The sequence below is a fragment of the Xyrauchen texanus genome, chromosome 46 (assembly GCF_025860055.1).
Source record: "Xyrauchen texanus isolate HMW12.3.18 chromosome 46, RBS_HiC_50CHRs, whole genome shotgun sequence".
Lineage (NCBI taxonomy): Eukaryota > Metazoa > Chordata > Actinopteri > Cypriniformes > Catostomidae > Xyrauchen > Xyrauchen texanus.
Genome location: NC_068321.1, coordinates 12,920,003 through 12,980,429, shown reverse-complemented (window position 1 = coordinate 12,980,429; position 60,427 = coordinate 12,920,003). Strand labels below are relative to the sequence as shown.

The following is a 60,427-nucleotide window of genomic DNA, read 5'->3' as shown; positions in this document are numbered from 1 at the left end:
TTTTAATACATTTTAATTGATGGTTACTCTACATTGTAAAGTCATTAAATCAAATTATTTTGTAAAATGCTTTTAGAAAATGTGTAAAACCAACATGGAGGTAAAGATTACATTGTGGAGAGAATTAAATTCTTTAAGAACACTTTTTAGGCCCTCTTATTAATTAAAATCCCCACTTTTGCTGTCATATCTGTAAATTAAAAAGTGGCTTCTAAAAAAAGTTGTGTATGTTAGAGGCTTATTAAATAGCCGACCTACTGCATAATTTGCACTAATAGCACAACGTACGCCTTCTGACAATGACTTTACAACATTGTATACACTTACAATTGACAGATAATACAGTCATATATGGTCATATATTACTGTGATCATGCTATTTTATTATGTACCGTGTAGTGATCTATCATCTAGCTCTAGGAATTTCATCTTTGTCCTTCATGTTTAAAAGAACAACATGTAACATTGACATAAAGCATTTAAAATGGGTACTGCAGTCCAAATTCAAAATATTGGAGAGAGTTGTCTGCCCCGCCCTCTCCTCCCTAGACTAAGCTCACATGTGTTGCCAGGTTAAGAACACGCAACAGGAACGAGCAAACTGACAAAGGAAAGTGACAAGCCTTACACTGTTAGTTGATCAGCTAATGTTTGCAATGTTTTTATTGTTTGCAAATTATAAACCATGCTCATGTGGATTTTTTATAACTCTGTCAATGTTAGCCAGATGTATTGTTGGTGTGACGCTTCTGCCCTACCCGCTCCGTACGGGACTCGAACCGGCATCTCCTGCGGGGTAGGAGGGTGCGCTAACAAGGAGGCTAAAGGCTACAGCCTCTAGCGTCAGACGCTAGTGCACCTCTTGAGGTCTATACACATTGCACAGCTATCTATCAGCTGGCCACCATTATACGAACCCCCCTAAACCTCACTTCCATCCGGGTCACGGCACCATTGTTATGTTCTTGTTCTACCCGCTCCATACGGGACTCGAACCGGTGTCTCTGGCATGGGAGGCAGGTGCGATAACAAGGAGGCTAAAGGTTACAGCTTCTAGTGTCAGTCGCTAGTGGACCTCTTGAGGTCAGGAGAGTGAGGTTTATACACATTGCACAGCAATCTATCAGCTGGTCACCATTACACTCACCCCACAAACCTCACTCCCATCTGGGTCACGGCACCATTTTGAAGCTCCTGTCCTACCCGCTCTGTATGGGACTCAAACCGGCGTCTCCTGTGTGGGAGGAGGGTGTGCTAACAAGGAGGCTAAAGACTACAGCCGCTAGTGTCAGTTGCTAGTCCACCTCTTGAGGTCAGGAGAGTGAGGTTTATACACATTGCACAGCTATCTATCAGCTGGCCACCGTTACACTGGCTTCCAAACTGCAGCATGCTGTGTTTGCCCACTAACTTGTTTAAAATCTGACAACCACAGGTGTTGAAATACTATTGGGAAATGGGCAGTGGGCGGGATCGCACAGGCCAAAACACAAACAGAAATTTCGCCCCTGAATGGACATTTTAGGGTAGAATATACTGGCTGTAGCATTGTGTTCGGAGAAGACAGTATGTCAGCTTAAAATGTTTCCTAAATATCTGATAACATCTTATGATCCTTTTATGCTTTATTACAGTAAATATATTGCATATTGCGCCTTTAAACCCCCGTCAAAATACGGTCGTGTCTAGAAGGTAACCTCTGTTTTACCTAAAGTCTCGCGAGAATCTCATGCAAATTTAACCCTATACCTATCGTTAGTAACAGCGAATGAGAATCTCGCGAGACTTAGGCTGCGGTGGCGTTACCTTCGTTTCCTAATCAGCATCTGCAATGCACACGCGCAGTAACACGGCGGTCGAGTATTAGCACATCTGCTAGTTTTAACTAGCCTAAGCAGCGGGAGCCCGTGTATCGTTCCTCAGTCCGTCCTAGCTGCGCTTTTGCCCGGTGAGCCACACCATGTTCAGAGCCGCCCTTCGACTCTCAGTCCCCGGTGCTCGGAGTTTAACAAGGTCACGGCCACAGTTTACAGGTAAATACACTTTTCACAACATTATGGAAGTGGTTTGCCTGAAAACCCGTCAATAAAGGCAGTTATTGAGAACACCTTGATTTTGAACTTGGCTTAGCATACGCGCTAACCCAAACCCCACCGGTGCCTGATGTGTGCTTGATTGACAAGTTCAGCAGGCAGCATGCGCACTATTAATCACGCGCTAAATAAGCTGTTATAAAAGCTTTTGTATTTTAAAAGCTTTCATTGAGTCCCGCAGCTGTTTTCCGACAGTGTCCTTGTAATGACCCACGAGAGTGAGGCTTCGGCCTTTGCTGGTGGAAACGCTGCACTCAAGACTGACAGCATCAGACTGACGAATTATTCTGATCTTGCATTTGTTCTGTCATGGGACAGGTTGAATTGTTCGTATGTGATTGGGCTTTGAAATATATTTAGCGTAACTGTATGGTTATTATTTTATGGTTATTATTTTTGCAGTCTAGACTTGAGGCGAATGACTACGTGCGCCGCTGGCTAACAACTATGAAGAGTGCGCATAAATTCACATTGCATTAATGCAATGCTGTCAGTGCCACTATAGATTGTTGCCTATTAGAATTGTTTCCATAAACACACGTCAATACATCACCATATCATAAGTGTTATTAGGTAGATTCAAAAATAGCTAACAATAAATGTCAAGAGCATAAACATGCAGTTTAGTGTATGCATCCGTGTCTCATTTTTAAGATGTGTTGGGGTGTCAGTTAAACTGCCTGACCTTCTTTAGTAGATGATCAGGCGTTAGCTCAAGTCAGACTCTGACCCACTGCACCATTCATACATAGGTCAAACAAGAGCACTGGCCAAGTTCCAGCTGAAACAAAACCTGTGTGCAGAATCTAATTCCACCATTAAGAGTTGTTCCCCTTTACTGATACATTGATCAAACCTTGCCATAAAACAATGGCCCCTTTACACAGCTACAGTGTCTTGTGACAGGAAAGTTATGACTTCCTGCTCATTCGCGTTTACCTGACAGAACAGACCTGTACTTTGTTAACATGCATGGCCGTATGCAGGGTTTAAAAAATACGAATTTCCAAAAATTGATTTCCTCGATCGACATATGTGCATTTTAAAACGTTGGATATAATCGCTTTAAAACCATGTCAGTGTGCAGTAGCATAAATTATCTTTTTGGGTTTGAATATAAAAACGTGTCTCAAGCAGTACATAAATGTAGGAAAAATGTGTTTTATACAAAATTATATCTATACAATAGTACTATACTGTATTTTGACATTATACTTATGAAATTGAATTGAACCTATAGTGTTCACTCTATTTACCATAGAACATATATCTCTGTGGTAATTAGGCCTACATTGTTTGAATGAGATCAGGTCAGTTTTTGTTTGTGTTATACAGCACAGTAACATAATGCTAATCATATTCTGGGCACAGTGGGTAGTACCTGCTCTTCCTCTCTCATCTCCATCATCTTCTCTTTTTCTTTTTCTCATCTTGTCCCCTGTTGCTTCCCTTCCCAAAGCTGAGCTTTAATTGATGCAGTCTTTTCATTTTCTTCTGTCTCAGTAAAGAAAGTAAACACAGGGTATATTGATATTTATTTGCAAATGTTACCGGCCTCTGCTAGGATAATCTTGCAATGAAAATAAGAATATATAGTGGTACCTCATCATTTTAACATGAATTTCAACCTCACACAATCTGATATGAAAGAAAAGAATATCATTATCAGTCCGTTTCTCTAGTTACCTCATAACGCTTTGGCGGATTAAGGTGCCTTCTCTGCCTATTTGTTAACATAGTCCAGCACAGTGGAGCGCAAAGCCTGCCCCCCAGCTGATTTCATTGGTCAACTCAAGCAAACAGTCACCTGAGAATGTTGGTTATCTTTGCGGCACCATAGAGTTATTATTAGGCAATTATTTTATGACTAGGGAAAAATATAGAGGTCTGGACCTCAATGGTGTATACGGCCATGTTGACATGTTGTGATTCCTCCAAAGTTATGTTGTTTATTTAGTTTTATGAGGTGAATCATTCTTAAAGTTTGCAGTCTTTCTGATTATTTCTGTTCTTCTACTTTCACAGCTTCACTAGCAGCTCGTTCTTATTCCCATGGCAAACAGGAGACAGACGAAGAGTTTGATGCTCGCTGGGTTACTTACTTCAACAAACCAGACATTGATGCTTGGGAGCTGAGGAAAGGTGTGTGTGGAGTTTGACCTAGCGGTTGAACCAAGAGCATTGCGTTTGACTGCTGAGCTTGTAAAGCAAGAATATTTAAACATGTGAATATATATTGATGGGACATGCGTCCGTTTTAAAATCCTTTTGGATGTCATTTGAATGCCGTTCCTTAAAGGGATAGTTTACACAAAATTACACTCTGTGTCATGCCATCTTAGATGTGTAGTGTATGTGTAGATTTTTTTTTAAGAATATTTCAGCTCTGTAGGTCCATGCAATGCAAGTGAATGGTGGCCAGAACTTTGAAGCTCTAAAAAGTATATAAAGGCAGCATATATAGCAGATATGCGGGACTGTATAAATGAGATTGTGTTACCACTGTTATCGTCTGATGGCACTTAACAATCCATCTGACTCTAGTGGTTAGATCCATGACTTCAGAAGTAATATGATAGGTGTGGGTGAGAAACAGATCAATATATAAGTCCTTTTTTACTATAAATTTTCCTCCCTGCCCAGTAGGTGGTGATATGCACAAAGAATGCAAATCACCAAAAACAAAAGAAGAATTTGAAAGAAAAAGTGGCAGTAAAAAGTGACGTCTTCTGGATTACATTTATGCTGCCTTTATATGGCTTCAAAATGGCCAACATTCACTAGAATTGTATGCACCTTCAGAGTTTATATATATATATATATATATATATATATATATATATATAAATAAATAAAATGTGTTTTTTAATCTTTGTGTTTTGCTTAAGAAAGCGATGAGTAAATAATGAGAATTTTCATTTTTGGCTGAACTATCCCTTTAAGACCACCACATTTAAGAAAGCAAGCTATTATGAAATTTTTCTGGACTTTGTGAATGTGAAGCATTCACTGCGTTATCTTGGTGGGGATCAGAACAAACTGGTTTCCATCAGTAACAACAGACTAGTGTTTTCATGTTTTTAATGTAGTGTTGGCATAATTTTATGAGTGTGAGGAAGTAACCAGTCAAGCGAGTTTGGTTTGATCCGGTAGTATCTTTTGAAAACTGAACAAGTTTATGAGCTGTTAATCTTTTGAATTAGGAAGTATGCTTGCTATAATGGTAGGGAAGAAACTCAATAAGATTGAAACCATTTGGTGCCTATTAATTCAAGCTGTGTCCTTCTCTTTTTATTTATCTCAGGAATGAACACTTTGATCGGTTATGATTTGGTACCTGAGCCTAAGATCCTGGATGCAGCCCTAAATGCCTGTCGGAGGTTAAACGATTTGGCCAGTGCCATCCGCATCCTTGAAGCTGTCAAGGTCAATGGAACACTCCTGACAACTGCAGAATACACCAATGACATTGTATTCACTACACATCTTAAAGATGAAATCACTTAATCTGATAATTCAGTTTTTGTTTAAATGCTACACTATTAAGAATCTCGAGAACATTAGTAGGAGAAATATTGCATGGACACAATCAAATTGCTTAAATTTAGAGCAAATTGTAATCTAACAATTACGATATTGCCTTAGCTATTACTTGGCTTTTGTTGCACTAGTAGGCAAAAGACTTGAAGGCAAAGTGATTGACATGGTAAACTTGTAAATGGATCTCTTGATTTCAACTAGAGGTCGACCGATAGGGGTTTTTTAATGGCTGATGCTACAATGATATAATGCCAATATATCACACAATTCAATATAATATTAAATTACATTATATATTACATCTAAATCTATAAATAATATTTACTCAAACTTTCACACAAAACTTTAACTTTGTAAAAAGTTATTATAAAAAATCTTCAAAAATAAGATTTTGTGTGTTGTAGATGGTAGATAGCAGTTTCTGTTTAGCCTTGTTTGCACAAAGGAATGGTAATACATTAGGAAAATGAAATGATAACAGTGCACACAGTAGTGATGCAACCATAGATGGTGTGTGCGTATTAGCAAATGCATTTTCTAACAAAAAGACCAAATCAAACTAATTTACATTCAGTACACATTCAGCACAGTTCTAGGCTATTATAAAATGCACTTGAGAGCAATATATATGAGTGCTCAACAGGAAGAAAAAGAATTTGCACATTTGTTTCATTAGGTTTGTGAATTAAATCTGTTTAAACTAGATATCTGCTATTTAAAAATACCAAATATTATCGCCTCTGCGATGGTTGGCCACTAATTTGAAAACAAAATTACACTTCTTACTATAGCTACAGTTTTTCCATGGCAACCATGCTACCCAACAAAGAAAAACAAATTAATGAAAATCCTTGCACCTAACATGTTCAAACATTGCACTCAATCAAAAACCTGCAAAACATGGTCATAAAAATTCTTGTAAAACACTTGCTGCATTTGAATATGGAAAAAATATCAGTTGAACATCCTTATCTTGTGGTTTTTGCCTCTCATTCGCTTTCTCTTTCTATTCACTATGCAGGACAAAGCTGGCCCACACAAAGAAATCTACCCCTACGTTATCCAACAGCTTCAACCTACCCTTGATGAGCTTGGAATCGCAACACCTGAGGAACTTGGCATTGACAAAGCATAGATGTCTACTTTTGTGGTGAATGCTAGCACACAATCTGAGATTCTGAACAACTTTTTATTCAAGCAAGCATATGTACCTTCTCTATTTGGTTTAACTTGTCCATTGCTTCTGTTTTTATCTTACAGAGTCTTCCAATGGACTGCCGCTCCTGTCCGGACTGAGTAGACCACTTTACTTGAAGTCTTTGCCCTGTGTCATGATGTTTGTGTTATATTTAATTAGCCTTTATTATGTTCTTTTGCTTGTAAAATATTGATGGACCTAATAAAAGGAGGTATATCTTTACTGACTGTTGTTGTGTCTTTATTGGATGTCATAGACTTTGTTTTAACCTTTTGTTGTATTAGTTACTGTTTTAATGATGGTTATAAAGTATCCTTAGACATGATGAATGTGTCAAATCAACAGAAGTGAGAAGTCTGCTCTTACCTGCCAGCTAAATGATACGGTATATGTTATAGCACTGTTGTACCTGTAGATGGCGTAGCAACAATGCTCTCAATATAGACGCTTATAAATTAGTCAAATTACACAAACACTTTATAGTATTACTTGCTTGCCAAACTACGTGGTAAAAAAAAATTATATATATATTTATATATATCAATTTTAATATTGGGTTATTTTTATTCAATGTAGTTTTTTATAAGGAAATATATATTTGTCTATATTTGGTTAAGAGTATTGGAATTATGACTCAAAATATGAAATGTCATTAATGCTAATAATATTAGATTCATGGATGATCGCATATGTGAATGTGGACTCATCAGTTTTGTATTTTACTTAGCTGGTGGCAAAGGGGAAACGTAAGAACGTAGAAACTTGTTGCATGAACCGGTGGGGCGGGATTTAGATGTGCGTTAATGTGCGGGGGTTTGGCTCCGGCTGGAGGAGGAAAAGTCGAGGGGACTGTGGGAGTCCCTGTGCGCGGTAGTTCGGGAGGTGAGGTCAGGCGTTTCCCCTTTGACTGGCCCCTATTTAAAAATCCCTGCATCGGGTGTTTTTTCTGCAAAGACCGAGAGACGTATTACTCTTTTATTAGAGGGGATATTAAACGTTCGGGTGGCTGCACACATACTCGGCGCGTTGATCAAGGTTTGTGGTGGAAAAAGAAAACACTCACAGTGGTTTGTCTAGGAAAAGAGTGATGGTGGACAATTCCAGTAGCAGCAAAGCGCAAGTGGTGAGTTCCGTCCTGTTGGCACAGAGCCCTGTTGAATGTATTGATAAGCTACTGTAATATTTGATCAAACCTCAAGCATGAACAATCCCTTGATTTGTTATCTATCTTTAACATTTCTAATGTGATTTTAATGTGAACCAGTATTTATTTCGATTACCTTCGCGTGACTTTGATCAAGCTATTATATGTAGCGAAAATCCACTTTGTACACGTCACGATTTCAAGATTTTTTGATTCTACAACTCGTGTTCTTTATTTGTTGTTACTAATTTTCATTTTGCGCACGGGTAATCTTTGGAATTCTGAAAGTTTTAATGTATCCTCGTTTGTTTCCAGTAGAACGCGATACTTTGTAGCGTCGTGTGTTCGTTCTCTTTTAATAGCTTAATTGTTTTTGGAAGAGCGCCATACTTTTTGGCAGCCATGATTCGGTGTGATATGCCTATCTTGTATAACTGGGAGACCTTATCAAACTATAAGCTATTTAGTTATAAAGTAACTGCATACATCGATTGGGGCTTGCCAAATATTAATTATTTAGCTAAATGTAAAGCGACACGCTGTTTTGGCCGGACATCCGGTCGTTCTACTATCCAGACTAGGGCCAACTGCTGGGGGGGTCAAAGGTAGGTTGGCCTACTAGGCAGTATGCGAGCCATGGGTTGAACGACTTAAATATTTTTGTAGAATATAAATACTATAACCTCTAAATAAATGCATTCAGATAGCTCCGCTATGTCGTTTGTAGCATTTGTTTACATGTATTTGTGTGGCAGTGTTCCTAGATAGTTTAAAAGCATGTAACTTGAAGTTTGGGTTGCTAATTAAATTAATTCTTTATAAATAAATATATAAGTCTGACTAACTTACAATTTATGATAAGTCAGTTGAGCTGTTATTTCAATAGAGTGTTCCCACTTGATGGCGTTTCATTAGGAACTCAAATTGTGTGGGCCTGTGTAGTTCAGAGAGTATTGATGCTGACTACCACCCCTGGAGTTGCGAGTTCGAATCCAGGGCATGCTGAGTGGCTCCAGCCAGGACTCCTAAGCAACCAAATTGGCCCGGTTGCTAGTGAGGGTAGAGTTACATGAGGTAACCTCCTTGCAGCCGCGATTAGTGGTTCTCGCTCTCAATGGGGCGCGTGCAGAGTCTCCGTGGCGTCATGCACAGCAAGCCACGTGATAAGATGCGCAAATTGACAGTCTCAGAAGCAGAGGCAACTGAGACTTGTCCTCTGCCATCCGGATTGAGGTGAGTAACTGCGCCACCATGAGGACCTACTAAGTAGTGGGAATTGGGCATGCCAAATTGGGGAGAAATGGGGATAAAAAAAAGAGAAAAGAAGTCTGTGTTTCTCTGACTCAATGTAATTGGCTTGTAAAGGAAATTGTTTTAAGTAATTTTTCCTTTGTTGACCCTGTAGCCAAGCTTGTCTGAGGACAGCAGTCTGGCTGGAGTGTTCTCCCAGGCAGCTTTCGGAAGTGCAGCCGGTGTCAAATTGGAGGCGGTTATGGAGCAACTCCAGAGACAACAGCAGGCGAAACTAGAGATGGAGCGCAAAGAGAGACACTTTAGGGAAGCCCATATTCTGTACGCCCAACAGCTGGCTGCACAACAAGCCATCATGGCCAACGCCAGGGCCCAGGGTGCCCCGTTACCCCCTGATTATTACAACAAAAACTCCAGAGACAGAGTGCTAAAAGGCGGACAGGGGCCGCAAGCTGCCAGGGGCCCCATGAAAAGCAGCGCTGACCTACACGAGGAGGATACTGCTGATGAGATGGACAGGGGAAGAGGGTCTGAGGGGGATGAAGATGATGATGATGAGATGATGGATGGGGAAGAGGGTAGTGAGGATGATGAAAGCGAAGGTTTGGAGTTCCTCAGGCAGCAGAGCCTTGCTCTTCAGCAAGCGGCAGTCGGGGTACCTCCGTATTCATTCCCTGTGTATGCCGCCTCACCTGCTGCTGCTAAAAAACATCCCCGATCACCAACCACTAAGGTGAAGGATGAACCCAATGAGTCCCTCACTGATCAACAATCAATCAACACACCAAATGGACTGGCCGATTGGAGTCTCGATGACTCCTTCAAACAGGTTTGTGTCTAAAATCATTTGACTATATAATGTGTACCTATCATTAATCTCAGTGGGTTTTCAGAATGTTAAATATTCTTAGCGCAGTGATTCCCACGCAGCAGTGTACCTGCACTTTTTTGTTTCCTCGCTTTAATGACCTTTGACCTACAAAAGCTGCAATACAGCATATTTTCATTCTGCTTTGAATGATTTGGGGAGTGCCTGATCATAAGATGAATTCTAAAGAGTCTTTACATGTTCATACACTGTAAACGTGTGCAAAAAAGGTGTATTTTGTGGGTGAAACTGCTCAAAAGAATTCTGACTCATCTTGACTTTCTGAAACGGTATGGTTTTGAAAGGGGACAGCTTATCCAGTTTTCTCAAGCGCAATAGAAATACACGTTCTGTGAAGTGTACAAAAGAAATTGTGCCTCTGATTTATCTCTGGTCATTGCATTCTACTCTATTTTTTTTTTCTCTCTTCTTCTCTCTATTGAAGCTATTGTCCTCCCCTTCCCTTATTATCAATGGTGTCCTGCTGGGAGCCAAGCTGTACCCTCGGACATGGTTCTACAACTCTGTCAGTAAATTTCTCAGTTTATTCATCCCAAGTCTTTAGGGAATTCTCTACTGACATAAGGCTTTTGTCCCTGAATATCCCCGAAGTGTGGCGTTCTGGCAGACTGCCCAACAGGAGTGCACTTTCATTTTCTTTCTTCCTGCCTTCTCACTTTCCTCTGTGGTTCCCCTGCTGCTGGTGTTTCTTGAACAAGCTCTTGGCAGGGTGCTGTAATACTGTCTTGGCCTGTGACCAGGAAGGCATGCTGTCAAGTTGCCATACAAGAGGCAGAAGCGTTACAGGCGCGTGCTGTTGGAGGGCCGCCCTGTCAGTTTACATCCAGAGATGTTACGTAATTTATAGGGATGCCACGGTCATGGAAAATACCTGGTCATTTTAAAATGGCTTTTTCAGGCCTGGAAAGATTTTTTTATTTCATAAATCACTATGAATTCATTAATGAATCACCCTAAACTTTGAGTTAGATATTTTTTCTAAATGTGTTAGTACTCTAGTGATGTCTGATTTGTGAGTCGGTTGCATGAGTCGGTTCTTGTTGATGAATTGGTCCAACCCATTCACAAATAGCTATGAATCATTAGCAAATCTGTTTGAATTTTAGTTTTCGTCCTGTTATGTTCTGCTTGAAAATGTTTAATCTGCCAAATATTGCCCCTGGGTAGGATAAAACTTACTCGAAATCCACATGATGCCTGATTTTTGAGCAAAGAGTTATTCGTTTGTTCTTTTTGATTAATTGGTTGAACCTGCTCGCACATTGTTATAAATCTCTTTTAATTCTTTTGTTCTAGTTATGCTCTAGTCTAAAATATTTAATCCGTGAAATATTGCTCTTGTGTAGAGAAAAATTGCTTTTGTCCCAAATTACGCCCTGTACACTTTGCACTTGCATTATACACTATGCGCTTATGATGGGATGAACCCATATTTCAAAAGATTCTCGAATTCTGTATCAATGGATTTAATGTAGACATTTCCCTATAGTGCTGTCATCCATTTTAATGGTCCCAGGTCTGAGCTCTTTGTTTGCTCAGCTGTGCTTGAATGATCGATCAATCAGGGAAAAATTGATTGCTCTAATTTCATACACACAATTATGGCTACCATCAGCCTTTGAAATTAGCATGCTTTCAATATTCAATCAGCCCATTTACCCCACTTTATTTTACTACAATGTAGCCTATATATTGCGCTAACCCGTAAGCGCCATTTAGCAGTTTATTCACAAAGGGTTGTTTTAATATCTGCAAATTTAGCTTTCTTTGATGTTCTGATGTTTTAATTTTTTGTTGAAGTTGTAGTTTTTACTCAAAACATCCAATGTTTTTTATTGACACTAACGCACAGAAAACCCCTTCAAAGCAGTTTTATTTTTGGTAGATGAGTAACAACAAGCATAAAACCGTGAAACTGTGGTGATGCTAGGCACGGCTGTATGTTGACAGGCAGGGCTGTGATGTTTTCATCACACCCATGTCATTTATATTGTATATTTATAGAGGATGGTGGTCTATAGAGGTTATAGAGGGTTGTATACTGCTTTTCAAATATAGGCTTGTCCACGTGTACAGAAAACAAAAGGTAAGTATGCTCTGAAAAGGCTGCTAGTTTAGTCAGTTTAGTTTGTTTGGTGAATAAGCTTTATAGATTACATTTTTAAAGCTAATGAAAATAAATCATTGAGATTGCCTGGTTTGAATTAAGTTACTGAATCACAGTTTTGAAAACTAAGATTGTTTTCATAATGGTAAACTATGCAAATGCCATTTAGTTACTAATTCACTTTTTACTTTATTCACATTCTTTTTTTGTTTTAATTTAAATGCAAGCAACATATGACCTGAAAAAAGAGGCTTTATTTCGTATGGTTTTATCGCTTAAGGAGCAACCGCTTATTTTTTTTCTCCCCCACTGTTTTGTCCCACCTATCTTTATTTCTGTTCTTTAGTATTTAATGATGCTGTCTTTGGTAACAGTATCAGATTGCAGGTTGGGGGGGTAGTAGTGAAGAGACTGGTTTGATGGCACTGACTACACAAAAGAGAACAGATGCCACAAATGGCATTTTAAAATGAGGTTGGGGGATGGCTTTTTCACACTTAAATGGATAAGCCTCATTCAATCTGTAAACACCTTTGGTAAAAGTGCAGTGGAGAAACGCAAAGATGGTTGTCACGTTTGCTTATAATCTTAGCAAACAGCAGAATTAATTGTCTGTTATAGTTAAAGGAAGTTCACGCTAGCTTTGTTTATAATCTCCACCAAGCCAAAGGGCTTTTGGTGGAGGCCTGTGGTGTCCTACAAAGGCAAAACGCAGTAACTAACCTAACACTGAAACTGAGAATAGTTTTAGTGTTGATTTTATAGTTAATGACATTTTCACACTGTGTTTTCTCTAAATTGGAGAATAGTTGAGCCAAACCCATCTGTCACAGGACATCATAGTCTAACAGACCCTCATTTTTAACCAAATGTGTCATCTTGCCTTTGCACACCAATATAAATGGGAATAAAGCTTTTTTGTTTGGTTATAATATGTCCGATTCATCTTTAATTGAGTGATCCCGAAATTGATTATTACAGTCTTCTCTTGTTCTTTTACTTCAAAGTGAATTATTGGATCTGTTTAATAAATGGCAGTTGAACTGCATTGTTTGGGATCTGTTAATGATTTCTCATTTACAGAATTGGCTAATGATGTCTTTTTCATATGTAAGCAAAAGAATTCAGAATTTAATCAAATCGAGAGCTTGTGAATCGAATAAAATCGCCCAGCTCTAGATGTAAACTTTCTTTGAGTTACATTATTTCTATATATTCTATCTGAAAGGTTGTAAAGTTGTTACAGATTTGAGTTTACTATTCTTGAATTCAATAAATCCTCTCTAAATATATCAAAGGGGAGGTGTCAATGGCTGCAATTTAAACATTTCCTTGAACAAATGGCTGAGGATAGTTCCAATAGTTCACCAACTTTAAAATTTGAATCATTAGCGTTGACTCGGTAGCTGACACAATTCCCTTTTTTAGGGAGCTCAGCATGGTAGTCTAGGGTGATTCATTGCATTTTAATCTGGCACAGTTGACGCTGAACAGGCATGTGTCATGAGTTATGGCTGACCGCAGTTCGCCTCCCATATGGTGAGTATGATATAGCCATATCAAAAGCATTGGGCCATGAAGAACACGCCCCCTAATAGCCAAGTACATGTTAGTTTATTTTTAAGGGACTGACTATTTATTCATTTGGATATTACTCCAAGTTCTTCTTTGAAGTGTCCTATTACATTGTAGCTACCCAACAGATGATAAAAAGTAAATTGTGGGCTCTGTTATGTTTCTTTGCGGATGCAGTGACAAGAGTGTTGAACGAATAATGGAAAAAGACGCCAGAGCTTTTGGAAGTCGTTATTTTGCTGATTAGAATACTTTGATTGCATGCCTATGAATGGAAAGTATTTACTGCCCCCAAGTATGGCTGAAACGATTAATCAACGTTATAAACAAGGTAAAAACTCTGCTGAAGCAAAATCTGCGTGTTGAGCATCTTTAAAGTAATCACATCTTTAATGTAGTAATATGTAATGCATTATAGCTTTATTTATCAAATAATATGGAAGCAGATCATGTAAATAACTATAAACTCTGAAACTGGCATTTCTCTGTGCGGTCAGCGCCTCTTCTATGAGTTGCATGAATGTACCGATCTAAGGAGGAGAGATTGAAACTGCACCCGGCTAATGCACACTCTATCGCGGGAACACTCATCCATCGAGCACACGTGCTTGCTGCAGCTAGATTATAACGTGATGGCTTCCGACTTATTGTATCATAATATGTCACTGTACATTTCATATCATGAAGAAAATTGGCAATACGCAGCTTTATTAATAAGATAATATTGTTTTTTTTTGTGAGTTAAAGATGGATTGAAATGAACGGAAAGGTGAGAGAGGGTAGTCTTCGCCCCATTATACACTGAAACAAAATAAATTTTAGATTTTTGTTTTGGCTTGTTTTCCAATAAAAATATCTAAAACTCCTCTTAAAACAATGTACATTTACTTTAGCAGCTATACTGAGAATGTTGAATATAATATTAAAAATACAAATATTTTAAAATATTTAAAAATAGAAGATATTTATACTTTTTTTTTTGTTTAGAGAATAGATCATGAATATAAGTATATTTTGTCTAGGGCTGCACTAACCAAAGTTTTCCCTAGTTGACTAGTAGTTGTTAATTTAAGCCATTATCGACTAGTCGCACATTTATGATATTAATTTAATTTATATAATTAATATACTTGAATATATTTTTTTTTGGGGGGCATCAGAAAATGGTTTGAGTTCCAGTTCTGAGAAAGAATGCAATAAGTAACATTGCTAACACTGTTCTACATTACATAGAAATACTGAACCGTAATAATGAGCCTTTAAAATTTTACAAGCGCACGCAGAGCGAGTCACAGCGACAATGGCAAACGTGGTAATGATCCGGAATGTATCAGAAAAACCAGCAAGGAGACCGTCTTAACATTTTGTTTATTATCATTAGGCTATTATTATAAAATTAATATTACAAATATTTTGCCCCGTGGCACACAGACACACGCTTTAAGAAACACTTTATTATATTATCAAGAACAGATGATAGAAAAGCTGTCTATGCGCATGTTTGACGTGCTGATATGGAGGCATTTTGGTTGGACTGCAATTTAAATTTAGAAATGTTTTTGATTTGAAGTTTTTCAAATAAATTAATACAATTAATAAATTAATAAAAATGTCAATACATAATTACTAAATCAAGAATATTTACCGATCCCTCAGCACAGAGGTTGCCAATGTAATTGGATATTGCAATATATATATATATATTTGTGAAGGAGGGAACAAAACGAATTAATTCACACACATGATGTATTTTCCCGGATAACGAAATACCTGACCGATAAAGAATGCACAGATGAAGTAGGATTTGTTGTAAAACAGCACACATTTTAATTGCACTTATTTATTTTTTTCTAGTTTCATTGGAAATTTAAGTTAAAATAAATACAAAATAAAGTTCATAGTTTGAAATCAAGGTGCCTTGCTTTATTGTGTAGGCTTAATCCTAAACCCGTTTAACGAAAATTTCCCCATATTACCATCTAGTTTTTTTTTTTCTGCGACCAACCGACCAATCAAAACTTGTCGACAAATACTTTTCTCATCAACTAACCTTTGGTCAATTTTGTCTTTACTACAATCGCAGAAGTATAACCAAGTGGAAAAATACACTTGTATACAAAATGCACTTCTATATAAGATACATTCTCTTAAAGCAGGTCTAAATATCTTATGTTGCTTCTCAAATAAATGTATCTTGTTTTAAGGATTTTTAGATCATTTTAAATGGAAAACAAGACAAAAACACTTAATAACAATATGATTTTTTGCAGTGAAATTCTTTGCTGAATTAAACTTAATAAAAAGTCATTTTTCCCCCTTTAATTTTGTGTTATTCTCATTTAGAGGCATTATTAGAAGATGATTTTGTCCTCTTTATTGTTAGTAAGCATGTTTAATACAACCTTTTAAGTCGGGCAGAAGCTGAATAATCAGTTAAGAGTTAATGATTAATCATTGCAATAATTTCAGAATAGTTGAATAATCGTTCCAATAATCACTTAATAACACTCAAATAATTGTTAGCTACAGCCCTATCCCCAAGTATGTTTCATGTTATTCAGAACTGGATGAACAACAGAAATTTGTCCTTGAGTTTGGTGAACAATCTCGTTTTTCAAACACTGTTGCATTATTAAACCGTCCCTATCACCTTGACAACATTTTACCCCCATGCCGGCAATTCAACACAGCTGGTAGCAATCAATTCTTATTATATCAGGGCTTGCTGTTGTAGTGGAATCATTTTCCATATATATTATTAATGACTTGACCACCTCACACTTCTGCATTTGCGACACATTTTAAGATTGAAGCCACCTGGCCAAAAGACACCTGGTGTATGTTATTAATACATCCTAGGCTATTTCCCATATGTGTTACAATCCTAATGCTTGTGTAGGAGTTAATGCCCTTAAAGTCTACTGATCTTGCACTGGTAACTTTGTCCTGGCTTTGTGGTTCATCTTGATGGAAGTTTCTTTACTTCATGGCATTACTGTTGGACCGCTCTCCTGGGTCCTATGATGATGTGATTGCTGGCATCAGCTCTTGAGTCCAACCATCTGTGAGATAATCCAATGGCTATTTAATTAGCATGGTCTTAATGCTTTGTACTCTTAAGAATATAATTTGTTCTGCTTTTAAAGGGTTAGCTCATGCATTGATAATCTGAAGATTTTCCAGATGATTATCGATTATATATCGGTTTTGCAGATATAAATTGGGCTGCTCTTTGCACAATAGTCTTTATCTCAACACAACTTTAATAAAGTGTGAGCCGCAGGATAAATTAAAGGGACACCAGACATGTAAAATTCAAAACAATAATTTTCTACGAAGGTACATGCACACCGCTATGATTTTCCATTAAATTCAACCCAAATCATTATTTATGGACAGATTATTTACTCTACCATCACTGGATTATATTGTGTATATGTATCTTTCATAGAACCTGCACAATGCATTTTCAGTTACAAGTATGTAATTCTGTGGTTTGACAGCTTAAATGAAAGACCTGTTCAAGGCTACTTTAAGAGAGATTGCAAAATAAATGTCAACATTTCTGACCATTCAGTTTGCACTGTTACTAGTTTCATACACTAACCTGCAAACTCATCAACGTCACTGTTCATTCTTGAAGTATAAAAACCTTTGTAACTTTTGACTGCCATCTGCTTTTGTGCCTCACCTTGTCGTGTGTGTGTGTGTGTGTGTGTGTGTGTGTGTGTATGATGCCTGTCTTGAATAGCGATGGGTTGTTCATTTTGAAATCTTTTATGTGACTCTATATATCGATATTTTATGATATCCCTAGTTACATGCATTTTTTCTGAAAAGAAAATCATGAAAAGACCAAGTATAAATGCCCTCCAAGATGAATTCAAGATGGCTATAAATCTAATCACCCGAAGCACCTATGCAACATACTGTATGTACATTATGCTCCACACAAACAGTGTTGCGTCAGCATAGGGAAAATGCGAAACAACAGCTGCTATGAGCATTTGCATGGGCTTGTGTTTTGCCATAAATAGCAAAAAATTAGTAATCATATGCATGTTGTAGGAGAGACAGAATTTGTTTCTTAATTAATTTGATGCAGATTGCTAACGAAACTGAAACTAAACACTGGCAATAAGCTCAGCTGACGCACATGGACATATCTTACCTACGACAAGCCCTGAGGGTAAAAAATAACGTGTAAACGTGATTTTAGTGTGAATAATATCTTACTTGGTGTAGTGTTGTCGTCATGGTACAAATTTGTTTTATTAGATATAAGTTTAGTACATGATTCCCCACACAAAAATTATGTTGACACTTTTAATGTTTATCATGTATTTTTACATTTATGGACTGGCCCCATTCACCTCCATTGGAAATTTTTTATTTTTTTTTTCTCTCCTCAAAAGAGCACCATAAAAGTAGTCCATATGACTTGTGAACTATATTCTAAGTACTCTAATCCATAGCTTTACACAAGGACTAAAAGCAAGATGGGCTTTTAACATCAACTCATTTTGTGTTCCACGGAAGGAAGAAAAGAACTTTGAAAAGACACAAAGGTGAAATAAATTATTACATAATTTTCATTTTTGGGGCTTTCCCTTTAAGAATATTATATCAACAGGCCAATTTAGTAATACAACGATATTTGAATATTTGAACCGCATTCCAAACTGTAAAATGGTAGATGTTTCATAGCTGTGTTTTGTTGCCATTTCACCCATCCCTTTTTCAGTAGTGTAGTGAACTGGTTAGTTGGGTGGGAAATCTAATCCTTCAATAGGAGGCATTTGATAGTAAACAATCTTTAAAGGCCAGAGGCAAGAATGTGTGTTTGGTGAGGGGCTGGCATCTGCATCTAGTTTGTCCAGCCCCACCCAGAGGAAACATTCCAAGTGGAATTAGTTTCTTCAAATGGTGAGAATTCCCATTAGGGACCTGTCCATAAAGGGAGAATAGAGGGAGTGTCTTGGTAGCAGTCATCCTATGATTTGTGACCTTTTCTTGTCCATTTCACCAAATGTAACAGAAGCGAGTAATGGAGGGGGAATGGTAATCAAGCAGAAAGTTGTATGAGGGAGGAGAGGGTAGGTTGTCTTATTTGTCTGTCCATTTCCTTTCCCTCTTAACAAGTATAGAATGTTTTGCCCCAACCCTCTACCCCATCAAAACCTGTCCTGACTTGCTTGAGATTTTCACCTTTTTTAGTTATACAGAAAGCAGCTTAGGGCTTTATCACAAGGTATCTTTTTATCAGTGTCACTAGAATGTGGAATTTCAAGCACACAGAAGAAATATCATGTGCTTAAGAAAAACATTCCATACATTTGCTGAGGTTTTTGGGAAATGGCAAGTGTTTTTTCAATTTCTATTTGTTTTTGCTACAAGTCCGTTTTAGTTTGAAAATGCAACCAAGATGGTTTAAGAATTTGAGGCCACGTTCGCACTTTTTGAAAACGTATTGGTTTTGCGACATTTATGCTTCTCATCTAAATTGGAATGGCTTTTTCCTCCACTGTAGACTGAGAATTTTGAAAAAGATCTGCATAACCGGAAACTTTGGAGAACGATGGAGCTTTCAAACGTAAACTGATTAGTGTGGACGTGGCCAGAGAATGTCTTACGATTCTAATTCTCCTTTTAAAACCTTTTTTGAGTTCAAGTAAATACAACCTGTTTGATTTTTTTGTGATTTTGATTGCGTTTATTTTAAATAAATTGCATTTTTAGTTTACGGATTAAATTTTTTGTCTCTTTTGACCAGTATTGATTTAAATTGCATTTGATTTAAATACATGGAATTGCATTAAGTTTGGGGACTGTATGGTTAGTCCCATTTGACCAAGTAATTAATGTTTTATGATGATATAGACATGATGCCACAATTGCTTTGTTATTCTACAAGGCATGATTTCAACTGCTGGTAGGACATACCTCATGGGTTTTTCAATGGCTGATAATGATGCATAAACTTTGAAAAAACCTTGAAAACCAGGTGTTTACTATTCATTGACAAATCTAATGGTAGATTTTGGAAAGTTGACACTTTTACTATTTGGGCAAGCTGGCAGGGTTCTCAGTCAATGCAGATTATAGCAAAATGGCCAAATATCAGCCGATTAATCTGCCTGCCTGATATATCCTTCTATCACTTGTCCAGACTCTGAAATAGCCCTAGTTCTCACTCTCGAGGGATTAATATTGTTTTTAATTCTCAAATTCAGTAGAAGAGATGCCCAGTTCAGGTTAGCATCCGAGATATGTCCTCCACCTTCCATCAAATCCTTACCTACAAACCTTTGCTAGTTGTGGGGCCCCTATTGTGATACAGGACCATGGTAGACCTGTATGGACGGAGATGTTCACACCTGTGTCCATTTGTTTGAAAGACAATCTGTTTTCTCAAATAGCACCCAGTCAAGACTAAGATAATGGATGTGAACCCTGCCTCAGGCCTCTGCAGGATGTTCAAGGAGCTGGACAAGCAGTTACAGGTCCGGGCTTGGGCCTTTTGGCTCCTCTCAACAATGTGCCATTTGTGTTGTTCAAAGGGCAATATCACCAATGAGTGCTAATAAAGGTACTTTGTTTTGTTTTTTATACACCACCTCCTCCGTAATAAACGTTTTACATTTTGTTTTCACTGCCCTTGTATACTTTTGGTTTTCATTGGTTTTTCTTCAGGAACCTTATTTTACATTGGACATCAACTCCACAGTACCATAATGGTTTATTGTACAGAAGTTGACAAAAATGTCCTTAAATCAAACAATTAAATGTATTAAACTGCATCAGCCCAACAATATGCAAAATTAACAAGACATAGGCAGAAAAGGACACAGTCCTAACAGTAGGCTCTAAACTGGTAGAAATTAGACAACTAATAGTCATTTTGGATTATCGGCTCTATCGCTGTTACGCAAAATTGCCACAGCGTGGCAAGAAATGTGCACATTGTGCACAAATGTGCACAATTTACGTTGCAGATATTCGATAAATGGAGGAGAAAGTCAGAGCAACTGGTGGTTCCTTAAATCCCTGTGAGGGAGGAGATTGTGAAGGGGGAAAAGTGCATTCTCCGTTGTATTTAAAATTAAAAAAAAGGATACAGAGTAGAAAACAGCAATTTGTAAGCTTTGCAGATTGTGTATTTTGCTAATTATATTGCTACATCTTGTATATTTTTACATTTGTTTATATCGTGATATGTAATTAGAGAATTGAAGAAACATGGACAGGGTTTTGTAGACACTGACAATACTTTCCATGGCTGCCCAAGCGAAATTTCGCAGCGCCGGAGCAAATTCAATGACGTTCATATCTCGTTCTAAATATACTTCTCATCTGACACGCACAGCTTTGTTTCACATGAATGTCACGTGCGCTGCAAGTGGAGCATGCAAGTGCACGCAAGAATGCAGAGCTCGATCACTCGCACTATTCAGTCTGGTTTCTCACGACACAAACCACAAATCTTGCTTTGTTTTTTTTACCTTAAAACACTATGGGGGAATTCAAACATCTCAAACGGCTAGATGTGAACACATTCTAACCACCAAAGATGAGGAAAACGGCTAAAGCAATGTGTCATGCAGCAACAGTTATGTCATGCAGGTTCTTTACACATCATCATCATCAAAGAATTCTGTTCAAATGATGTTATATATAAGGAAACAAACCAGCTATGTTTGCCTTCAGATATTCATATATTCTCTGTTGAGATGAAACCAACGCTTTAATAAACTGTTATATGTTAACTCCGTGCAAGCCAAGGCCTTTATCTCTGGGGGACTGTTCACTCCGAATACGTCTGTTTTTGTAAACATACGCTATGTAATTATGCACTAGACAGACGTCTTCTGACCATTGGCAAGACAAGGCAAGTCATGTTTATTTATATAGCACATAATATAACACCATGCCAATTCAAAGTGCTTTACATAATTATAAAGAAAATAAAAGATACATAAAAACAAATTTAGAAAATTAAATACTATTAAAAAATTAAAAAGTTTAAATAAAGAATTAGAAATTGTTGAAAAAAAAAAAGATTTTGTCCAAGAATGTTACACATCACTACCTGGCACACATTTGAAATTCGAATGTTAATTTTAGCATTCAAATGTGCATATTTTTTTCTTCTTAAATTCGACAATTATACAAATATCAATTTTTATTTGACAGCTGTATCTGACTGAAATTAAACTTTTAAAGTGCATGTAAACATACTGATAGTGGGCAGCACAAACCGTTTATCCTTGCTGTAAGTGACAATGTTATTTTTGTCGTGAGTTTTGTTTTTCATAGATTTGTTCATGGTTTTTGAACATAAGGGAATGTCATGGAACTTGTCCATGTTGGCATCTGCCTAATTTGGCTAGCTTCTACCAAGTATCACTTGAATTTGTGGCAAAATATTGTACAGTTTCACTGCACATATGATTTTTTACTGTCAACAACAAAAGATTTGTGAAGTTTTCTCTTCATTTTTAAGAAGTTGACAAACCTACACTGGAGGCCATAATTCTGTACAGATGTTGCTATTTCAAAAGGTAATTGGTACTTTAATTCAACAAGGTGGCATTCAACTGATCACAAAGTATAGTCGGGACATTACTGATGTAAAAAATAGCAACATCACTATTTGAAAAAAGTCATTTTTTATCAAATCTAGACAGGCCACATTTCCAGCAGACATCACTCCAACACTTTGGAGCAGACATGCTTGAGTTATCATGATAAATTGCTCATTCGGTACTAGAAAATCACTTTTTTATTATATCAAACACGGCTTAAAGCTATTTGATTCGTTAAATGAAGCTTAACATTGTCTTTGTGTTTGTTTTTGGGTTACCACAGTATGCAGTAGACTGGCATGTCTTAAGGTCAAAAATGGCAAAAAAGAAAAGGCTTTCTCTAGTAACTTGTCATTCAATCATTGTTTTGAGTAATGAAGGCTATACAATGCTTGAAATTGCCAAAAACTGAAGATTTCATACAAAGGTGTACACTACAGTCCTCAAAGACAAAGGACAACTGGCTCTAACAAGGACAGAAAGAGATGTGGAAGACCAGATGTACAACTAAACAAGAGGATAAGTACATCAAAGTCTCTAGTTTGAGAAATGGACAACTCTTCATGTCCTCAGCTGACAGCTTCATTGAATTCTTCCCGCTCAACACCAGTTTCATGTACAATATTAAAGGGAAGAATCAGGAGTGCAGGCCTTATGGGAAGAATTGCAAAGAAAAAGACACTTTTGAAACCGAAAAGAAAAAATAAAAGTTTAGAGTGAGCAAAGAAAAACTGACATTGGACAACAAATAAATTGGAAAAGAGTGTTATGGATCTTAACCCCATTGAGCTTTTGTGGAATCAGCTAGACTGTAAGGTGCATGAGAAGTGCCTGACAAGACAGTCACATCTATGGCAAGTGCTACAGGAAGTGTGGGGTGAAATGTCACCTGAGCATCTGGACAAACTGACAACTAGAATGCCAAGGATCTGCAAATCTGTCATTACTGCACGTGGAGGATTTGTTTTTAATGAGAATTCTTTGAAGTAGTTTAAGATGTTCTGAAATTTGTTTTCAAATTGTAATAGTAATTTTTCACGTTATGAATGTCCTGACTGATTGTGATCAGTTGAATGCCACTTTAGTGAATAAAAGTATCAATTTCTTTCCATTAGAGCAAAATCTGTACATTATTCCAAACTTTTGGCTGCCAGTGTTGCTTTCATATCTATGTATCATTATATGGTTTTTATTATTATTTGGATATAGCATTGTTTTTGCAACACTCAGAACTGTAACCAATTTTTTGTCTCATGAGTTGAGAACTGCTTGTATACAGTAATACATTTGTACGGACTGCATATTTTACAGACTTTTCCAACAATCACACAAACTTCAGAACACTTCTACTGTATCAGCTTATTGAGGAAGATTCCAAGAGCGGCTAACCACGCACGTTAAAATATCACTTGGCGTAGCATGGCATTCTGCCATGAATTGCTCTTAATGAATCCATTACAAATTCCCAGGGATAAAAGTACTCAATCTACTCTCCCCTGCACCACAAACCCCCCTCCCCCCTGGGCTGGCACAGCAAGGAGTCGAATAAAAGATACCATGACTTTTGGCAGGGCACGCCCAATTATTTGATTTGGATTAAAGATTTCAGACCCTCCCCTGTGGTGCTTTTAAGGTGGATTTCAGTGGGGTTGCCCATGAGCAGCTGCGACGCTGTTGGAAATTGAATGGCTGTATGGAGCCTGGACATAGGTTTTCTCATCCCTAAAGGGGAAGTTGATCTGCATATCTCTTCCCTTCATTTTATTTGTTTATTGTACATTAATGGTTTTTGAAGCAATCGAGTTAGTCAACCTGGGTGCTCCAACAGATTTAGTGCAATAAAAATAATTTTCTTACCAAAATGTACACTTTCACTTTTTACAATATGCACAATATTAGGTCTTGTAAAGTAGACTATTCATCTGCATTGGTACATGATGAATAATTTGGTTATTAATGGGTTTAAAAGCAGACATTAATGGTTATTATAAATCTGTTTGGCATATTGACTATCAGACACTTAAAGAATCCGTATTGTATCGGTCTTTACATATCAAATATAAGTTGATCTCTAAACCGACTATGTTTATATGTAGAAATGCATTGTGATCGCTTAAAAGGCGAAATTGTCTGTACAGCATGATCTCTAACTTATCAAAATCCAGTTACTACCCATTCCTATCAGTACACTGGTATATTTACATTGACGCCCAGAGAGGTCTGTTTGATAGACTAGGTTACTGTTTCATCACCGTAGAAGAATCCCGTCTAGGTGTTGATAGCACTTTGAAAAAGCCCACCCTATTATAGCATTGGTGCCTGTTGATGTAATGTCTCTCACCACACTTATTTCTCAATGGTGGATTGTATTCACATTAGAGTATCACCTTCAGGGTCTCAATGTCAGGATTGATAGGGTTGCATTTACATTAGAAAGCTCCATTCTGCTTATCTTGCAAGGCTTTACTGGTTGTTGTGAGTGCCAGATACAGTTCTGCACATATTCATGATATTTACTAAAATCTAAAGGCATAGAGATGAAAATAAAACCCTTAACTGAGGTGGAAAATCTAGTTTGTTCCTTCAACCCTAGTCATTATTTGACATTTTCAGCTAGGGTTGTGGTTTCATTTGAATTTATATATCGGGGAGGGGGCCTTTATTTCCTCTGTGACCCAGATGGTCATCTGCTTCCTCTTCTCAGCTAATTTGGCCACAAACCAATCAGTCCTCCCATAATATGATTAGTAAGGCCAAAGCCTGACCTTTTAAGCCTTATAACAGCTTGCACAGTTCGTAAATGTCTTCAGTGTAGGATAATGTTTTGCGTTTGGATCATATGTCATTCCTTTTGGCTTAGAAGTTCCCGAACAAAGTTTGTAGAGATCTGCTTTTGCTGTGATATTATGCTTGTGGTATAGAGATTAATCAGAATTGTTTTATTTAACGGAAATCAGAGACCAATAATCTATTTGACCAATATTTCATACAGATATTCACACCTGGCTACTTAATGTTATCATTTCTTAATCTAGGCGTTATAGGGTCTACCGACAAATGAAATTTGGTGACATTTCTAAATATAGAATATATGTTCATATTTTTCTTAATGGGGCAAATTATTCTAAAGATATATATTTAACCACTTTAGTCAAATGGTGTACTTGTATGTGCTTTTTATATGCTTTTGGTACCATAAAAGTTCTGGCCAACTTTTACTTGAACTTTGTACCTACAGAGCTGAAATATTATTCTAAAAATCTTCGTTTGTGTTCAGCAGAATAAAGAAAGACACCTCTAGGATGGCATGACTTAGTAAATTATGAGTATTTTCATTTTTGGGCTAACTTCCTTTTAAGCATTAGCATGTTATTTTTGTATTCTTCTACCAAGGAGCCTCAAGGTTAAACAGTAGACGCTCTTTGGCGCATTCACTTGCTTTCACTGACCCACACACCAATATCACAATACCACACAGCATGTATGCCCACCACAGTTGATCCCCTGCCGAGTTCCCTCTTCTGGACCCAGCTGGTGTGTTTTTGCTGTAAACGTGAAGAGGACCAGCCTGTAGAATGCTCTCACCCCAGCTGTGCTTCACTTAGCATATTAAAGAGTGGGACGGTGGATGAGCCCTGTAAAACTGCTTTATTGCCACTCTGCCTTTTTCCTTTTAAACTCCGTATAAATGAACACTGCAGCCTTGGTTGAAAACCTGTAATCAAGCACAGTGCATGTGCACAGGGGGACTATTAGATTTTATAACTGTTTTGTGGTCACGGTCCTGGGTAAAAGGGGTGAAACAATGCTAAAACTGATTGCCCCAGAGCAAGTATCTTTCAGTTAGATAAACAGTGCTTCAAACATTCAAGAGAACATTAAGAAATTGGAAAAAAAGAAATAATCAAATGAAAAGTGAAACGACTGAAATTACTGGCATAGTCTGTCAGTCAAGACCGTTCTAGGGTAACGAATTGAATTGGTACTACCGATGCTGCATAAATACTTTGTTTAATAAGTATTAAACTTGATACAGAAGAGCCGGTACTTTTGACATATACTTTAGCATGTCCTTTTATGTTAACGTAAATATAAGCATAACTAGCTGAATTTGTTACATTTAAAACCCCTTTATTTTAGCACAAGGAATCCCCTTGGAGTTCAAAGGTTAGCCCTAAAGAAGGCCCTTCTAACATGGAGAGTCGCTTGTTTGCACGTCTTAACTCCCGACACCCCATAACTTTTCAAACATGTCTTCTCAAACAGTAGCCTGTGCCCAGCCCACACGGTAACCCTCCCCTGTCACTTTTTTGTTTATTTTTTGCTAATTGGCTCTCTTTTCTCATAGAATGGAAATTCAAGTTGGAACGATGACGGCGATGGAGGGAGAAGCCGAGGAGAGGCCTCTAGAGACTTTGCCAAGGTAAACATTGGATCTGAGCCTCAGCTATTTAGTCATTACACATTTTGTCAGTGACACACTAACACAGTTCTGCTGAGCAGCATGTGAAGGAAGACCTGTGTGCATTCAAATAATGTTACAAAATGTGTTGATTTAAAAATGTGTTGATTTAAAAATATATTCTGTATTTCGTGAATTCCAAAATATACATTCCTAAAAATCATTTTCTTTTTCAGTATTTTTGTATTTAAGTCCTTAATAATACATTGACCTTTTGTTTTCTGAGAATACATATTGAATTAAGTTTATTGTACTTGTGGGGGGCCTGGGTAGCTAAGCGAGTATTGACGCTGACTACCACCCCTGGTGTTGCGAGTTAGAATCCATGGGCATGCTGAGTGACTCCAGCCAGGTCTCCTAAGCAACCAAATTGACCCGGTTGCTAGGGAGGGTAGAGTTACATCCTCCTCATGATCACAATTTAGATGTTCTCCCTCTCAGTGGGGCACGTGGTAAGTTGTGAGTGGATTGCGGAGAGTAGCATGAGCCTCCACATGCTGTGGGTCTCCGCGGTGTCATGCACAACGAGCCACGTGATAACTGAGACTTGTCCTCCACCACCCGGTTTGAGGTGAGTAACCTCAAAAGTAGTGAGAATTGGGCATTCCAAATTGGGGAGAAACTGTTTGTACTTAAAGGAATATTCCGGGTTCAATACAAGTTTAGTTTAATCAACAATATTTGTGGCATAATTTTGATTCCTTCCTCCTTTTCTTTAAAAAAATAAATAAATCTGTATTACAGTGAGGCACTTACAATGGAAGTGAATGGGGCTATTCTTTTTTTTTTTTTTTGAGAGTTTAAAGGCAGAAATGTGAAGCTTTTAAATGTATTAAAGTACTTACATTAATTTTCTAATAAAACTTTGTATTATTTGAGCTGTAAAGTTGTTTAAATTGTCATTTTAAGGTTTTAGTATTTGTTGACATTACATGGTCAATGCAACAAACTTGTCAAATTGGATATAATTTTACACAGAAAAGGCTAAGTGATTTTATCACACTAAAATCATGTTAACATGCATATTGTTTATGTCTTGTGTCTATACCTTTTGAAATGGTGAGTATTTAAAAGTTTACTCAATTCAACTCAACTAAATTTTATTTATAGAGCACTTTCAAAAACCACACTGGTTTGGTGCTTTGGTACCCAAAGTTCTGTACATGGAGTTACAAAAAATAAATAAAATCACATACATACAGCTTAAGAATGCAACAAGCATTTAAAACCATTAAAAACATTATGACCAATGGAAGCTCATTCCAAAGTCTAGGGGCTGCCACCGCAAAAGCTCTATCACCTTGAGTTTTTAGGCAAGATCGAGGGACTGACAGACACAGCTGATCACCTGAGTGGAGTTTACAAATTGGCCCCCCATTCACTTCCAATGTAGTGCCTCACTGGAATCCAGATTTTTGCTGTTTTTTTTTTTTTTTTTTAAGAAAAGTCAAAATAAATGGTTGTAGTATATTATGCCACAATTTCTGTCGATTAAGCTTAACCTGTATTGAACATGGAATATTCATTTTTAAAACAAGGCAAAACAGTTGCCAATGGTTAAGAAAAATAAATGAAATTCAAGATGTATTCTGAGAAAACATGTATTACCATCTTATGCGTTTTTGTTTCTCAAGTAGATTTTGTTTAGCTTTAAGAATGTTTAGATGTTTTTTTTATATATATATATATATATATATATATATATATATATATATATATATATAAATTTAAGACAAAAAATTGATTATGAAAATTTGTACTGTGTAATAAGCCAGTCAGACTGAACACATTCTTGCTATTAAAAAGATGCAGTGCATCAAATGGAACAGAACGCAGGTACCTCAAGACGCATTATTGAAAGTTTAAGTTCTTTTAACTTGCTACATCATTTAAAAAAAAAAAAATGCACTTGTGTTCAAAATGCAGGGACAGTACATATGACTTTAACTGTGAGACATGGAGTAATGTTAAAAGACATCCTTCAAGCACATCTTAACAATTAAAAACAGTGCAGATGGGTGCAAAAATGTCCTTTTTGAAATATTAGTTTTCAAATGTGTCTATGAAATGTTGACATCACAAGTTTCTGTTAGGACTTCACAATGAGTAACAATAATTAATTGTTCAGAATTTTCCTTTTCAGCTTTATGAATTGGACAATGACCCAAAACGGAAGGAGTTTCTGGATGACCTGTTTGCGTACATGCAGAAAAGAGGTAGGACGGCCAATTATTAATCCTATTCCAAGCTTCTTCTAAATTGCCCTCAATGTGAATGTTCAGAATATCTCCTCCCCTAAGGGAACTACTACTGGAGCTAATCTTTCTGGGACAAGTGTCCGTACAAATAATTTAAGTCCTTTTTAGCTTCGGGGGCTTTGGTAGCTCATCAAGTATTGACGCTGACTAACACCCCTGGAGTTGCAAGTTTGAGAGTGACTCCTGCCAGGTCTCCCAAGCAACCAAATTGGGTAGTGTCACATGGGGTAACCTCCTTGTGGTCACGATTAGTGGCTCTCATTGTGTGTGGATCATGGAGAGTAGCATGAGCCTCCAATTGCAGAGTCTCTGCGGTGGCATGCACGATGAGCCACATGATAAGATGCGCAGATTGACAGTCTCAGAAGCGGAGGCAACTGAGACTTGTCCTCCACCATTCGGATTGAGGTCCACAAGCGTGTCACCACAAGGACCTACTAAGTAGTGGGAATTGGGCATTCCAAATTGGGAGAAAAGGGGATACAAATTTATAAAAAATAAAAAGTCAATTTTAGCTTCACTATTTGGTGATGAGCGATTTCTTAGGACACCTAAACCATGATGCCCCCCTTTAGTTAAGTGGAATCATATGTTCCTGGTCTCAGATTAGCATACTGTGACAGAAAGATGGTCCTGGCGGCCTACTAAGACTAAGCTCTCAACGACACAGCTTGACGGGGCTATTAACCTCATACCAAGGGGTTTAAACTCAACCAGATGGAGAGCTGTTTGTGTTGGTCTACCGTCAAACCCCCATACCACCTACTAGTGTGTGTAAGTGGGGTTGTCAGTTGAGGCTTCATAATGGGTGGGGGGATGAAAATAGTGTGATCTTGCCAAATGTCCGTCAACTGAGGTCCTCATGGCACATGATTAATGATGTTTTTTTGACTGATGGGGCGCTTGAAAATTACTTCTGTGGGTGAAGTTTGAATGGACAGATTGGGAATTTATAAGGGAGCCAGGCTGGTGTTATTTTAAGGAATAGTTCACCCAAAATAAATTAAATTCTGTGATGTATCATATGGTTTTATTTCTTCAATGAAACACAAAAGGAGTCACCATTCTCTTTCATTGGAACAAAAAATGGAATGAAATAACATCTTTTTTGTGTTCCACATAAGGTTTGGAACAACATGAGTAAATGTTGACTATTTTGCCAAACTAACCCTTTAAAATGTATGTCCTGAAAATGTTTTCAGCGTGATACACTGATAGACTATGACCCATCTGATAAAAAAGTACTCGGTGGGTGGTTATCTTCTTGATTGTTTTGCATCTCAGAATTCAGATAACTATTTTATCATGACTTAACTTCAGTGACCACCAGTAAGAGGGTTTGCACAGATTACAAGGCCTATTTATATTCTTGCACATTAAGCTTTGAAAAGCAACAATGCTATTGCTGTTTTGTTTATTCTGTTGTATGGTGTTGGTCTGAAGAGGCTTTACCCACATGTTATCAGTGACAGCTCTTAGCTTGCTAATATCTCATTTCTTTTCACTTCATTCCAACTCACTGAAGAGCCAGAACACTTAATCTGTGTAATGTCTTTATTTGTGACTGGAGATGGGGAAATCGGTATTTCAAAGAATTGCAATAAACTACTCCATCTCAATCCATTTATCATTCGTTCATTTCATATTCAATTACGAATTCAGAAACAGAAAAACAAAAAACTACTTATTTGATATTAAAAAACAAATAATGGCTCGTCTTTTGTTATTTCGATTTAAAACACAAGTTAAATTAAAAAAATAAAATGGGTGTGGAACACTGTGCATTTTGATTATTCGATTGCACTAATATAAGGCTTGAAAATTTGATTCGCACAACTAGGAGGGCCTGAAACGCCCCTTTCTTCTGATTGATCAACCAGCACCATTGCCTTCCTCAATGCTGTGAGACAGAATAAAAGTTCTCTGCTGTTTAATTGTTCAGATAAATCGGTCTCCGTTAAAGGTGCACTCAGCGATTCCTGAGAAACACTTGATATTCGAACTCGACTGCCAAAACAAACACCCCTCCTTTCAGTGCTTCTTTGGAAGCTCCACCCTCTACTTATCATAATCCTTCTTTTTTTGTTTTTGTTTATATTAGTCTGACCTTTTTCTTTTGGTCTGTTTCTCAGCCATTTGTCCTCCTTGGAGTTTAGAAAGTTCATATCAGTCAGATTTGCCATCGCTCTTTTAATGAATTTCCCTCTTGCTCTGCCCCCACCCCCCATCCTGTTCACATGCAAGAAGCAAGCCCTGTTGCTGATTGGCTGGAGTAGTGTTGTGTGGATCGGTCCGATCCACTTTATTTTTGTCCCATTTACAGAGACAGGGCTTTGTACAAATACTAGATTTTCAGAATTTGACAAAAACTGTATTGGATTAGGATTGCTTAGTGCACCTTTAATATTCAATTCTTTACCATTTACTCTCCAAAACTCGCCACGTTTATTGCTGCTGAGGTATCTCTCTCAAATAGTCAGATTTATCAGACAGCTTGCTTTGTTCATTGCACTGCAATATGTGAAAATGAAAATAAACTGATTATTTCCTTACTCTTTGATTTCTCATTTCAAAAACACTTATTTTAAAGCAATCAAACTATAGCTGCCTTAGACTAATTATTAGGACAAACGGTAACTGTGAATGCCAGCCGATTCTCCAATGCAGTGTGGACCACCTGTGCCAAATCAAAATGCACAGAGCCCTGTGGCTATTTTTCCAATTTCCTATTTTCATTTTCATTATTTTTAACTTGAGCATTACATTGAAATTACAAAAGACAAGTCATTATTTGTTTTTTTAATATTGGTTTGTAAACAAATATTGAAATAATTTGTTTTTCTGATTTTGGATTCCTTATTTAATGTGAAATGAACAAATGATACATGGATTCATCACTTCTCATTCTTTCTTTTGTTCTGTTCACTTTTTGTACATTTATTTTTTGGGGAAAAATATATTGACTACCACTTAGAGCACATATGAATATAAAATATAAAACACTGCAGCATAACAACAACGAATGCTCAATTATTTCAATTTGAACAGAGTGCAAAGCAACAAAGTCCAATGAGTTGAAAGAGAAACAAGTGAGCAATACACTCACTGAGCACTTTATTAGGAACACCTGTACACCTACTTATTCATGCGATTGTCTTATTTAATCATGTGCCAGCAGTGCAATGCATTAACTAATGCTCCTGACCCATATCTGCATGATTTCATGTTCATGTCAACCTTCAGAATGGGGAAAATTTTGATCTCTGTGATTTTGACCATGGCATGATTATTGGTGCCAGACGGGCTTGTTTGAGTATTTCTGTAACTGCTGATCTCCTGGGATTTTCACACACAACATTCTCTAGAGTTTACTCGGAATGGTGTCAAAAACAAAAAACATCCAGTGAGTGGCAGTTCTGCGGATAGAAACACCTTGATGAGAGAGAGGTCAACAGAGAGTGGCCAGACTGGTTAGAACTCCTAGAAAGGCTACGGTAACTCCGATAACCACTCTGTACAATTGTAGTGAGCAGAATAACAATTCAGAATGCACAACACATCAAACCTTGAGGCGGATGGGCTACAATAGCAGAAGACCACGTCAGGAACTTTACTAGGATCATAGTGTTCCTCAGTGAGTGTATATCACAGTTTTAAATCGCAATACCCTAAACAAAGAATCACATAGTAATATTTATTGTCTAAAGACCATTATTTGCCTTTTCCCCAAAGAAATCTGCAGTATATTTTTTTGTTTTTATTCCTCTAACTACACACACACACACACACACACCTATAAAAACAATCGGCCCCTGCCCTATGTATTGTCCATATCAGAGCCCCTGAAACTCGATAATATGGGAGGAAGACATAAGCAGTGGCTGCAGGGAAGTTTTGTGAGGTATGTTCAGTGTGTGTTGTTTTGATGGCAGGTTGGGGGAGCATCTTGCCTGGGGACTGGGGGGATCAGATAGTGTGGTTGAGGTGGATTATGGGGCCCCTGTCCCTCTCCCGAAGATTAATGAGACCCTAAAACTCAGGGTCCCACCTTCGATATAAGAAGAATGACAGATAGTAGAGAAGAAAAGACAACAGAGAGACCGGTGAATAACAGCGGGATGTAAGAAAGCAAGGGGGGAAAAAGAATAGGAGGGGATTGTGTGGATGAGAGGAAATTATGACAAGATGAGTAGAGAAAGAGAGAGGGGGTATAACAAGTTATTGGAATGCATAAAACAGCTAGAGAAGTTGTGCAAAGTAACTGGGTTTTGAAAATAAGAAAATAAAGTTGACTTGAGAAGGTCTTGCTCAGTTTAGTGTTGTGTGTATGGAGCAATGTAAATTTTTTTGACACAACATGGTTCGACCCAAGTGGGATACAATTACAAATTTAATGATTAGTTAATTGTGGCAGCTGTAATTGTAATCTCGATTACTTTTTCAGTAAATTGTGCAGCCCAATGCTCTATCGAAATGTTATTAAAGTGAATCGGTAAAATAGTGGGACAATCACTATGGTCTCAATGTGACTTTTTGTTTTTAAAAAACGGCAGCAATACTTAAATGCATTATTTAAAAAATAAAAAAGCACAATAATTCAAATACCATCCATTTTCATAGTTTGTATCAACTTAGCACATTAGTATAGAACAAATATCATGTGCATGTTCAGATATGAACCTGCCAATTATAATATATAGCTGGAACTATGTTTTAAGTAAGGAAAAAATATACAGTCAGCAGGACATTACTTCAAAATAAACCCCAATTGGTGATCAGGACAGTTTTATATCTCCCTGAAGGGTGATAGACACAGCTTATTACACACCTACTTAATAAATAAATGCATGGAAATGAAATATAGATTTTTGTTTATAATGATGAAAAAGTGTTTTAGTGTTAGAAGAAAGGCACTGCGTAGTGATTCAAGACACGTGAAATTATCAAAGCTCTTTAGGAAATCAGTTTGCCTGGGAAAACGGTCAAATCTTACAATTTAGTGATTATTGTACAAACATTTTCACGATTGGACAATCAGAATCAAGTATTCCACAGAGCCATGTAATAAAGTCCCAAGCTCTAAATATCCACATTGTATACGGGAATTGTGTTCAATTTCTGTTAAATGACATTCTTGGGATCAAACCAGTTTTTGCACACAAAAAAAGAAGAAAAAAGCTAGACACAGCACACCAAATACTTGACACAATGTCTTAAGTGGCACTTGCGTGAGACGTGGCACAATTGTCCAAGATGTCCATCTTTTGGTGTGAATGGAACCTTTTTAGTCATCAAGTGATACTGTATTGAATTATTTAACAATCTTATTTGCTTAGTCCCTTATCAGTGGGCACAAATAACTGCCATGGATTAAGACAAAGAACATTTACCATTTACGTTTATTGTAGACATAACCAACAGCTGCAGCGAAATTGCTCCTCAATTTCCAGTAGTAAACAGGGCGGAGGTTATGTGTGCATGGCCTCTATTGTGCGAGTTCATATTAAGTGTGGCACGTCCTGTTTGCTGCATTTGTTACTCCTGAGGATTGTTACTCTCCTCAAGCATGTTTATAACATCCTGGTGGCTTTTCTTCCTCTGCGTTTTGAAGTGGGCTGCTCCTTTCCCACCTAAGCTCCTCTGTCCCTTATGACTGTCAGGTACAGATTTATCTTGGAAAGCTAGAAAGATCCCCAAGAAACATTTTCCATATCCCTTTTCTCTTTACATCATCATTTACTGTCCCCCTGGGGAATGTAGCCTTGCTCTTAGCCCTATATGTTTGTTTTTATGGCTGCAGAGATATGTCCCTACTAAGCCAGTAAACATGTAGAAATCTTAATCAAATGCACTAAATCAAACAAACAGCAAATTCCTGCTTGGTTGCATTAAATCCAGATGAATTATGACCCAAAATAGCTTCATGGATGGATGGATGAATAGATACATTGGGTTCCAAAGGTCTGAGACCACTTCTGAAATGTTACAGCTGATATGATCACCAATATTCTTGTCACCCAATCATTTGGAAGGAAAGGGAAGAAAATAAAATAAAATAAAACGAGTATAGGCTAACAAAAAAATCTCTATATTCAGATAGATAAAAGCTTGGTGTCAAACTGAAGACAATGGTGCAATTAAACTTAATACGACATTTTTGGTTTCATTATTTCATATAATTATTATTGTTCCACATTTTATTTCTATTTTATTTTTGCATTATATTTAATGTATTTATATTATGGTATCTTAATATTGTATAAAAATCCCTGCCTTTTCATTTAGTTGGATGATTGTATTAATAGTTTTCACTTGTTTGTGCTTAAACTTTAATGAGGGGAACACGCGCTCTCTCATGAGGGCAAGAGGTGAAAGCGGAGAAACCGTGTATGTTTACGGTGCTACTATTGTAATGGCGTTTAATTGGGAGATATTTAATAAAGATGTGTAAATTACACCACATCATGTAACTCATCATGTATTACTGAGATGCCTATGACCGGCAGAGAAGCTGCTGCCATGAACTATAATAAGGACCATTTCACAGCTCATACTATTTTCCCTTTGCCTTGTTTCGTGTGAAACGCCACATTAACAGTACAGTACACAAACTTTTCATATTTGCCATACCTCTCCCACTGCATCGTTCTTAACTGCTGAATCAAGTCTTCCAGTATCTTGCAACACTTTGCCAGTATTCCCCACACTCTGTGATGTCATGTCAGTGCTGCTGATGTCTTAAAGGAGCCATGTCTTTTGCGACATTAGCGATTGGTTTATGCAATCAGCCGAATTACCGATCATCGATAGAGTTATAGGACTTGAATATCAGCCGATACGTTCAGTGGAGATCGAACGGAGTATTCCTACATTTTATTTTGTATTTTTCTATTTTAATATATTTTTCAGCAGTTATGTTATTAGCGTAGCAATTTTAATTGAAAAATTACAATTTCAGAATTTCTTAGATCAGGTTTTGCACAAACTTGTGGGGTTCATGCACTATGTAATCCAGCATGATTTAAGAATGTTCTAAAGAGCAAAGGTCAATGTGAAAAATGTGCTTATTTGATAGTCACCTTGAAAAAGTGCAGACTCTTAAATAATGTCTTGTTCATTTTAACATCATAACATTGTTTAAAGTATTTCAAATCCTAAAACTGAATTCAAGGTTTAATTTAGAATATAAAATCCCAGTTTTAATGTGGACTCGGATTTTGAACTTTACTAAATTCAGGAATGTGTTTTGCGTGTCATGTGTATGTTAATAAAGTTAACACTAATCTTAATTAATGCCTTTAATAATAGTTTTCTCTGCAAGTAATGCAAGTAGCTTAGCATAGGTAATCCTGCCTTAACCCACCTGAAATTAGCTCACATGGAGCCAAGGCGGCTATATGTATATGCACACTGTTTTTAGAGTTGCGGAGTAGAAGATGGATGCCAGAGGAAGCATGAATATTTTATACAGAATGGAAAGTGCTTATTGACAACATAAAATGAAAAACGACTCTGTTTGTTATTATCTTAATAACATGGTAGTCTTAAGTGAACATTTGAGTGAATGTCACAAAACCTGTCGAAAACGGGCATATTTCACTCAATCAAATTTTGGTAAGTGCAAAAAGTCTTTATGGACCTAAAATAGGATTAACTTTCAAAATAGGCTTTCAAATTTTTACATCTGGGCACATTACATGAGTTTGGTAATGTGACATTTAGTGAAAATGTGTTTTAATTGTCATTCCTACAATAGGCTTTATTTTCTTTAAGCAAAATATAATTTCATGTAATTTTATTTTCTCTTGATTCTATGGTGCAAAGTGACCTGGGTGTGTATTTATGAGATTCACTAATTAGGTGTTATATAGTATCTTTAAAGAGTTCAAAATCTTGGATTTTTTTGTGCTGCAGTACTGAAACCTCTTGAGTTATCAAACATAAGTTAGCCACACAAAATCATCCATGGTCTTTTATCGGATGTCAGATCATGTGGTTCCTGTATGCCCCCTCATTTCCTTTCTGCTGCAGCTTTATAGTAGAAATGGCAATCACTGCATAGGCCAGAGCGTGGAATTTCCTTCACCATACTGGTGTTTCAGGGTGCCCAATTGGTTCATTATAGAACAGTGGCCTCTTAATGTGGGCAGCTGTTTCCTCTATATTTAGGGCACTGGTCTGATTCACTGACCTATTTTTTTCCCCACGCAAACGGGGGAGGGGAAATGAAATTAAGTGCTGTGATTAAATATAACTTTATCAGTAATTATTTTAAGCTGTAGTCAGACGATAAGTTGTTTGCAACACCAGAGTCTAAATGAAGAAGTAAAAACGGTTTGCTGTGTGTAGCTTAAAGGGATAGTTCACCCAAAAATGAAAACCATGTTGTTTCAGCCTTGGAGGTTTTCATTTTTGGGTGAACTATCCCTTTATCTGTTATCAGTGTCCAAGCAGTGACCTTTAATGCTAGTAATTTTTCTGTCAATTTCTGGAATTGAGTGTGGAGCTATCCACCTTTTGTTTCATACATTTGTAATGTCCTCACTGAGCTTTGTTCTCATTGGTTTTGTCTTTTTATTGTTTTTGTTGGCATTTGAGTTCAGAATTGTCTTTTTACCATTTTTTTTTTTTTTTTTTAAGACCATGAAATCTAAATACATGCTTGTGGCTTTTAGTCCATGTCTGTTAGTTTTTAAAGTCAATGCTAGTGTACTTGTAAACATTTAACTAGTGTCGTTTTCACATGTATATGCATTGTAAATGTACAGTCTTTGTTTTCCAGCGAAACAGATAAAAAATATTGATGTCTCATCTTACACCACATATTATTATCTTGTCAAATGCTCTGTAGATGAGAATGTCCCTCCCCCTAATACCACCTGCAACCAGCTAGCAAATAGTATCTAAAGCCTGTTGACTATTTAAAAACAAAAGAGATCGGCCAAATTTACTGTTTCAATAGAAAATACATTAACGCAGGAAAGAAAACTGCTTGTCAAGTAATTTCATGGCATCTTTAAATTACTTTATCAGCTTTGTCATTTTCATATAATTCATACAACATCAAACCTGATGCTTTTATTTCATTAACCTCATCAGACTTGCCTTGTTGCCAAAATTAAGAAAAACAACATATCAATTAGGAGTCCACAGTTTTAGCGGTCGTAATAACGCTGAGGTTGATAAATTGGTCGATATTCTGACATTTTTAATTAACGCATTGACGATAATTTTCCTGTTTGGCCAATATATATTTATTTGTTTGTTACTGCTAAAAATCAGTTGCATGTAGGTGAAGCAATTGAGACATTCACGGTTAATTTTGTTGTTACGTGCATCATGTTACTACAGTAATAGACCGGTGTGCAACACAGTGTCATTTAAACGGTTCACATAACAGAGCATTTGAGCTCATAATATTAAACTGCTTGTCTGTGTTTTTCTCTCTCCCTCTCCTCAACAGTTCCCTGTAGCTTTTAACTGTCTTGTATAATGATAAAAATGCAAATACAGTGCTCCAGACCGCAACTAAAATGGTCGCAAATGTGACCAAAAACAATTAATTACGACAATAATTTATCTAGTCGCCATTGGCGACAGTAGTTTTTTATGTGGTTTTATCAAATATCATCAGGTGAGGGGCCAGACTAAGAATGGTTCACAAAGACTCTATGGCAAAAACGGAAGGAGGAGGAGTTACCCTGCCCGGAGGAAGCCCGGGGCCCCCGTCTGGAGCCAGGCCCAGATGGAGGGCTCGTCGGCGAGCGCCTGGTGGCCGGGCTTGTCTCGGAGCCCGGCCGGGCACAGCCCGAAAAGCAACGTGAAACCCTCCTCTACATCCCTTGGGCCCACCACCCATTGGAGAAACCGCAAGAGTCGGGTGCGCTGCCATATGGGTGGCAGTGAAGGCCGTGGGCCTCGACGGACCAGACCCGGGCAGCAAAGGCTAGCTCTGGGGACGTGGAATGTCACCTCACTGGGGAGGAAGGAGCCGGAACTGGTGAGGGAGGTGGAGCGTTACCAGTTGGATCTGGTGGGGCTTACATCAACGCACAGTTTTGGCTCTGGATCCGTACTCCTGGATAGGGGATGGACTCTATTCTTCTCTGGAGTTTCCCAGGGTGTGAGGCGACGGGCGGGTGTGGGGATACTCACGAGCCCCTGGCTGAGCGCCACTACGTTGGAGTTTACCCCGGTGGGCCGAGAGGGTCAGCCTCCCTACGCCTACGGGTTTAGGGGGGAAAACTCTGACTGTTGTCTGTGCATATGCACCGAACAGCAGTTCAGAGTATTCTGCCTTCTTGGAGACCCTGAATGGAGTCCTGAATAGGGCCCCAGTAGGGGACTCCATAGTGATGCTGGGTGACTTCAATGCACACGTGGGAAATGACAGGGACACCTGGAAAGGCGTGATTGGGAGGAACGGCCTCCCCGATCTGAACTCAAGTGGATGTTTGTTATTAGATTTCTGTGCTAGTCATGGATTATCTATAACAAACACCATGTTCGAACATAAGGATGCTCATAAGTGTACGTGGTACCAGAGCACCCTAGGCCGAAGGTCGATGATCGATTTTGTAATCGTGTTGTCGGATCTGAGGCCATATGTTTTGGACACTCGGGTGAAGAGAGGGGCAGAGCTGTCAACCGATCACCATCTGGTGGTGAGTTGGGTCAGGGGGTGCGGAAAGACTCTGGACAGACCTGGGAAGCCCAAGCGAGTAGTGCGGGTGAACTGGGAACGTTTGGAGGAGGTCTCTGTCCGTGAGATCTTCAACTCACACCTCCGGTGGAGCTTTACAGGCATCCCTGCGGAGGTTGGGGACATTGAACCGGAGTGGGCAATGTTCAAAGCTTCCATTGCCGAAGCCGCGGTGGAGCGCTGCGGCCTAAAGGTTTTAGGTGCCTCAAGGGGTGGTAACCCTCGAACACCGTGGTGGACACTGGTGGTCAGGGAAGCCGTCCAACTGAAGAAAGAGGCCGTCCAGGATTTGTTGTCCCGGAGGTCTCCGGAGGCAGTTGCAAGGTACCGACAGGCCCGAAGAGCTGCGACCTCGGCCGTGAGGGAGGCAAAGCAGTGGGTGTGGGAAAAGTTCGGAGAAGCCATGGAGAAGGACTTTCGGTCCGCACCAAAGTGCTTCTGGAAAATCGTCCACCACCTTAGGAGGGGGAAACGGGGAACCATCCAAGCTGTATACAGCAAAGATGGGACGCTGTTGACCTCAACCGAGGAGGTTATTGGGCAGTGGAAGGAACACTTTGAAGAACTCCTAAATCCCAACACGCCCTCTATGCTAGAGGCAGAGCTGGTGGCTGATGGGGGATCAGATTCTATTTCCCTGGGGGAGGTCACTGAGGTAGTCAAACAACTCCACAGTGGCAAAGCCCCGGGGATTGATGAGATTCGACCAGAAATGCTGAAAGCTTTGGATGTGGAGGGGGTGTCATGGATGACACGCCTCTTCAACATTGCGTGGAAATCTGGGACAGTGCCTAAGGAGTGGCAGAACGGGGTGGTGGTTCCCCTCTTCAAAAAGGGGGATCAGAGAGTGTGTGCCAACTACAGGGGTATCACACTTCTCAGCCTCCCTGGTAAAGTTTACTCCAAGGTGCTGGAGAGGAGGGTTCGGCCGATTATCGTATTGAAGAGGAACAATGCGGTTTTTGTCCTGGCCGTGGAACGATGGACCAGATCTTTACTCTCGCAAGGATCCTGGAGGGGGCCTGGGAGTATGCCCATCCGGTCTACATGTGTTTTGTGGATCTGGAGAAGGCGTATGACCGGGTCCCCTGGGAGAGACTGTGGGAGGTGCTGCGGGAGTACGGGGTAGGGGGGTCCCTTCTTAGGGCGATCCAATCCCTGTACGTCCAAAGTGAGAGCTGTGTCCGGGTCCTCGGCACAAAGTCGAGTTCATTCCATGTGGGGGTTGATCTCCGCCAAGGCTGTGCTTTGTCACCAATCCTGTTTGTGATATTCATGGACAGGATATCGAGGCGTAGTTGGGGTGGGGAAGGTGTTCGGTGGGCTGGGGATCTCATCGCTGCTTTTTGCAGATGATGTTGTCTTCATGTCATCATCGGTCCGTGACCTTCAGCTCTCACTGGATCGCTTGGCAGTCGAGTGTGAAGCAGCTGGGATGAGGATTAGCACCTCTAAATCTAAGGCCATGGTTCTCAGCAGGAAACCGATGGAGTGCGTACTCCAGGTAGAGAAGGAGGTATTGCCCCAAGTGAAGGAGTTCAAGTACCTCGGGGTCTTGTTCACGAGTGAGGGGACAATGGAGCGGGAGGTTGGCTGGAGAATCGGGGCAGCGAGGGCGGTATTGCACTCGCTCTATCGCACTGTTGTCACGAAAAGAGAGCTGAGCCGAAAGGCAAAGCTTTCGATCTACCGGTCAATTTTTGTTCCTACCCTCACCTATGGTCATGAAGGCTGGGTCATGACCGAAAGAACTAGGTCGCGAGTACAAGCGGCTGAAATGGGCTTCCTCGGAAGGGTGGCGGGCTTCTCCCTTAGAGATAGGGTGAGGAGCTCAGTCATCCGTGAGGAGCTCGGAGTAGAGCCGCTGCTCATTTGCGTCGAAAGGAGTCAGTTGAGGTGGTTTGGGCATCTGGTAAGGATGCCCCCTGGCCGCCTCCCTAGGGAGGTGTTTCAGGCACGTCCAGCTGGGAGGAGGCCTCGGGGAAGACCCAGGATTAGGTGGAGAGATTACATCTCCAAACTGGCCTGGGAACGCCTCGGGGTCCCCCAGTCAGAGCTGGTTAATGTGGCTCGGGATAGGGAAGTTTGGGGCCCCCTGCTGGAGCAGCTGCCCCCGCGACCCGACTTCGGATAAGCGGTTGAAGATGGATGGATCTTGTGAGTTATTGAATACATCTTTAGAGCGTGCACCAGTATGTCTCGTGCTTCTTTTCACCCATTTTGTTTCTGACGAGCTCTCTTCACGACATGCAACAACAAACCCAGTGTGAGAGCAGAGGCGGCGGCAGCCGATTTTGCCGGGGCTTCAGCCCCGAATGTATTTTGAAAAGTTGACTGACAAATATGAAACCGAACAAAAGCCTATGTAAACCTCCGAAATCATCATAAGTTGCCTTATTTCATTGTGCTTTGGCTTTGCACATACTGCATACAGCCTGTAAAAATAGACATAGGCATAATCTAGCCTATAGAATAAGTTCCTTTGCTGTCGGTAGCCTATGGGCGACTCCGATTCTTCCTCTCTGTTGAATATGCAGCAGATAGGGGAGGAGCTTGCACAGTCGTTGGCATCAACTAACGTTACTTAGTGGCGAGTTAACAGCAGTTAGCAGGAAAGACAGGAAAAATGAAGCAAATGAGGATTTGGGGATTTTTCCGAAAGAAGGCAGTGGGTAAGAATTCACATTTGTTTTTGTCCTTAAAGTCTGAAGATCATCATCTAGCTGGCTTTCACCCACAGTAGGCTAAACGTCAAGACATCCACTACCGACTGTCAATACTGGTTGTAGCCTCCTTGTATAAACTGACGCACCTTGGTAGCTCCTCGTTAGCGCGTTCGCCTCTCACACTGGAAACCGTGGTTCGAGTCCCGTTCGGAGTGTACTTTTCTTGTTTATCAGGTGTTGTTTTCGCTAAGGATAACCAATAAGCATTAGCATAAAATGTATGTGTGACTTGTTTTGTGAAATTAGTTTGTAGTAAATATACACCTTGATTTGATTAAATGGTTTTGTAGAGTGTAGCAAAGATGAGCAGCAGCAGCTGTGCCAGAATCAGGCATGGAAACTGGTAACAATTAATCAAGTCACTTTACTTTAAAGAAAGTTAAAAGTGAAACATTGTTTATCCCAATGATCCTAATGAAAGGATTTTGACAGATGAATTATTCTCATAGAGATGATGAGAATTATATACAGTTCGATGCCATGGTGTGTCAATGAACTTAGACTAAAGTCATTCATGTATTGCTTTAACTTAGGATCTTATACATCATTTTGACTATTTATGTCAAAAAATATAAATTATTTATATTCAATATTTTTTTTACCTCACTTTACTCACTATAATATAACTCTTTTGTGATGACTTTATGGTAATGCACATGAAAATTCAAGAATCATGATGGATCTAAGGGCAATCCCACTGATCTGCTCTTCCCAATACATTTTCTTCAATTGTATTAGTCTACAATCTGACATATGTAGCACTTGATGAATTAGTTGTTTGAAGCTGATTTGCAATGCGTTATGTGCTATATTTGTTCTTTTGCATCACAGATGATTCAGGGAGGAGAGACGATGACTTAGTCAAGGATAGTACTAGAGTGGAAGATTTAGGAACTGTAGAAACAGGCTCAGCAAGAGCAAAACTCAAAGAATACCCTCTCACCAGCTTTGGACTACAGATTTGCTAGTGTGAAAATAAAATTGTCTGCACTAAGCCCCGGATGTCCTTAAATGCTGGAAACACCTCTGTGTGAGAGAGTCTTGACCAAATGACTAATTTGAACTGGATCTTTTTCATGAATCACCTGAAAAGAACTGAGGGTTTGAACTCAGGTTAGCAGTTTGAATCAGTCACTTTCTCAGCAAATCAGCTGTCAGTGTGTTCACAACTGGGAGTGCAGACATTTCAAAATGAGAGTCCCATGTGTATTTCAGGCTTCTTTATAATTAAGTTCCTTATTGTGTAGACCTTTTTTTCTTCTGGTAATTATTGATTGGGATTGGAGTAGCACAATAAACTGCATCTGGGATTTCATTCAATTTGCACTCTTGCAGCCTCTGTGTCTGGGCCATCTGGGAACAGTAAAGAAAGACAAAAAGGCAATATTTTAAATCTACAAAATCTGTGATTTGGTTACAAAAATTGCCATTTGGCTCCTTAATGTTTCAGTTTAGGAGCCAATGGCTTTAAAGTAAAACAATTTTTGTCTGGAGCATTCAAATTGGTTTTGCAGTTATGGATCATGTCACAAGGTCGTTCTGTAGATGCTTTAGCTCCACACTTTTTCCCGATGAGCTGTACCTGAATCTCAAGCTCGGTGACCCAGTGCTATCTTTTTAACTTGAATCTGAGCTGTGATTGTTTGATGAATGAGTAATGTCATTCCCATCATTAAATAACTGCTTTTCAAAGGCAGACATTGCTATGGACACTCCAGGGGGTTCTGGGCCTCGTCCTGGAGGCCTGGGGTTCTAAATTACTCTGGGATGTCTGGATAAATGAACTCTTTATGGCTGTAAGTGTTTCAGAAGAGAACTTTGACATTTTCTCAGACAGTTCCTAGGCAACGATCTTATAAGCCAGGTCAATTAATTGGCCAATATTAGGCTAATGTGAGATTATCAGCATCACCCGATAAACGTGCCTGCTTTGTCGATTTAACAGAAGTGGTAGTTCTACCTTGTGTACAAAATCGACCAACAATTGTTATCTGCTTTTTCAATAGATAATCAAAGTAAATAATGTGTAGAATATACACTCACCTAAAGGATTATTAGGAACACCTGTTCAATTTCTCATTAATGCAATTATCTAATCAACCAATCACATGGCAGTTGCTTCAATGCATTTAGGGGTGTGGTCCTGGTCAAGACAATCTCCTGAACTCCAAACTGAATGTCAGAATGGGAAAGAAAGGTGATTTAAGCAATTTTGAGCGTGGCATGGTTGTTGGTGCCAGACGGGCCGGTCTGAGTATTTCACAATCTGCTCAGTTACTGGGATTTTCACGCACAACCATTTCTAGGGTTTACAAAGAATGGTGTGAAAAGGGAAAAACATCCAGTATGCGGCAGTCCTGTGGGCTGAAAATGCCTTGTTGATGCTAGAGGTCAGAGGAGAATGGGCCGACTGATTCAAGCTGATAGAAGAGCAACTTTGCCTGAAATAACCACTCGTTACAACCGAGGTATGCAGCAAAGCAATTGTGAAGCCACAACACGCACAACCTTGAGGCGGATGGGCTACAACAGCAGAAGACCCCACCGGGTACCACTCATCTCCACTACAAATAGGAAAAAGAGGCTACAATTTGCAAGAGCTCACCAAAATTGGACAGTTGAAGACTGGAAAAATGTTGCCTGGTCTGATGAGTCTCGATTTCTGTTGAGACATTCAGATGGTAGAGTCAGAATTTGGCGTAAACAGAATGAGAACATGGATCCATCATGCCTTGTTACCACTGTGCAGGCTGGTGGTGGTGGTGGTGGTGTAATGGTGTGGGGGATGTTTTCTTGTCACACTTTAGGCCCCTTAGTGCCAATTGGGCATCGTTTAAATGCCACGGCCTACCTGAGCATTGTTTCTGACCATGTCCATCCCTTTATGGCGACCATGTACCCATCCTCTGATGGCTACTTCCAGCAGGATAATGCACCATGTCACAAAGCTCGAATCATTTCAAATTGGTTTCTTGATCATGACAATGAGTTCACTGTACTAAAATGGCCCCCACAGTCACCAGATCTCAACCCAATAGAGCATCTTTGGGATGTGGTGGAACGGGAGCTTCGTGCCCTGGATGTGCATCCCACAAATCTCCATCAACTGCAAGATGCTATCCTATCAATATGGGCCAACATTTCTAAAGAATGCTTTCAGCACCTTTTTGAATCAATGCCACGTAGAATTAAGGCAGTTCTGAAGGCGAAAGGGGGTCAAACATAGTATTACTATGGTGTTCCTAATAATCCTTTAGGTGAGTGTATGTTTGTTTCATTTCAGCAATTTTGTGTACAAGTTTACCATTACATCTAAATTATACCAGCCACCTTGGTCTCTAGATTTCGGTATTACAGCACTGGCCTTTGAAAACCCCATACCCATCGACCATAAAATAGTTATGTTGAGTTTAATGTCCTGTTGCGATCATGCCTGGTTAGGACATGGTTTTAAAGAGCAGATGCTTCACACGCATTCCTGATTTCATCCTCCTTTGCCCCCAGTGCCTCACCTGATTTCCCCTTCTTATGGGGACAGCAATCATAGCATTAATTAAACACAGCAAGCATATCCGCACGTAGACAATGTCTACAAACTTGTGTGAGCCACAATGAGTATTTTAAAGCATTTAGACTGCATTTTAGACTTGTTTGTTTATATGTTGATATATATTTGTTTTATACACAGGTGACCATTTATGCACATGTAAATCCATGTTGATTACTGGAGTGGCTAAATTAGGGCATAATCCTGACCTCAAATCACCAAGACCATTTAACCCCCCTGCACAAAACACACACACATTAATTGGTTTTATTCTCGAACAGGCCCAGTGTGGTATGTGAGTGGAGGATTTGAGCATTGCATCATGTGGGCTCAAAGCCCCTCCTGTCCTGTTCCACATACAGTGTATTGAGTGTATTAGGTTTTAGTGGTCACAATCCCTCCAAATGAGCTTCATTGCACTGGCCTATCCTCATTGCTACTGCTCACAGATTAAACACTCAAATCCTGTTCTGCTAGGAGAGGTGGCCGCCACTGATACACATACACATTTAATGCCACATATTGGCTTCTGCTTGCATCTTTCTTTCAGCCCATCGCATCATATTTTACTGTCTTAATCGGCCAATCACTTCCCATAGTTACTGTTGTGGTTAGCCCATCACTTCCCACAGCTACTGTCTTCATCAGCCAATCATTTCCTATTTCTATATTGAGTGTTAGGATCTACCCATCACTTTCCATGTATACCGTTTTATGTGGCACATCACTTCCCATAGGTACTATTTTGATATTCCCTCACTTTCCATTGCTACTCCCTTTTCAACCAATCACTTTCCATGTTTACTGTTTTAATTGGCCCATCACTTCCAATAGTGTGTGTGTGTGTATTTATTCCCCCCCCCCAATTTGGCATGCCCAATTCCCACTGTTTACTAGGTCCTCGTTGTGGTGTGGTTACTCACCTCAGTCTGGGTAGCAGAGGACAAGGCTCAGTTGCCTCCGCTTCTGAGATAGTCATTCCGCGCATCTTATCACGTGGCTCGCTGTGCATGACACCGCGGAGACCGACAGTATGTGGAGGCTCATGCTGAACTCAGCAATCCACGTACATCTTACCACGCGACACATTGAAAGAGAGAGAACCATTAATTGCAACCATAAGGAGTTTACCCCATGTGACTAATCTCCCTAGCAATCGGGCAAGTTTGGTTGCTTAGGAGACCTGGCCCATGTATGGCATCTTCTTGGTGGTAGCTTGTGAAAGGAAGAGTGGCACGCTCCTTTCGTCCGTGGTGCTAGGGTCTTCTCCTTGGGCAAGAGAACAACCCTTGAGCCCCCTTACGAGGGTTACAATTTTCTTGATTATACCTTTTGCACATGCCTTATCAATCTAGATGTGCTAATATCATCCTTCATCTCTCTGTAAGGATCCAGATAGGATCCAGGAGCGATAAAAGGGGCGACTTGTTTGCCGTAAGTTGCAACCCATGTCGGTGGAGGAAGAGACCCTGGCACCTGAGAAATATGGTTTTCTGCGGATGCCACTGTTCCAACACTGTACTTTGGCTCATACTTCGCCTAGACAGGAGGTTGGAATGGCTCACTCCAATCAATCGGCTGGTCAAGACATGCTCTGAGAGTACTGTGATAGCTCAACAACTGCTAACTTTCCAGAATCCCTAGTAAGTGTTTGCTAAGGGTCAATCGAGTGGATGGAGCAGTTTACAATAATATAATTATAGCCCTGATGCATAATCTGCTGGAATTCCGCTGCACTGTGCATCCCTGTTTTTTGGGCTCCAAGGGGAGTGGGGAACAAGGATGATGAAACAGAAAGCCTAAAATATGGCTTCAAAATACACTTCCAAAAAGCAGTTTCTAGACTTGGAAACAGACTGCATGAGTAAATGTTTACTCATGCCAAATAGTGAATAGTGGACAAGGTTTATAATCCTCGAAGCAGTATCACCAGATTTGCCAATCACTAAACTTTCTCCATTTGATATACACAAGGGTATCGCAGGAATAGCAGGAACAGTGAAAGAAGTGAAATAGTTATGGACAAATTCTAGTGGAACGCTCTAAAAAGGCAAATGCAGAGAATTTACTACAAGCTACACTACTCGCTGGAGTTCAAATAAAGACATCCAATATTAAACTACAGCAGAGGAGTGATCCACTCTAAAGAATTGGATGATGTAGATGAAGATGAAATTACTTGTGAGCTCAAACCCCAAGGAATAGTAAATTTGAAAAGGATAATAATCAAAAGAGAGGATAGTTATCAAAACTTGTACATACATCCTCACTTTTAATAAGCCTCTTCCTCCAGAAATATTAGTATATCTGAGTGTCACGTTGGATTTATTTGTTGCCAACCCAGTGCAATGTTTTAAATGTCAAAAATATGGACATGGGTCAAATAGTTGCAAAAATAAACGCATCTGTTCCAAGTGTGACGAAGAAGACCACAACATGGAGAGCTGTCAAAAACCACCCAAATGCTGTAATTGTTGCAAAATGCAAAAGAATGTTCTACATGGATCAAGGAGAAGGAAATACAGAGAATCAGATGCACAAAGAGGAGCAGTTACCCCAAGGCAAGGAAAATGGTAGACGCTGTCCCTCCTTATACACTGAGTAAAACATATGCATCTGTTGTCAAGAAATCTGTGAAGTCCACAGAATGCCAGACAGACGTCACCTGGATGCACAAAGATAAACCCCAAAATGTTAACAGCAATAAATCTCTCCCAAGGACCAAGAATACAGGAACCCAAAGTGAATCTACCTCAATCAATACTCAGTCTTATCAGAACTCAATAGAAAATCAAACTACAAATAGAAATACAAGAATATTGAGTGGTTTGTAAGCAAAAGACAAAATGGCAAAGACAAAAAGTTGTCGAAATGAAAGAAAGGGATTGTCGGAATATAAATTCATCCCCAAAAGGAAAAATCTGGGGAAATATTCCTATTTTTCCTATGTGAGAATGGAAAATATTTGTATTCAATGGAAATGTCATGGACTCAGGGTTGCAATGCTTAAAGTTCTCAACACCCTTGATTTTTGTCTACCAGAGACAAAACTACCACCAGATTTTACCTTCTCTTTTAAAAAGTTTACAATTTATATAGTTTTGGTCCTACTAATAGACGGATTTTACCTAATCTTGCTGTAACACACAAGGACCGGTATAGCCTAGTAGCCCAACTTCCTTCTCCATATATTCTCATGGGAGACTTTAATAGTCACATCACTCTATGGGGAAATACCCATTGTGACACCAAGGGAAAGAGGATCGAAGAATTCCTTGACAATACCCCCCTATTGTCTTCTAAATTATGTATCCAGCACTTACCTACACCCAGGTCACGGAACATGATCAGGAATTGACCTAACAATTTGCAAACCTGAATTATTTTTTGACATTTCATGGAAATTCTGGCATGATCTATGTGGTTGTGACCACTTTCCATTAATATTAACCCTAAAAGGAAGAGAAGAAGCTCTAATGGTGTGTTCACATAAAACGCAAAGACAATTTTCGCCTCGTATTGCTCGTGCGAGTTTGATTGTTGGATAAAATTTGTGTTTAAACTTGCGTTCACGTGAGTAACACGAACCTGTGAGTATTCCCCCATCTCTTCCAGAAAAGGACAGGAGGAGGGGCTTCTACGACTTGGTTCATAGTAAAGTACAACCAGTAGCTAGAATCAAGTAGACGGGCATATTTTCAGAACTTACCAGGTAGTCCAACGTCCTCGTTCACTTTCCTCATAATTGCAAGACCGCTATAAAAGAACGGAAGAAAGCTTAAAGATTATTCTTCAGAAGGCCAACAAATGAAAATCTTGTTAAGGTTAAAATAAGTAGGGCACAAGCTCGAAGAAGAATAAATGAAGCTAAAAAGAAAAGTTGGAGACAGTTTGTATCTGATCTTATATCAAGTACCTCAACAAATGGTCTGGAATCTGATTCAAAGGATGAAGGGCAGGAATGATGGAGCTCCAATTCAGCACATCAAATATCAAGACTCTATTCTAACTTCAAAACAAGAGATTGCAAATACCCTAGCAGAAACATTTGAAAATAACAACTCCATTGAGAATTGCCTTAATGCCTTCTAAATTTTCCTTGCACAGGACGAAAAGAAAGGTATACATTTTTCATCTAATAATAAGGAACCCTATAATCAACTGTTCACAATGGAAGAATTGACACACGCTATAAACAGAGCTTCAGTTGGATCAGATGATATTCACTATCCGTTTTTACAAATTTGCCTCACATTATCCTGTCTCTTCTGTTAAAACTTTTAAACTCTGTTTGGATATCAGGGAATATTCCACTCTCTTTGAAAGAAGCAATAATCATTCCCATCCCAAAAGCAGGAAAAGTAAAATAAAAGTCATAATGACCCCAACAACTACCGCCCAATAGCCCTGACAAGTTGCTTATGCAAATCCATGGAGAGAATGGTTAATGAAAGTCTAGTATGGATCCTGGAATTGCAACATATCATAAGTAAAGTTCAGTGTGGCTTCAGAAAAGGAAGAAGCACTGTAGATCACCTCATCACCTTGAAAGCTATGAGGAGATGCTTTCATTAGAAAAGCGTTGGTTGTATTTTTTGACTTTGAGAAAGCTTTTGACACCATTTGGAAGTTCAGTATTTTAAAGGATTTATATCAACTTTTTATTTTTATTGCACATTTTATTATCAAACAGACATTTTAAAGTCAGTGTAGGTAATACCCTATCTGACCCAAAAAAACAAGAGCTAAGAGTACCAAGGAAGCATATTATCAGTTACCATTTTTAGTATCAAAATCAACAGCATCGCAAAAGCCATTGGGTCGGATATCCATTGCAGTCTTTACATGGATGGTATTTGCTACAGAGGCAAATCCGTGAATAACAGTGAACAGAAAATCCAGCTGACAATTAACAGAATGTAGTCCTTGTCAGTATCAAATGGTTTTAAGTTTTCAAAGACTAAAACTGTTTGTTTGCATTTTTGATGGCTACTCTCTCTCTCCATTTTTACCCAGAGATATTCATGGATCATGAACACATCAGAGTTGTTAAGGAAACCAAATTCCTTGGAATAACTCTTGACAGTAGACCGAGTTTATCCCTCACATAAAGATGTTAAAAGATAAATGTCTTAAAGCCATGAACATTTTAAAGGTTCCAGCTAAAAACAAAATTGGATGCAGAAAGTTCAGTTCTTTTAAATCTCTACAGAACAGTAATTCAATCACGTCTGGACTATGGAAGTATTGTGTATGGGTCAGCCTGGAAATCGTATATCCGAATCTTGGACAAGTACATCATCATGGCATACATCTGGCATTAGTGGCCTTTAGAACATCACCAACTCTAAGTTTGTATGTAGAAGCAAATTAACTTTCTCTGGAGAACAGATGCCTCAAACTAGCCATACAATATACAACAAAGCTGAAGACCAACAAAGAAAACGCAGCTTACTTTCCTGTTTTCTCAACTCTTTCAAGCCTATATGAACAAAAACCAAGACATACCCGAACGTTAGGACTAAGGATCAAACCACATTTACAGAATCTAAAAGTAGATCTAAGCATAATGGAACAGATACACTTCTGTAAAATCCCCCCTTGAACTTAAATTTTTTTTTAAATTCTTAGACCTACAACAACTCCCCTATATTAGAGAAATATTTCCGTCACATACCCCTATATATACAGATGGATCAAAATCTCAGGACCATGTTTCATCTGCATTTGTGATCAACCACCAAAAAAAGGAATATCCATCCCCAATCACAGCTCAATTTTTACAACAGAGGCAAATGCATTCATCTTAGCACTGGACTTCATAAAGACTATGCAACAGAGAAATTTTCTGATAATTACAGATTCAAAATCATGCCTTCAAGCAATGTCATCTTTAAAAAATTATCACCAAAAGCTTGTAAAGATTCTATGCAAATTGCTGGATCTATAAAAATCCCAAAATGTTTATATCTGCTTCTGCTGGGTACCTGGACACTGTGGAATCCCAGTAAATGAGGAAGCAGACACTGCTGCAAAAGAGGCGTTATCAGCAGATCTCAAAGTGTCCAATACCTCCCACTGACCTAAAACCGATAATAAATCTGTATATTAACAACAAATGGCAAACTGAGTGGGATCAGTGCACCATGAACTAACTCCATGAAATCAGCCCTATTTTTTGGCAAAAGAAGCTTCAATCTGTTTTCAAATCTCTGTGACCATGTTGTCTACACCCACTGTCAAATAGGTCACTCCAGGATGACACAGGTTTTTAATATTAGGAGAAGATTCACCAACATGTACCTTCTGCCATTATCCTTGAAACATGTTTTTTTTTTTTTAGACTGTACTGGTCTTAACCCTGTCTGAAACCTTGTTATTATGTAAACACTGGAAGAAATTTTTAACAAAGTCAAATCTAATAACATTTTAGAGTTTTTAGGAAAAATAGATTTTAAAAACCCCATATAGATTTCCTTAGACATTTCTCACCGTGGAAATAGCCATAGAACAAACAAACCGGAGACCTGGCTGGAGTCACTCAGCACACCCTGGATTCGAACTCTTAACTGCAGGTGTAATAGTCAGTGTCAATAATCGCTGAGATACCCAGGCCCCCATAGGTACTCTCTTGACTGACCAATCACTTCCATGTTTAATGTTTTGATCGGCCCATCACTACCCATATTTAGTGTTTTGATCCACTCATCATTTCCCATAGCTACTGACTTTTATAAGCCCATCTTTTCCTATAGTTATGGTTTCAATAAGCCAATCACTTACCATAGTTAATGTCTTTATCAGCCCATCGCTTTCCATATTTACAGTTTTGATTGGCCCTTCACTTTGCATAGTTACTGCCTGGATCGGCCCTCACTTCCCAAATCTACTGTCTTCATCAGCCAATCATTTCCCATATTTAGTCAAATGGTTGGCCCATCATTGGACAGTGAAACTAAATTTGAATTCTTGCCATAAAATTGTTCTAAATTCGAATTAAATAAGAATTTTAAAGTCGCTATTTTCTTTTTTTTAAATTGACGCTATTTTCTTTGTCTACAAGAGGGCGCATTGAATACATACAGTATAACATACAGCACTGTTATATTATTGCAAAGAAGAGTTCTGGCTGTTAAAAAAACATTCCGTTTTAAACTAAAGTGCATAAATTAAAAAATAAAAAGTTTAATATTCTCACATTTTAAATCAAATGTAAAACGAGGGGGGAAACAATTCAATAGGTAGTTCGGTGTTAACATGGTGTTTCACTTGCACTGGTGTCACAGTATATACTACCACAGACACAAACTTCATAATAATAGTGATATACCGCAGTGTTTTTCATTAATTACAGCTGTATGTAGGGTAGAATTATTCCCAGCTAGCAGTGGTATTCGGCTGAACACGGTAGTTACGTGGCTCATGATCCATTGTCAGGGGATGTTCAAACAGACGGAACAGAACGTAAAGGAAGAACGTGAGGATCTCAAGACACAATATTCCAACTTGAACTCCTTTAAAGACAAACCCATTGCTTAATGTGAGAAATGCTGGTAATAAAGCAAAATGTAACGGCCAAGACCTGTAAGGGGCTGTTCATACGGAATGCTTTTGCAACCGTCCAATTTACCATTTTGTTTTCTATGTAAACGCGCTAGACGAATGTCTTTTTGTTTCGCTTTGGAGCACTGTTTTTTTTAGAGACCATGTCGAGTTAAAAATAACTTTAAAATGCATCTCGAGACACCTGTTTTCTGTTAAACTGTATTTTGTTGCGCTTCATCTAGCCTTTTTAGCGCAAGAATGCAATAGATCTGAAGTCATCGCCAGTGCTTGGCACACATCCAAAATTCGAATGCACATTTTTAGCATTCAAATGTGCATATTTTTCTTAAATTCAACGAATATTCAAATTTACAATTTTTATTTGACAGCCCTACTTCCCAAAGCTACTGTCTTCAGAAGCCCATCATTTCCCATAGTTATGGTTTAAATTAGCCAGTGACTTCCATCGATACTGTCTTGATTGGCCCATCACTTGGCAAAGATACTGTCTTTGTCAGCCAACCACTTCTTATATTTAGTGTTTTGATTGGTTCATAACTCTCTATATTGAGTGTTAGGATCTGCCCTTCACTTTCAACATTTACTGTTTTGGGTGGCACATCACTTCCCATAGGTACTCTCTTGATTGGCCCATCACTTCCCACAGTTACTGTCTCAAGCTCAAGAGCTACGGTGTTTGATGAATTACAGTGTGGAGTTTGTTTTTTGTACAATTTGTGAATCTTTGTTATAGACTTAAGTCAGAGTAGACATTTCATTTGACATGAATGAAAACAAGGCTGTGAGGGGCAGAATGGCAGTCTGTTCTACATGTGGTTCCGTTGTGTACATGGGTGTCAGTTGCTCAGGCTGTGACACATTGAGAATATGCCTTTCCAGTAGACAAAAATGCCCCCCAGCATTTTGTTGGCTGAACTTGCTTATTTTACTTTTCATTTGCATCTAATTTAGTATGCTGTCTGCTCTGAACTTCGATTGTAGGATCATTTATAACATTTGTAAAATAGTAATCTCATAATCATACATTCTATTTTTATTTTTTTTAAATGTCCATTCATGTACAATGTGAATGTTTAAATCAAGTTGGAACTAACTTAACTAATCCTTGGGACTCATAAGCAACACTCTCCATGTTTTCTCAGCTGGTTTGATGTGATCCATCATGCTGAACATTTATACAGAAGCTCACCTGTTCCGCTCTGTTCGGTCTCTGCAGGTACACCTGTGAATCGGATCCCCATCATGGCCAAGCAGGTGCTAGATCTATACATGCTGTATAAACTGGTGACTGACAAGGGGGGTCTGGTGGAGGTGATAAACAAAAAGATCTGGAGAGAGATCACAAAAGGCCTGAACCTGCCCACCTCCATCACCAGTGCCGCCTTCACCCTCCGCACACAGTAAGATCTTACAACACCTTCCATGTAGGAATACCACTTTGTATTTTGTTATCTAAAGCAATGACATTCATACATTTTTAAGGGTGACTTGAGTGTCCAAATACTGTTTGGGCCCACTATATTTTTTAGCAAATCTTGTGTAACTATGGGAAATAAAGGTCTATATAATTCAGCCGTTTATGTATATATTATATACAGTATATTAGCCACCCATCTGGACTGACCATAGAAAAACATTATAGTTCAACCACTACTTATAACATCTCCATTAGGACTGTAACATCTTTAAAGTGATATTGTGACCTCAAGGTTTGCATCTATGGTTCACGTTTTAATCTTACGGTGTCTTAGGTACATGAAGTACCTGTACCCATATGAATGTGAGAAGAAGGGTCTAAGCTCCCCTGGAGAGCTCCAGGCAGCTATCGACAGTAACCGCAGGGAAGGTCGTCGTCCTGGCTACAGCAACAGCCTGTATCGCTTTTCCCCTTCTCCCAGTATCTCAGCCCCCCACCTCCTGTCTTCTCCCAAAATGCACCTGCCCGCCACTGGACACAACGGACTTCAGGCTACTCCGAGTCCCGCCATGAAGAAAGCTACAGGTTTATAGTCACACATGGGTTGTTGATGCATCGCCATGTGTGATGCATCAACTTTTTCGCTAGTTCATTTTTCGCTAGTTCATTTTAAATGGTCCTGAATTGTAGCAAATACAGTTTTTAATATGTAAATATAGATGGTGTATAGCTTGTCTCACTGCTAATCAAAAGTATTTTTTCAACTACTTATTGCCAGTATACCTGTAATTTGATTAAATAATCATACCTTCCCATAAGGATGTGAGGCCAGAAAAACATGACTTAAATAATAAAAGATAATACAAATTTAAATATACTTCGTTTAGTCAAAAGGAAAAATGCCTGCTTGTTGTTCTAATAAACATTTAGTGTTTATGCACCCCCTAGTGGTGAGCGTCCTTATTCTTCTTGAACGACACTGAAACATTTTCCAACATTCTAGTAAAATAAGGATATCGTAAAAATGGTTTTCACCGTGTTGCCCAAAAATACAGTAAATTACATTTTAATGTAATTCAATCTCCTTTTTTTTTACATAATACCACCTTGATGTGGGTGTAATTGAACAGGACCAACCAGGAAAAGTTGTATAGAAAATTAACCATGTTTCCTGACCTGCTGATTGAGAAAACACTTGAGTGTGAAAGCCATTAAGGTCCTTTTTCCTGGGAGGCCCTACTTGGAGCAAATTACCTCAGGGGCAAAGTGAACTAATTGTAAATACTGATGTGCAGTACAAGGAACTGTATGTTTCTTTTAATGTCATTTTTCATTCAAATGTAGGAACTTGCTCTGCCGCTTAAAAATTTTCCTTTTCTGTTGACATCACCAAAGCAATATCAGCGTTCCCACGTGTACTGGAAAACCTGAAATTTAGCAATTACCGAGAAAAATTCCTAAATGTCCTGGAAAAAAAGTTATTTGTCCTGATTAACATGGTTTTTATTACATGAACAAAAACATGCTAACGATCGGGTCTCATGATAGGTGTCAAAAACACAAATTTGTATGGTTTTGTTTTTGCCGGCAGCTGCACATTGTGAAACAACGTCAACGGTTGACGTCATGAAATAAGTCCTGTACTGTAAATTTTTTGCTCATCTGCTGTCTTCTCTGCTTTGACAACATAATTTAGTGGTAGTGTGGTTTTTATTTTAATAGTTTTTTTTGCTCATTGAATATGCAGTTTAGTTTTTAAATCCGCAATACTATGTAAAATGGGTAGCGAATGCAAAACAAATAAACTATAAATGGTGTTGTTCCCTGGCTACCTGGTCCAGGGAGTTAGTAGAATAGTACAGTAATGGATTAAATAAATGCTATTGTTGTAAACAACAGCATGGCTTGAATGCTTTGCTGATCCTAACTGTTGTTGAGGAAATTGCTGAATGTTGTTGTGTTCATGAGTGAATTTTTGCATGACAATGAAGGTAAGATTTTGATGTTCAGATAATCTAAATCATTATTTTTGTAACATCTTCAGTTCCAGAGGATGGTCCCTCCTCCATGCTGCCAGGTCGACTCCCCTTGGCACTGGCTCTTGGTCATCAGCAGCAGCTGGCACGTGCTGCCACCCTGGAGCAACTAAGGGAGAGGCTGGAGACCGGCATGGGTGCTGGGACAGTGAACACTGGGGCCGCCCTGGTGGAGGGGCCTGAGAGGAAGATGGCGCGACTGGCAGAGGAGCAGCAGAGGCTACTCCAGCAGGCTTTCCAACAGAATTTGTTGGCAATGGCATCACAGGTCAACCCCGCCAACCTGCGAATGAACAACACCAACACCCACGGTGAGTGCAGTGACCATTTTTGGTGTGAGCTGTTGGATGCCAAAATGGTTTATAGGATTACAGAAAGTGAAATGCGTGTCATTGATGTTACTTGTGTCTTGTTTTTCAGAGGAAAAGCAGGACCTGTCCCTCAGTATTTCTTCTAATGGGTCTGCTAGCATTACCGTGTCTGTGGAGGTCAATGGGATTATTTATTCAGGTGTGTATGTGTGCATGATATAAGATTTGTTTTGGCCGATGCCACATCTAGAGAGCAGGGTCTCACCATTGTATCAACCACACATAGTATTGTCCGATTAAATTAATTATCCGCATTTTTAAAAATCTGCGATTTGCTGCTTTCCCACCTACAGTTCTGGTACTTTTCCTTTAGTAACTTTTTAGATAAGAACCATCTGACTGTCTTAATCCACCGCTCTCTATTTTTTTTTTTCTTTTGGTCTTTGAGCAAATGGGTAAGTGAAAATGATATTTGCTGTGATTCCCCATTCACCACTTCAGAAGTATTCCCTGCAAACGTTTACTTCCACTTTTTGTGCTGTTTGTGGTGACAATTAAAATTGTTCTGTTCAGTGTAATATGGAAAAAGGAAATGCAAAGTATTGCTCTGTCAGTTTCTCTAATTCTATGGTCAAAAGCATTTTTACTGTGATCCCACTCTGTGCATTGATTTACATAGTTTTTTCCCTCCTCTAAGGATCTTTATATGCCCAAAAGTCATCTGCCACTGTCCCCACCTCTGCCACGCCCACGGGCCACACCTCCACCCTCAGCCCCGGTATTCCCTCTTCCTCCTCAAAGAGTTCTGACTCTGTGGAACCAGCCAGAGGCGGCTCTCCCTAACCATCACCAGCTTCCTGTAACCAAACAACCCGTCAGTCCAGCCTAAGTGACAGTTGTACCGCTGTGAGCCACTCTGACCTCTAGAGGCAGCATAATGAATCACATTCTGCCTCCTGCACATCTTGCAGCTGTGTTGTCCTTTCAGTGAAGGCAGGACCACACTCATACACACACTTACAAACTCAACAGCTGTTTAAGCTCACCTGTTTTTTTCAGCAAGTTTTCATAATGTTTTCTCAGGACTTGAGGGTTTTTAAAGTTTGATTCAACAAAATACCTCCACTGTCTTAATCTCAGTGCTGTTGTGAGTGTTGCTTTCTAGTGTTCATGCAATCATGCCTTTTTATACCAGTAATTCAGTCACTCACAAATATCTGCAAAACAATCGTGGCATGATCTAATCTACTTCTGCCAAAGTCACATTTGTGAGGTTGTGGTTGACTTTTTTTGCTGTCTATTAATCCTCTTATTTAAAGATTGCTGAATTTACCTCATCTGCAGTGAATTTATAAGACTCAGGATCGATTACTATGAAACTGCTGTGTTCTTTGTCTATTTTGATGGATTTTAAAACGGGCTACAATCCCCATCAGGTGTTGCAAAGTTGGTTTGGTATGAAAAGGGGTCACGGTTATATATTTTTTCCTTTTAAAAAAAAAAAACATTTTCTTGATTTTATTGTTTTTATTTCCATTGTTGTTTGTTTTTTAGTTTCTAGATACATAAATATTATTATGATTTGAAAAGAGTTTCAAGTTTGAAAATGCATTTTACACAGCTGAGAGGTTGTTTTTTTGTTTTGTTTTGTTATTATTTTGACATATTTACAGGCAACAATTTGGTTGAAAGATTTTTCTCTACCTCAGACACAAGACAATGTATGATTGAAAAGAAACCATGTGGAAACCCATCCAAGCAGATGGTGTCCAACAAGTCAATCATTTCTGTGCGTTGGACGATCATATACAGGCTCGTACATATGAGCCTTAATATACTATTCTTTTACTCTGGTGCGCAAACTACTTCTTTAAACATACTTAAACCAGGTCACAGAAAAGCAGGATAACATTCAAATCAACTGAGGATTGAATGTTTATTTTTCTTGTGTATTTTTGATTGTTGAAACTTCAGACCTCATCTATCTTTCCATATTGGAAAGCACATTTCTCAGGAATTTCAGTTTTTGTTTTTTCTTCATAGATTTTAACCTTATAACCAAGACGCAGTCTAGCATCTGGAAAATAAACAACACTACATAAAATATAATGCAGTCGTGTGGGACTGAAACAGCTACCTCAGTCAGGATTTACCTACTAGTTTCAACTGCCCGCAGCGCATCACCGAAATTACCTCAGAAAAACCTTTTGTCCTATTTTTTTGATGCAAAAATATCTCTCAGGTTATGAATTAGCAAAATACCTCAGACAGAACATTAATACATTGGTGTAAGATGAGAATATTGTTCATATCCACGAAGTATTGATTATCGACTGGACTGTCTTCCAATACTTCCAATACACTTCCAGTAGATATGGCGTAATTCAAGTCGGTCTGGTCATGAAGTGTTCGTATACTTTGCTGATTTAGCCTTGCCAACAATTAGCTTTTCATGTATAAAATCCTGCATTTGCATGACCCTAGGACCTGCTGGGATACAGACACCTTTATATTCTCATTTATTTTCTTTATTTGACAGATAACAGCATAGCTGAAAACCAAAGAACATGTGTTTGTTATCCTCTTTGATGACCTCACTGTATAGACACATGCAACTTTACACAATGAAATTAAAGTCTGATCTGATGCAACATTTTCATTGTTTCATGGTGTGCTTTTTTTGTTTTGTTTATTACAACACGTAATGTATTATTACCCTTTCAGCTAAAGTAAACTGACTTTATGGTGTCTAAAGTGTTTTAACAAATCTTATAATAACTGTCAAGGACATCAAGGGACCATACTTTTCCCAAATGTCTTTCTAAAAATGGTTTTAATTATAATTTCTATACATAATAATTACATTGGCATTATTTTCATGCCATTTAAACACATTTCACCCAAGGAAAGTAGACATTTTCTAATATATATATATACACACTGGTGTCCAAAAGTTTGGAATAATGTACAGATTTTGCTCTTTATGTAAAGAATCTGGTACTTTTATTCACCAAAGTTGC

General features: G+C 38.8%; 2 protein-coding genes across 2 annotated transcripts; both read left to right on the top strand.

The window, feature by feature from the left end:
- Positions 1–1,860: 1,860 nt before the first annotated feature.
- LOC127638417 (cytochrome c oxidase subunit 5A, mitochondrial-like) lies at positions 1,861–7,053 on the top strand. Its single transcript, XM_052119936.1, has 5 exons — positions 1,861–2,033; positions 4,119–4,235; positions 5,398–5,519; positions 6,655–6,783; positions 6,894–7,053. Exons 1-4 carry the CDS (start codon positions 1,961–1,963, stop codon positions 6,766–6,768), a joined length of 426 nt encoding a protein of 141 aa, XP_051975896.1. The 5' UTR covers positions 1,861–1,960; the 3' UTR covers positions 6,769–6,783; positions 6,894–7,053.
- A 629-nt stretch (positions 7,054–7,682) lies between these two features.
- arid3b (AT rich interactive domain 3B (BRIGHT-like)) lies at positions 7,683–60,053 on the top strand. The gene is made up of 9 exons (XM_052119883.1): positions 7,683–7,954; positions 9,381–10,055; positions 26,731–26,805; positions 28,988–29,060; positions 54,860–55,043; positions 55,395–55,645; positions 57,105–57,407; positions 57,517–57,606; positions 58,105–60,053. Exons 1-9 carry the CDS (start codon positions 7,919–7,921, stop codon positions 58,248–58,250), a joined length of 1,833 nt encoding a protein of 610 aa, XP_051975843.1. The 5' UTR covers positions 7,683–7,918; the 3' UTR covers positions 58,251–60,053.
- Positions 60,054–60,427: the final 374 nt, after the last annotated feature.

Bases quoted from the DNA above. Each gene is read 5' to 3' on its own strand.
- arid3b (XM_052119883.1), top strand. From the start codon at position 7,919: ATGGTGGACAATTCCAGTAGCAGCAAAGCGCAAGTG. The intron at 26,806-28,987 runs GTAAACATTGGA...TTTCCTTTTCAG, and splicing joins CCTCTAGAGACTTTGCCAAG to CTTTATGAATTGGACAATGA. The intron at 55,646-57,104 runs GTTTATAGTCAC...TAACATCTTCAG, and splicing joins CGCCATGAAGAAAGCTACAG to TTCCAGAGGATGGTCCCTCC.
- LOC127638417 (XM_052119936.1), top strand. From the start codon at position 1,961: ATGTTCAGAGCCGCCCTTCGACTCTCAGTCCCCGGTGCTCGGAGTTTA. The intron at 2,034-4,118 runs GTAAATACACTT...CTACTTTCACAG, and splicing joins GTCACGGCCACAGTTTACAG to CTTCACTAGCAGCTCGTTCT. The intron at 4,236-5,397 runs GTGTGTGTGGAG...TATTTATCTCAG, and splicing joins TGCTTGGGAGCTGAGGAAAG to GAATGAACACTTTGATCGGT.